This window comes from Triticum urartu, chromosome 3 (assembly GCF_003073215.2).
Source record: "Triticum urartu cultivar G1812 chromosome 3, Tu2.1, whole genome shotgun sequence".
Lineage (NCBI taxonomy): Eukaryota > Viridiplantae > Streptophyta > Magnoliopsida > Poales > Poaceae > Triticum > Triticum urartu.
The window spans coordinates 706,476,384-706,541,921 of NC_053024.1; the positions used below are offsets into that span (position 1 = coordinate 706,476,384).

A 65,538-nucleotide genomic window follows, 5' to 3' on the forward strand; every position below is an offset into this window, starting at 1 on the left:
TCCGCGTCTCCTCATGCATCTGCGCAGATCCATCTTTGTCGGGACCAGAGCTTGTCGGGGAAGCCCCCTGCTTGTCGCTGGATGCGCTTGCCGCGGTTGCTGGCTCATCATCTGCCTCCCTCTCTGCTACCAACGCAGCACTAACCACTTGATTGGTTGCCACTATGTACAGCAGCAACTTCTCTTGTGGCTTAGGCGCGACAAGTACTGGAGGGGAGGACAGGTATCTCTTCAGGTCTTGCAGCGCAGCCTCCGCTTCCAGAGTCCATTTCATTGGACCTGCCTTTTTCAATAATTTGAAAAACGGCAGGGCGCGCTCAGCAGACCGAGAAATAAACCTGCTGAGAGCAGCCACGCAACCGGCAAGTTTCTGTACATCCTTGACGCGCTTTGGTGCTTCAATTTGCTCAATGGCCTTGATCTTGTCGGGGTTGGCTTCAATTCCCCGCTGAGACACGAAGAACCCGAGAAGCTTGCCGGAGGGAACTCCGAACATGCACTTCTCTGGGTTGAGCTTGAGGCTGATCTTGCGCAGATTTGCGAAGGTCTCGTCCAAGTCTTGGATCAGGGTTGCTCTGTCCTTGCTCTTGACCACTATATCATCCATGTAGGCTTCCACATTTCTGTGTATTTGTGGCTCAAGAGCAATATGGACTACTCTTGCAAATGTCGAACCAGCATTCTTTAATCCGAAAGGCATCCGTACGAAACAGTACGTGCCACATGGAGGAATAAATGTGGTCTTCTCTTCATCCTCCTCTGCCATGAAGATCTGATGATACCCGGAGTATGCATTAAGAAATGAAAGCAAATCACATCTAGCTGTGGAGTCAACAATCTGGTCAATGCGCGGCAAAGGAAATGGGTCTTTGGGACAAGCTTTGTTAACATCGGTGAAATCGATGCAAAGCCTCCATTTCCCGTTTGCCTTGCACACGACTACAGGATTGGCCAACCACGTGGGATGGAGCACTCCTCTGACAAGGCCTGCTGCTTCCAGTTTCTTGATTTCCTCCGCAATGAATTCTTGGCGCTCCACCGCCTGCTTCCGGACTTTCTGCTTGACGGGCCGCGCATGAGGACAAACGGCAAGGTGGTGCTCAATCACTTTCCTGGGAACACCGGGGATGTCAGACGGTTGCCATGCAAACACGTCGACATTCGCCCGCAGGAAAGCAACGAGCACGCCTTCCTATTTAGGATCAAGCGCGGCACTGATGGTGAAGGTACCACCAGTGCCATCCTCCTTGGCGGACACCTTCTTCGTCTCTGGCGGAGCTGCCATCGTCTTCTTGTGCTTGCCGGTGGAGCTCGATGGTGCGTCCTCGACGGCAGCGCAGCACTCCGAAGAGGCGCGCTTGCCGGAGTGGGCATCAGAGCTTTTGCCGGACTTGGTCTTCTTGCCGGTGGAGCTCGATGGTGCATCCTCGACGGCAGTGCAGCACTCCGAAGAGGTGCGCTTGCCGGAGTGGGCATCAGAGCTCTTGCCGGACTTGGTCTTCTTGCCCCCGGGAGCTTCAGCGGCAAGTGGATGGCGATCTGCCGTGGCTGCTGCTTCCCGGTAGATCTTGTCGGCACAGATAAGCGCATCCTTCCTGTCGCCAGGGATAGAGATGACGCTTATCGGGCCTGGCATCTTCAGTATGCTGTATGCATAATGAGAGGCCGCCATGAACTTGGCGAGTGCTGGACGGCCAAGTATCCCGTTGTAAGGCAACGGGATATCGGCAACATCGAACGTGACCCTCTCAGTCCTGAAGTTTAACTCGCTGCCGAATGTTACCGGCAGCGTGACCTTCCCTTTCGGCTTGCTCCTTCCCGGACTGATTCCTTGGAATGTGCCGGTCTCTTCGAGCTCGCTGTCAGGGATCTGGAGTTTTCGGAGCACAGCGGAGGAGATCAGGTTTAAGCCGGCCCCGCCGTCAACTAGCATCTTGGTGACCTTGAGGTTGCGGATAGTTGGTGAAACCAACATCGGCAGACACCCGACCGCGGTTGTGCGATCAGGGTGGTCCTCAATGTCAAAGATGATAGGCGTGCTGGACCACTTCAGAAGCTTGCGCGATTCGATGGGTGGTTCCGCTGCATTGACTTCCCGCACCCACTGTTTGAGTTGGCGGTGCGAGGTATGCAGGGAAGCACCCCCGTCAACGCACAAGACCTCTGTGGCTTTCTGAAACTCCTGCTCACTGGTCTCAACGTCATCCATGTCTTCATCCTCACCGTCGTCTTCGTCGTTGTCGCGACCGCGGGGAGGTCTGTCTCCTTGCCGCTGCTTGGCCTTCCCGCGGCGTCCTTCCTGGCCGGTGCGCTTCTGGCCAGGTTTCTCGGCACCTCCTTGGGCTCTCTCCCTGTCGCGCCGCTCGTACTCAGCCCTCTGTTGCTGGACGAGCTGCTCGACCTTCTTGCAGCTCTGGAGGTCATGGCCCTTGGTGCGGTGAATCTTACAGTATTGCTTGCCGGAGCCGTCCCGCTTGTCGGCGACCGCCACAGCCTGACAGTTGGTGCACGCGGCAACTTCCTTGCCGGAGCTACCAACTGTAGCCTTCGTGGCGTCACCTTCATTGCCGGACTGCTCAACGACCAGCACCTCGTTGTTCTGCTTCTTCCTGTTGTTGCGCCGCCGGCTTCTCTTTGCCGGGGCGGCATCCTCACTGTCCGATCCTCCTGCTCCAGTGCTTTCTCCGGGGAATTTCCTCCCCTCCTCAGCGCGTGCACACCTGTCGGCCAGGGCATAAAGCTCGCTGACGTCCCGAATCTTGCACATCGCCAACTCCTCCCGCATCCTGCGGTTACGCACGTTCTGATGGAACGCGCTGATTACCGCGGCAGGGTGGATATTTGGGATGTTGTGGTGTACACGGCTGAACCTCTGGATGTACTGGCGCAGGGGCTCTCCATCCTTTTGGACGAGCAGATGAAGATCGCTCTCTTGGCCATGAGGTTTGTGGCCGCCTGTGAAGGCGCCAACAAACTGATGGCACAGGTCAGCCCAGGAGGATACGGAGTTGTCCGGCAAGTGCATGAGCCAGGACCTGACGTTGGGCTTAAGCACCAGCGGGAAGTAGTTGGCAAGGATCTTGTCGTCCCGTCCCCCAGCAGCCTGCACCGCGATGGTGTAGATGCTGAGGAACTCCGACGGATGCAACTTGCCGTCGTACTTCTCTGGTACGTCGGGCTTGAAGTTCTTCGTACTGGGCCATTGGACTTGCCGCAGCTCACGAGTGAACGCAGGGCAACCTACCGGGTACGGCAAGTCGCCTGGTTCCCCTGGCGCATGCATGTCAACAGAGGGCCCAGCGCGCTGGTCTGACTGACGTCGCGCTTCTCTCCGGCGCTCGATGCGAGTACGAGTGTCTTCCCGCTGCCGTTCTTGAAGAACTTGGTGCTGATCGCGACGAGCTCGAGGATCAGACGACGCGGTGGAGTCGCTGTCGAGGTGGATCTGGCGAGTCGGTGATCTTGGCCTTCGGGGTGGGGAGTGCACAGTAGTTGCACCCCCACCAGTCTTGTCTCCACCGGTTCGCGCCTGGCTGACCCGCTGCGGCTGCAACGTGCTCGGCTGCCGAGGAGTGTCGCCGTTGGCGAAGCCGATGAGACTCTGGATAGTGGCCCTCCAGTCGTCGATCTTGTCCGCCGCTGGAGGGTAGTCTAGGAGCAGCTGAGCTCGCGCCAGAGCTTCTGCTGCGGTGGCGGGCGGCGGTAGCGAACGGTGCGAGGAGCGGGATATGCTCGGACTCCTAACCACGTTAGAAGGAGCAGTATCCCGTCCAGGCGACCGTGTCTCGCTCACGCCAGCAGGTTGACGTGCATGGTGGTCCGGAGCGCTCCGAGATCCACCAGCGCGATCCGGATCCAGCGAGCGCATGGTACCGTGAGTGCCATGACGTTGTCGGTCCCGCGCCTCCTGAGATGGGCGCGGTGCATGCACGGACGCCGAGGTCTTGGAGTGCGCCCGGTCGTTGTGGGAGCCGGCTACGCCGCCGATGGGCAGCGCAGCCTTGCCCTGGGACCTGGCAGCACCGCGAGTTCCCTCGTCGACGCGTGTTCCTCCGCCGGCGCCTGCCCCACCGGCCGTTTGCTCCGGCGGTGGCTGGCTCGGCGCGGACGGAGCAGCTGCCTCCAAAACCTTCTTCTTTGGCGGCATGTTGACGAAGATGATGAAGATCTAGCCCGAGAGGACGCCGGATCTGATGTTGATGAAGATGAAAAAGATCTAGCTCGCAAGAACGCCGGATCTGATTCACACAACTTCGACGCCCCCTACCTAGCGCGCCAGAGATGCCGGGGTTTCTGATCCACGGACACCTATGGGACCGGCGGACCGGGTCCCTTTTGGTTCGGCGGGGGGCGGAGGTTGCGCAAAGAGCAGATCGAGGCGCAGCACGCGGGCAGTTGGTCGTGCGAGGAGTAAATCGAGGCGAAGCACGCGAGCGATTTACCCAGGTTCGGGCCGCACGGATGCGTAAAACCCTACTCCTGCTTTGTGGTTTGGTATTGATTTCTAGCTCGGGAGCGCGGGGTGTACAGTCACACCGGCGACTAGCGAGACCGAGCGTGGGCGTTGGAATGGCCTCCTCCCGAAGGCTCTCAAAATGGCCGACCCCCCTCTACGTTGCACACGGGCCTCCTTTTATACTCAAGGGGTTACCGACATAGAGCAACGGGGGCCAAGGGCAAAAATGGAAAGGGTGCCGTGGATAGGCACAGCTAGGTGCTGTAGTAGGCACAGCTAGCTGCTACAGTGTTATCATACCTAACCCTGACGGCAGGGGACAAGGGCATTAAATGCCCGTCTGTGTCGCCTAGACAGCACCGAGGGACCGCTAGGGACGGCACCATCTTGCCACGATGGTTGTCTTGTCAGCGCCTGCGTGCCACCGCACGCCCCTAGCTGCACAACCTCCTACCACGTGCGCTTGGGAGGGGCCCCAGAGCGACACGTGGGTGGATGTGCTGGAGCGCGGGCGTGGAGTGGGGGCTTGCCGCGGCAAGCGCCTTGCCGCGGCCGTCGACTTGTCGCTTCCGGGAGCTTGTCGCTCACCGGGCCTTGTCGGGGCGCGTAGCGCGCCACGGCAAGTTCCTTGGAATGCCTTGGATGGCCTTCCCGGCGAGCGCCTCTTGCCGAGGCCTTGTGACGCTTCTGATGGCCTTCCCGGCAAGCTCCTCTTGCCGGGGTCTTGCCTTCTTCCCGGCAAGCTCCTCTTGCCGGGGTCTTGTCTTGAGTACTTTGTTCTTGAATGGTCTTCAAAGGGACCACGGAGGATCTTGGCGGTGACCTGGCAGGCCTTGCCGCGGGACGCTGCGACTGCCCGTGCACAAGTTCGGGGTACTAAGGGTACCCCTACTTTAGTACACCGACAAACTCTATTGAAGCGCTGTTGGTTTTGTATATTATTTTGTCGGCGTGTTTATTTGCACTGGTGGAGATCTTTAATGCCCAGTGTATGTAATCTGCTGTCTGCTTGTGCTTTATTATCATAGTGGTGAACTTTGATGCCCAGTGGATGTAATATGTCATAATTTCTTTATTGTATAGTATAGGTTTTTCCTTATTCACGATGCTGCAGTTATTTTACTGTATATATATCCTGTCTTCGCAGTAAACCGGTCAAACCATAAAATTACGGTACATAATCGGACCATCATGCAATCACGATGTAGGTTTGGCCTGAAACGTGCCGATCAGCTCACGGGCCGGCAGCAGCCAGAAATGAACCCCGGCCCATGATTGTGCGAATCAAATCATGGGCTTTTAACAGGCCGAAAAATTGTCTCGGTCCTTGTTTGGCCCAATCAGATATCGGCTGCGAGCAGGCCGGATGCAAACCGGGTCGTAGTTAGGCCCAACTATATGACGGGCTTTTAACAGGCTGAAATTAATATAGGGCCGAAATGTTAAACGGGCCCTTAACAGGCCAAAACTAATATCAGGCTGAATTACTAAGTGGGCCTTTAGCAAGTGGGCCCAAAAGCATAGTGTCCAGTTGACGGGCCGAATCCGATATGGGCCATAATTAGGCCCAAAACCTCTTAAAGGGCCGGACCTGATCTGGGCCGTAATTTGGCCCAGAACGTGGTAGTCTTTTAACAGGCCGGATCTCATATGGGCCACTATTAGGCCCGGAGCGTGGCTGGCCATTAATAGACCGGATCAAATATGGGTCGGCATTTGGCCCAAAACATGGCATCCAGTTAACGAGCCAGCCTACTAGGGTCCTCAAAATCTTGTGGGTCTACAGCTGGGCCGGCCCATTATGATCCACAAGAATTTTGTGGGCCTTTACCTGGGCCGGCCTATTATGGCACACGAAAATCTTGTGGGCCTTTACCTGGGCCGGCCCATTATGGCCCGCGAAATCTTGTGGGCCTTTAGCTGGGCTAGCCCATTATGGTCCGCAAAATCTCGTGGGCCTTTAGCTAGGCCGACCCATTATGGTCCGCAAAATCTCGTGGGCCTTTAGCTGGGCCGGCCCATTTAAACTTGTTGGGATGTGCCACGTGTCGACATATCATAGGCGCATTCTGTCCAGTGAGTCGATGACATCTGTCCCGACGATGAGCCGACACGTGTTTCCTCTAGCAAATGATGATTTTACACGTGGAAAATCCCCATTGGTTGGGGCTGTTAACGGGTTATCGGATCCAAAACCTGACCCAATAGCTTAACGGCGTTCCGTTATGGTGGATGCCACGTGTCGGTCACCCTTGACGAAAGCACTTCTATGACGCGTGATTTATCATCATGGAAGTGGACACTTCCGTGATGATAATTTTGGTAATGTCATGGAACACTTCTCGACAGCACAGGTATGATTATCTTGATTCTATCATAAATTTGTCATGGATGTACATGCATGACAAAAAAGCAGCCTACTGTGACAAACACGTATCATCACGGAAGTGTATTTTTTTGTAGTGATACCCCATTGTCACCACAGGTATCCCACGCAAGACATACATAAAGTGTTCTCAAATCCTTAAAGACTCAATCCGATAAGATAACTTCAAAGAGAAAACTCAATCCATTACAAGAGAGTAGAGGGGGAGAAACATCATAAGATCCAACTATAATAGCAAAGCTCGCGATACATCAAGATCGTACCACCTCAAGAACACGAGAGAGAGAGAGAGAGAGAGAGAGAGAGATCAAAAACATAGCTACTGGTACATACCCTCAGCCCCGAGGGAGAACTACTCCCTCCTCGTCATGGAGAGCACCGAGATGATGAAGATGGCCACCGGAGAGGGATTTCCCCCTCCAGCAGGGTGCCAGAACGGGTCTACATTGGTTTTCGGTGGCTACGGAGGCTTCTGGCAGTGGAACTCCCGATCTATTGTGTTCGCCGAAGTTTTTAGGGTATGTGGGTATATATGGGAGGAAGAAGTACGTCGGTGGACCTCCGGGCTGTCCACGAGGCAGGGGGGCGCGCCCAGGGGGTGGGCGCGCCTCCCACCCTCGTGGGAAGCCCGGGACTCTCCTGGTCCAACTCCGATACTCCGTGGGCTTCTTCTGGTCCAAAAATAAGTTCCGTGAAGTTTCAGGTCAATTGTACTCCGTTTGATTTTCCTTTTCTGCGATACTCTAAAACAAGGAAAAAAACAGAAACTGGCACTGGGCTCTAGGTCAATAGGTTAGTCCCCAAAATAATATAAAAGTGCATAATAAAGCCCATAAACATCCAAAACAGATAATATAATAGCATGGAACAATCAAAAATTATAGATACGTTGGAGACGTATCATTCACCACCTTCGGATTTGTGCCTTCGAAGTTGTTGATGTTTATGGCACCGGAACGATAGACCTCCTCAATAACGTAAGGACCTTCCCATTTAGAGAGAAGTTTTCCTGCAAAAAATCTTAAACGAGAGTTGTATAGCAATACATAATCACCTACATTAAACTCACGCTTTTGTATCCTTTTGTCATGCCATCTTTTAACTTTTTCTTTAAACAGTTTGGCATTCTCATAGGCCTGGGTTCTCCATTCATCCAGTGAGCTAATGTCAAATAACCTCTTCTCACTGGCAAGTTTAAAATCATAATTGAGCTCTTTAATAGCCTAATATGCCCTATGTTCTAGTTCAAGAGGTAAGTGACATGCTTTGCCATAAACCATTTTATACGGAGACATACCCATAGGATTTTTATATGCAGTTCTATAAGCCCATAATGCATCATCAAGTTTCTTGGACCAATTCTTTCTAGATCTATTAACAGTCTTTTGCAAAATTAATTTGAGCTCTCTGTTACTTAATTCTACTTGACCACTAGACTGTGGGTGATAAGGAGATGCAATTCTATGATTAACATCATGCTTAGCAAGCATTTTACGAAAGGCACCATGAATAAAGTGTGAACCACCATCAGTCATTAAATATCTAGGGACTCCAAACTTCGGGAAAATAACTTCTTTAAGCATCTTAATAGAGGTGTTATGATCAGCACTACTAGTTGGAATAGCTTCTACCCACTTAGTAACGTAATCAACGGCAACTAAAATATGTGTATACCCATTAGAGGAAGGAAATGGCCCCATATAATCAAAGCCCCAAACATCAAATGGTTCAATAACAAGTGAATAATTCATAGGCATTTCTTGACGTCTACAAATATTACCAATTCTTTGACACTCATCACAAGACAAGACAAACTTACGGGCATCCTTGAAGAGAGTAGGCCAATAAAAACTGGATTGCAATACCTTGTGTGCAGTTCTATCTCCAGCATGGTGTCCTCCATAGGCTTTGGAGTGACACTTGCGTAGGATCTGTTCCTGTTCATGCTCAGGTATACAAAGTCTAATAACACCATCTACTCCTTCTTTATAAAGGTGTGGGTCATCCCAGAAGTAATGTCTTAAATTGTAGAAAAACTTTTCCTTTTGCTCGTATGTGAAACTAGGTGGTATAAATTTAGCAACAATGTAATTAGCATAATCAGCATACCATGGAGCAGTGCGAGAAGCATTTATGACAGCTAATTGTTCATCAGGAAAGCTATCATCAATAGGTAGTGGGTCATCAAGAACATTTTCTAACCTAGACAAGTTGTCTGCAACGGGGTTCTCAGCTCCCTTTCTATCAATAATATGCAAATCAAATTCTTGTAGCAAGAGAACCCATCTAATAAGTCTAGGTTTAGCATCTTTCTTTTCCATAAGGTATCTAATAGCAACATGATCAGTGTGAATAGTTACTTTAGAATCAACAATATAAGGTCTGAACTTATCACAAGCAAAAACAACTGCTAAAAATTCTTTTTCAGTGGTAGCATAATTTCTCTAGGCATTGTCTAGAGTTTTACTAGCATATTGAATAACATTTAATTTCTTATCAACTCTTTGCCCTAGAACAGCACCTACAACATAATCACTAGCATCACACATAATTTCAAAGGGTAAATTCCAATCAGGTGGCTGAACAATAGGTGCAGAAATCAATGCTTTCTTAAGTATTTCAAATGCTTCTACACAATCACCATCAAAGATAAAAGGAATATCTTTTTGTAATAGATTAGTCAAAGGCCAAGAAATTTTTGAGAAGTCCTTAATGAACCTCCTATAAAAATCGGCGTGACCGAGGAACCTTCTTATACCTTTAATGTCCTTGGGACATGGCATCTTTTCAATAGCATCAACTTTAGCTTTATCAACTTCAATGCCTCTTTCAGAAATTTTATGCCCCAAGACAATACCTTCATTAACCATAAAGTGGCATTTCTCCCAATTCAGAACAAGATTAGTTTCTTTACATCTCTGCAAAACTCGATCAAGGTTGCTCAAGCAATCATCAAAAGAGGATCCATAAACGGAGAAATCGTCCATGAAAACCTCACATATCTTTTCACAAAAGTCAGAAAATATAGCTATCATGCATCTTTGAAAGGTAGCAGGTGCATTACATAAACCAAAAGGCATACGTCTATAAGCAAAAGTACCGAAAGGGCAAGTAAAAGTGGTATTTGCTTGATCATCAGCTGACACGGGTATTTGAGAGAAACCAGAGTAACCATCTAGAAAGCAAAAATGTGTATGTTTGGATAATCTTTCTAGCATTTGATCAATAAAAGGTAAGGGGTAATGATCTTTTTTAGTAGCCTTATTTAATTTACGGAAATCAATTACCATCCTATAACCTGTAATAATTCTTTGCGGAATCAATTGATCTTTATCATTAGGAACAACGGTAATACCTCCCTCCTTAGGGACACAATGGACAGGACTTACCCACTGACTATCAGCAACGTGATAAATTATACCTGCCTCAAGGAGCTTTAATATTTCCTTTCTTACCACTTCTTTCATCTTAGGATTTAGCCGTCGTTGGTGATCAATAACTGGTTTGGCATCTTTCTCCAAATTTATTTTGTGTTGACATAGAGTGGGACTAATGCCTTTAAGATCATCAAGAGTATATCCAATAGCAGCACAGTGCTTCTTCAAAGTTTTCAATAATTTATTTTCTTCATGCTCTGAGAGATTAGCACTAATAATAATAGCATATATCTTCTTTTCATCAAGATAAGCATATTTAAGAGTATCAGGTAACGGTTTAAGCTCAAACACGGGATCACCCTTGGGTGGAGGAGGATCCCCTAGGATTTCAACAGGCAAGTTGTGTTTAAGAATAGGTCCTTGTTTAAAGAATACTTCATCTATTTCCCTTCTTTCATTCATGAACATATCGTTTTCATGGTCGAGCAAATATTGTTCTAAAGGATCATTAGGAGGCACATCAATAGAAGCAAGCCAATAATTTCATCCTTACTAGGTAATTCCTCATCACGGTGTTGTCTACGAAATTTAGAGAAGTTAAACTCATGAGACATATCACCCAAACCAATAGTAACAACATCCTTTTCGCAGTCTATCCTAGCATTAACAGTATTTAAGAAGGGTCTACCAAATATAATGGGACAAAAGCTATATTGTGGGGAACCAAGAACAAGAAAATCAGTAGGATATTTAACCTTCCCACACAAGACTTCAACATCTCTAACAATCCCAATTGGTGAAATAGTATCTCTATTAGCAAGCTTAATGGCAACATCGATATCTTCTATCTCAACTGGTGCAATATCATGCATAATTTATTTGTATAAGGAAATAGGTATTGCACTAGCACTAGCACCCATATCACACAAGCCATGATAACAATGATCTCCTATTTTAACAGAAATAACAGGCATGCCTACCACAGGTCTATGTTTATCTTTAGCACTAGGTTTAGCAATTCTAGCAGTCTCATCACAAAAGTAAATAACATGCCCATCAATATTATCAGCCAAGAGATCTTTAACAATAGCAATGTTAGGTTCAACTTTAACTTGCTCAGGGGGTGCATAAGTTCTAATATTACTTTTACGAACCACAGTTGAAGCTTTAGTATGATCCTTTATTCTAACAGGGAAAGGTGGTTTCTCAACATAAGCAGTAGGAACAATAGGATCATTATAAGTGATAGTCTTTTCTTCAACTTTAATAGGTTCAACTACTTTTACTTCGATGGGAGGATGATATTTAAACCACTTCTCCTTAGGGAGATCAACATGAGTAGCAAAGGATTCACAGAAAGAATCTACTATCTCAGAGTCAAGTCCATATTTAGTGCTAAATTTACAAAAAACATCGGTATCCATGAAATATTTAACACAATCAAACTTAGGTGTTATACCTGACTCCTTACCTTCGGCGAGATCCCAATCTTCAGAGTTGCGTTTAATTCTCTCCAATAAATTCCATTTGAATTCAATAGTCTTCATCATAAAGGAACCAGTACAAGAAGTATCGAGCATGGAGCGATTGTTGTTAGAAAGTCGAGCATAAAAGTTTTGAATAATCATTTCTCTTGAGAGCTCATGATTGGGGCATGAATATAACATTGATTTAAGCCTCCCCCAAGCTTGAGTGATGCTTTCTCCTTCGCGAGGCCAAAAATTATATATATAATTACCATCACGATGAACAAGATGCATAGGATAAAACTTCTGATGGAATTCCAATTTCAACCGTTTGTAGTCCCATGATCCCATATCATCACATAGCCTATACCATGTCAATGCATCTCCCTTCAAAGATGTAGCGACCAGACCTCAAACGGCCCAATCTCTGTGCTCAGGTGTCATCCCTGGATCAGTAATGCTGACACCACACAGTACTTGAAGGATTTATAACAGAGTAGCAATCACACACTTATTACATCGAGAGTCTCAAAAGAGAACTTAATACAATAATAATGGCTTAAGGCCATCTAATAACGATAACAGCGGAAGGCTTGGAAGATAAGTGAGTCCATCAACTCCAACGGCATCACTGAGTATAGAACCACGACCTAAAAGCACCTTAATCGTCGTCTGAAAAGTCTGCAACATGAACGTTGCAGCCCGAAACGGGTCAGCACATGCAATATGCTGGCAATGTAACACATAGAGAGCAATGAAAGAAATAAGGCTATACTACATGCATATTTGGCTGGTGGAAAGCTCTATGGTTACAGTTTTGCGTAAAGCCAATTTTTCCCTACTGCAAAGGAATACATTTTATTTAACTAACATCGTAGTTGTTAAACACTGAGAATGGTTGACAACATTCTCAATCCCAATTAAGGATCATCATTAAATAAAAACACAACAAAATTAATTAGAGTAACATGATGAGATTCACATGATAATCCAGGTACTAGATACTCAAGATGTCCATAACCGGGGACACGGCTAACCATGATTAGTTTATACACTCTGCAGAGGTTTGCGCACTTTTCCCCACAAGACTCGATCTCCTCCGTTGGGATTCTCGCACTACAAGGTGTTTGAGAAACGGATGACGAGACATAGTCTTTCAGAAGCGCTAGCAGCTTACGATCGGGTAGACCATTACACCTACTTTCCCCTACATCTGCTAGTCTACCACTGTAAGAGTTTGCACGACTTAGTCAACTATGCTAGAGCCCATAGTAGCTTGTGGCTGCACATGGAAGTTTCTAGCATGAATAATCTCATGATCCCTTTGAGCCTGGGTGGTGGTCCAAAAGAAAAACAGGCAATCGCTGGAATACCCAGGTGCCTCAATCCACCCAGATGTGTATTTAAGTTGCCACCTTAGATAAACCATTAATTTAACAAACTCACATCTGTCATGGATTTCACTCACCCAATCCACGTCTACTAGCATAGCATGGCTTAATAAGCAAACGTAGAAGTAACTCCCAAAGGTTTGATAATAAACAGGTAATAGGTACTGCCTCAACTACTTCCCAGAACCCACAATTTATTTAGATCCTAATCATGCAAGGTGTGAGGTTTGATCTAATGCAATAAAACTGGGTAGTAGAAGGTATGATCAAAGTGTTACTTGCCTTGCTGATGATCCGCAAAACCTAGCGATTCGAAGTAGCAAGCGGCGCACTCCGGGTACTCTACCGCAAACAAACAAGCATACAGTAAGTAATCAACTAATGCATGGGTAAAACTTGAATAAGAGATCTAACCAGATAGTTCAATTTAAGAACTCCGGCTGGCAAAAGAAAGCAAACCGAACGAAGCAATGAAAGACAAATGACAAAAGAAACAAGCTTCGTTTACTATTCTGGACCTAGGTCAAATTTTACTGAGGCAAAAACTTGTTTGAGTTGGTTAGACGGAAAGAGGGTTTCGAGACGAAACTCCAGGCGCTTGAATCGCCTGATTCCGACAAACGAGCGAAAAGTTAAACTAAAACGAACATCGGATCAGAAATCACGATCAGAAAAATCGCGGATTTAATCCGAGGAAAAGAAAAACGACGAACAGGTTAACGAACGAACGTTCGTTAACAGGAACTAAACGAAGGACGCGTTCGTTAAAACGAACGGACGAGCGAACGCTCGCTAAATAAATAAACCAGAGAAAAAACGATCTATTTAAAAAACGAAGAACTAGGGTTTTTCAAAAAAACGAAACGGCTTTTTCTCAAAACCCGGGGCGGCGGCTACCTCGGCTCAGAGCTCCGGCGAGGCTCCGGCGGGTGGTGCAGGGCGGCGGCAGGCGGCGTGCGGCGGTGGCGCTGGAGGCGTGGGGCGGCGGCGGCGGGTGTGGGCTGTAGGGGGGCGGCGGCGGGGTTATAAAAGGGGGGAGAGGCGACTTGGGGGAGGGGTCGGCCTCAGGAGGTGGGTCCTCCCCGGACTCGGGCAGCGGCGGCGCTGGTCGGGACTCCTGTCCCGACCCGGCGGGAGGCGGCGGCGGCTGGCTGGGCCCTTGGCCCAGTCGGTTGTGGGGTCTCTTTAAAAAAACAATTCCGCTGCGACTAAAAAAATTCTAGAAAAATAAATAAAAATCTAAAAATGCCAAAACAAATTTTCGCCGTCTAAATAAAATAATTAGAACAGGATGAACATTTTCTTGGCCCTAAATGCAATTTTTGAAAACGTGCAATTTTTCCTAAATTCAAATAAAATAGCAAATAAAACCAAAATAAAAACTTATTTGATTTTTTTATTAAATCCTCAATATTTCTTTATTTTGGGAAAGTCATTTTATTCTCTCTCTCATAACTTTTATAGTAGAAATAATTGAAGATAAAATAAATAAAATCAAATGATCCTATTTTCAAAATTTGAGAAAACTCAAATATGAAAATAACGAAATCCCCAACTCTCTCCGAGGGTCCTTGAGTTGCGTAGAATTTCTAGGATCAACCAAAATGCCATAAAATATGATATGCAATGATGATCTAGTGTATAACATTCCAAATTGAAAATTTGGGATGTTACAAACCTACCCCCCTTAAGATGAATCTCGCCCTCAAGATTCGGGTTGGCTAGAAAATAGGTGAGGGTGGTCCTTCAACAGATCTTCCTCTCGTTCCCAGGTGGCTTCATCTTCCGTCTGGTGGCTCCACTGAACTTTGCAAAACTTGATAACTTTGCTGCGGGTGACTCGGCTGGCATACTCAAGAATCTTGACTGGTTTCTCCTCATAGGTCAAATCACTGTCCAACTGAATCGCTTCCAGCGGCAGTGTGTCCCTCAGCGCTATGTCAGCCATCTCTGCGTGGCACTTCTTCAACTGGGAAACGTGGAACACGTCGTGAACTCCTGACAATCCTTCAGGCAATTCCAACTTATAAGCTACTTCTCCCATAAGCTCCAAAACTTTGTATGGTCCTACAAAACGTGGCGCTAACTTACCCTTAACTCCAAAGCGCTTAACTCCTCGAAGTGGAGATACTTGAAGATAAACTCGGTCTCCGACTTCGTAAACTGTCTCCTTGCATTTAGAATCTGCATAGCTCTTCTGCTTGGACTGGGCTAATTTGAGCCTATCGCGAATCAATTTTACTTTCTGTTCAGACTCTTTAATCAGACCCGGTCCAAACAACTGGCGGTCTCCAACTTCATGCCACGACAATGGGGTCCTGCACCTCCTTCCGTACAGAGCTTCGAAAGGGGCCATCTTCAAACTGGATTGATAACTGTTGTTATAAGAGAATTCTGCATATGGAAAATTCTCGTCCCAACTAGATCCGTAATCTAGTGCACAAACTCTCAGCATATCCTCCAAAATCTGATTAACTCTCTCGGTCTGTCCATCTGTCTGTGGATGGAAAGCTGTACTGAACTCTAGCCTGGTACCCAAGGTTTCATGCAACTGATTCCAGAACTTTGAGGTAAACTGGGTTCCTCTATCTGATACAATGCTCCTTGGAACTCCATGCAGACATACGATTCTGGTCATGTATATTTTTGGTAACTTTGCACTGGTATAGGTAGTCTTCACTGGAATGAAATGAGTTGCCTTTGTCAAACGATCGACTACAACCCATATCGAGTCATAGCCTGAACGTGTTCTGGGCAATCCTGTAATAAAATCCATGCCTAACTTATCCCACTTCCATTCGGGTATTGGCAATGGCTGTAGCAATCCTGCTGGCTTCTGATGCTCTGCCTTTACTCTTTGACATACATCACAAACTGCTACATATTCCGCGATATCCTTCTTCATTCCGGTCCACTAGAAAATATCCTTCAAATCCAAATACATCTTGGTATTTCCTGGGTGAATCGAATATGGTGAATCATGGGCCTCTTGCAGAATTAACTTCCTGATCTCCAAATCATTAGGCACATAAACGCGGTCTTCAAACCATAAGGTATCGTTCTCATCCTCACAAAATCCTTTAGCTTTTCCCTTGCTCATTTTCTCCTTAATAGAAGCGATCTCTTTGTCGGTCCTTTGAGCTTCTCTGATCTTGTCCATCAAAGTAGACTGAATCTCCAATGTTGCTACATAGCCTCTCGGGACTATCTCCAAACATAGCTCACGAAGATTCCCGGCTAACTCCCTTGGTAAATCTTTCGTCATTAAGGTGTTGACATGACTTTTACGGCTCAACGTGTCAGCTACTACGTTAGCCTTTCCAGGGTGATAATGCAATCTCATATCATAATCCTTGATGAATTCCAACCATCTCCTTTGTCTGAGGTTCAACTCCTTCTGTGTGAAAATATACTTCAAACTCTTGTGGTCCGTGTACACCTCACAATGGTTTCCAATGAGAAAATGTCTCCAAGTCTTCAATGCATGCACTACGGCTGCTAACTCCAAATCATGCGTAGCGTAATTCAACTCATGAGGCTTGAGCTGTCGTGAGGCATATGAGACAACTCTTCCTTCCTGCATAAGCACTGCTCCAAGTCCTCGACGTGAAGCGTCGCAATACACCTCATAATCCTTGGCCTGATCTGGCAAAATCAACACTGGTGATGTAACCAAACGTTTCTTCAACTCCTGGAAACTAGCCTCACATTCCTCAGTCCATATGAACTTGGTATCCTTCTTCAACAACTCCGTCATAGGTTTCGCAATCTTCGAGAAATTTTCAATGAATCTCCGGTAGTATCCTGCAAGTCCAAGAAAACTCCGGATCTCTCCAACTGTTGTTGGTGCTTCCTAATTTGTCATAGTGTCAACCTTGGTGGGATCTACTGCTATACCCTCTCCAGATATAACGTGTCCGAGGAATCCAACTTCCTTCAACCAAAACTCACATTTGCTAAACTTGGCATATAACTGATGTTCTCTGAGCTTACCAAACACAAGTGCTCCTTATGCTCCTCTTCGTTCTTCGAGTATACCAGGATATCATCGATGAACACTACAACGAACTTATCCAGAAACTCCATAAACACCTTGTTCATCATGTTCATAAAATATGCAGGTGCATTAGTCAGACCAAATGACATAACGGTATACTCGTACAGCCCATACCTGGTGGTAAAAGTCGTCTTAGGTATATCCTGTTCTCGAATCTTCAACTGATGGTATCCTGATCGCAGGTCGATCTTGGAAAATACCTTAGCTCCTTGCAATCGATCAAATAGATCATTGATTGTCGGTAGTGTGGTACTTGTTCTTCATGGTTACTTCATTCAATTCTCGATAATCAACAACCATCCTTAACGATCCATCCTTCTTCTCCACTAGAACTACTGGCGATCCCCAAGGTGAAGAACTTGGGCGAATATAACCTTTATCCAGTAACTCCTTAATCTGCTTCTTAATCTCCACCAAATCCTTTGCGGGCATCCTATATGGTCTCTTAGATATTGGCCCTGTGCCTGGCAAAAGCTCAATCAAAAACTCAATATCTCTATCCGGTGGCATGCCTGGCAACTCTTCTGGAAATACATCAGGGAAATCCTTCACCACTGGTACTTCCTCCTGCACAACTCCTGTTAAACAATTTACTTGAGTCCTCTTCGGCACATGCTGGGATACATACTTGATCCTTCTCCCTTCTGGGGTGGTAAGCAAAATTGACTTACTGGTGCAATTGATGTTTCCTCCATACATCGACAGTCAATCCATATCCAGAATTACATCCAAACCTTGTGATTCCAAAATGATCAAATCTGAGGGAAACACATGCCTACCTATACTCAATGGCACTTGAAAACATCCCTTACTAGCCATATACTCCGCTCCTGGTGAGCTTACTAACATAGGTGTTCTAAGAACTTTGGTGGGCAGGTTATACTTATCCACGAATTCCCTTGATACGTATGAATGTGATGCACCAGTATCAAAAAGAACGAGTGCAGTAAATGACTTAACCAAAAACTTACCGATTACTACATCCGGCTGCTCTTCAACCTCCTCCACGTTAACGTGGTTCACCTGTCCCCTGTTGAAAGGGTTCGGCTTCTTCCCAGAGCTTCCATTGCCATTTCCATTTTGGGCTTCAGGACATTCATTGGCATAATGTCCGGTCTTCTGGCACTTAAAGCAAGTGACTTGGCTCAGGTCTCTCTTGGCTAGGGTTGATGGGTTTGTACGGTTCTGGCCGTTGCTTCCTCCATTCCCATTCCCATTCTTGGTGCCATTATGATTGTGCGAGCTACCTCCTCCATGGGTATGCTGAAAATGTCCTCCCGTACTAGGCGTAAAACGTGGCTTCTGCTGAGCTCCAGAATTGTACTTCCCTTGTCCATACTTCCTCTTGCGGTTCTCAATTTGCTGCTGCTTCCCTTCAATCATGAGAGCACGATCTACCAACTCCTGGTAGTTGTTGAAGGTTGCTACCATCAACTGCATGCTTGACTCATCATTCAGTCCTTCCAGAAACTTCTCCTGCTTAGCTGCATCCGTAGCAACGTCATCTGGGGCATAACATGCTAGCTTACTAAAGTCCTCCACATACTGGCCAACTATCCTTCCTCCTTGGCGCAAGTTGCGAAACTCTCGCTTCTTTAGGGCCATAGCTCCTGCTGAAACATGGGCAGTACGGAAAGCCTGCTGGAACTGGTCCCATGTGACAGTGTCGACGGGGAAAGTGGTTGTGAAATTCTCCCACCATGATGCTGCAGGTCCTTCAAGCCGATGTGCGGAAAACTTCACCTTTTCCGCATATGTGCATCCTGCTGTGGTCAACTCCCTTGCTGTCTTGCAGAGCCAATCATCTGCTACTATCGGCTCGGTGCTACTGGAAAACACCGGCGGATTCAACCTAAGAAAACGGGCTAAGTGATCAACAGGTGGTGGTGGTGGTGGTAGGTTGTTGTTGTTCCCTTGATTCTGATTCTGGACTAGTAACTGCATCAATGCGTTCTGCTGCTGGATCAACTGAGTGAGCTCCGGTGGGAAGGTAAATCCGAGGTCACGTCTCGGAGGCATCTGAGGGTTCAGAAAAGATGAGATTTAAGAATAGAGAGGGGTCTAGAGAGAAAACACTACCCATATGCACATGAGGCAAAAGCAAACAATTCACTTCATTCAATCAAACAAGGGCATACAATCGATCTAACTATCGCAAAAGTGCTCGGACTACTATATTTACATGGTGGACTACTACTACTGATGGGGTGGTCTACTAGAAATATTCTTCGGTTGCAGACTCCATGATATCTGCTCCAGCTTCATCAACATAGTCATCATCACTATCATCTGGATCCGAGTCGGTGTCGTTGATGATGATGTAGTCTTTCGGGCGAATCTCCTTGGTTTCTTCGTCTTCTTCTACTGGTGTAGGGCCTCCCATAAATATTCCGATCTTCATTGTTAGGTCGGCATTCTTATCCACTAGTACTTTAATTTCCTCTTCATAATCTTCACGTGTGGCCTTGAGTTCTTCCTCCAGTTCCTTGATTCTAGTCCTTGCCTTCTTCAGATCTATCATGTCGGCGCACATCTGGTTCTCCTAACATCGAATGTGCTGGTTTAACTCCTGGATAAAAGCTGCAATTGATCTATCCTTCCTAGTGCTGATCATCTCCCAGTGCTCATCTCGGCGCCCACAAATCTGGTAGATAGTATCCTTGAGATCATTGCGGTAAACTTCTCCAATGCGTCCCATGGCGATGTGAGCTTCCATGCTCTTTCCTAGATTCCAAGTTGGCGCATCAAAAGAAAACTCTATGGGCTTAGTGACTGGCATGAACGTCCTTCCTGGTACTTGAACTTGAATCATCTAGCGCTCTTCTTCAGGTAATGTGGAGTTGTAGGTTCCAGTGAAGCTTGGTACTCCTATGTTCAGGTATCTTGTGACTTCCTTCAAGTGACGTCCAAAGGGTGTATCTTCATCCGGTTGTGTGAACTTGTTCCTTGCATCCGCCATCCTAAAAGAGCAGAAAAGATGAGAAGTTAGAATGAGAAGAGTGAGTAGTGATCTAGGGTTTTAGCTTAGTGATCGTGTCCTACAGTCAGCGTGTGCTCTGATACCATCTTGTAGTGACCATACCTCAAACGGCCCAATCTCTGTGCTCAGGTGTCATCCCTGGATCAGTAATGCTGACACCACACAGTACTTGAAGGATTTATAACAGAGTAGCAATCACACACTTATTACATCGAGAGTCTCAAAAGAGAACTTAATACAATAATAATGGCTTAAGGCCATCTAATAACGATAACAGTGGAAGGCTTGGAAGATAAGTGAGTCCATCAACTCCAACGGCATCACTGAGTATAGAACCACGACCTAAAAGCACCTTAATCATCGTCTGAAAAGTTTGCAACATGAACGTTGCAGCCCGAAATGGGTCAGCACATGGAATATGCTGGCAATGTAACACATAGAGAGCAATGAAAGAAATAAGGCTATACTACATGCATATTTGGCTGGTGGAAAGCTCTATGGTTACAGTTTTGCGTAAAGCCAATTTTTCCCTACTGCAAAGGAATAAATTTTATTTAACTATCAAGGTAGTTGTTAAACATTGAGAATGGTTGACATCATTCTCAATCCCAATTAAGCATCATCATTAAATAAAAACCCAACAAAATTAATTAGAGTAACATGATGAGATTCACATGATAATCCAGGTACTAGATACTCAAGATGTCCATAACCGGGGACACGGCTAACCATGATTAGTTTATACACTCTGCAGAGGTTTGCGCACTTTTCCCCACAAGACTCGATCTCCTCCGTTGGGATTCTCGCACTACAAGGTGTTTGAGAAACGGATGACCGAGACATAGTCTTTCAGAAGCGCTAGCACCTTACGATCGGGTAGACCGTTACACCTACTTTCCCCTACATCTTCTAGTCTACCACTACAAGAGTTTGCACGACTTAGTCAACTGTGCTAGAGCCCATAGTAGCTTGTGGCTGCACACGGAAGTTTCTAGCATGAATAATCTCATGATCCCTTTGAGCCTGGGTGGCGGTCCAAAAGAAAAACAGGCAATCGCTGGAATACCCAGGTGCCTCAATCCACCCAGATGTGTGTTTAAGTTGCCACCTTAGATAAACCATTAATTTAACAAACTCACATCTGTCATGGATTTCACTCACCCAATCCATGTCTACTAGCATAGCATGGCATAATAAGCAAACGTAGAAGTAACTCCCAAAGGTTTGATAATAAACATGTAATAGGTACTACCTCAACTACTTCCCAGAACCCACAATTTATTTAGATCCTAATCATGCAAGGTGTGAGGATTGATCTAATGCAATAAAATTGGGTAGTAGGAGCTATGATCAAAGTGTTACTTGCCTTGCTGATGATCCGCAAAACCTAGCGATTTGAAGTAGCAAGCGGCGCACTCCGGGTACTCTACCGCAAACAAACAAGCAATCAGTAAGTACTCAACTAATGCACGGGTAAAACTTGAATAAGAGATCTAACCAGATAGTTCAATTTAAGAACTCCGGTTGGCAAAAGAAAGCAAACCAAACGAAGCAACGAAAGACAAACGGCAAAAGAAACAAGCTTCGTTTACTATTCTGGATCTAGGTCAAATTTTACTAAGGCAAAAACTTGTTTGAGTTGGTTAGACGGAAAGAGGGTTTCGAGACGAAACTCCAGGCGCTTGAATCACCTGATTCCGACAAACGAGCGAAAAGTTAAACTAAATCGAACATCGGATCAGAAATTGCGATCAAAAAAATCACGGATTTAATCCGAGGAAAAGAAAAATGACGAACAGGTTAATGAACGAACGTTCATTAACAGGAACTAAACGAAGGACGCGTTCGTTAAAACAAACAGACGAGCGAACGCTCGCTAAATAAATAAACCGGAGAAAAATCGATCTATTTAAAAAAACAAAGAACTAGGGTTTTTAAAAAAACGAAACGGCTTTTTCTCAAAAACCGGGGCGGCGGCTACCTCGGCTCGGAGCTCCGGCAAGGCTCCGGTGGGTGGTGCGGGGCGGCGGGGCGGCGGCTGCGGCGGCGGCGGTAGGCGGCGCGGGTGGCGTGCGATGGCGTGCGGCGGCGGCGGGTGTGGGCTGTAGGGGGTGGCGGCGGGGTTATAGAAGGGGGGAGAGGCGACTTGGGGGAGGGGTCGGCCTCGGGAGGCGGGTCCTCCCCGGACTCGGGCGGCGGTGGCGCTGGTGGGGACTCTTGTCCCGACCCGGCGGGAGGCAGCGCGGGCTGGCTGGGCCGGCCTGCTCGGCTGGGCCCTTGGCCCAGTCATGCGCGGGGTCTCTTTTTTTTTAAACAATTCCGCTGCGACTAAAAAAATTCTAGAAAAATAAATGAAAATCTAAAAATGCCAAAACAAATTTTCACCGTCTAAATAAAATATTTAGAATAGGATGAACATTTTCTTGGCCCTAAATGAAATTTTTGAAAACATGCAATTTTTCCTAAATTCAAATAAAATAGAAAATAAAACCAAAATAAAAACTTATTTGATCTTTTTATTAAATCCTCAATATTTCTTTATTTTGGGAAAGTCATTTTATTCCCTCTCTCATAACTTTTATAGTAGAAATAATTGAAGATAAAATAAATAAAATCAAATGATCCTATTTTCAAAATTTGAGAAAACTCAAATATGAAAATAACGAAATCCCCAACTCTCTCCGAGGGTCCTTGAGTTGCGTAGAATTTCTAGGATCAACCAAAATGCCATGAAATATGATATGCAATGATGATCTAGTGTATAACATTCCAAATTGAAAATTCAGGATGTTACAAAAGATAAAGGGAAGACCTTTTTCTTGATAACATCATCGGGCATACCTGCAAGCTTAAGTAATCCACAAACTTCATCCACATAGATTAAGTGTAAGTCAGGATGTAATGTTCCATCTCCTGCAAAAGGATTCGCTAGCAGTTTCTCTATCATACCCGAAGGAATTTCAAAGTAAACATTTTCAGTAGGTTCAGTAGGTTGAGGAGCAACTATTTGCTCTACCGGTCGAAGTGAAGATACCCCGAACAAGCCCCTCAAAGGATTACTTTCCAAAGTAACAAGTGACAGTAAATTTCAGCACACTATATAAATTTTTCCTTACCAAATTCCACCTACCAAAGGCGCTTCACTCCCCGGCAATGGCGCCAGAAAAGAGTCTTGATGACCCACAAGTGTAGGGATCTATCGTAGCCTTTTCGATAAGAGTGTCGAACCCAACGAGGAGCAGAAGGAAATGATAAGCGGTTTTCAGCAAGGTATTCTTTGCAAGCACTGAAATTATCGGTAACAGATAGTTTTGTGATAAGGTAATTTGTAACGAGTAGCAAGTAATAAAAGTAAATAAGGTGCAGCAAGATGGCCCGATCCTTTTTGTAGCAAAGGACAAGCCTGGACAAACTCTTATATGAAGGAAATCGCTCCCGAGGACACATGGGAATTATCGTCAAGCTAGTTTTCATCACGTTCATATGATTCGCGTTCGGTACTTTGATATTTTGATATGTGGGTGGACCGGTGCTTGGGTATTATCCTTACTTGGACAAGCATCCCACTTATGATTAACCCCCATTGCAAGCATCCGCAACTACAACAGAAGTATTAAGGTAAACCTAACCATAGCATGAAACATGTGGATCCAAATCAGCCCCTTACGAAGCAACGCATAAACTAGGGTTTAAGCTTCTGTCACTCTAGCAACATATCATCTACTTATTACTTCCCAATGCCTCCCTCTAGGCCCAAACAATGGTGAAGTGTCATGTAGTCGATGTTCACATGACACCACTAGAGGGATAACAACATACATCTCATCAAAATATCGAATGAATACCAAATTCACATGGCTACTAATATCAAGACTTCTCTCATGTCCTCAGGAACAAACGTAACTACTCACAAAGCATATTCATGTTCATAATCAGAGGGGTATTAATATGCATAATGGATCTGAACATATAATCTTCCACCAAGTAAACCAACTAACATCAACTACAAGGAGTAATCAACACTACTAGCAACCCACAGGTACCAATCTGAGGTTTGGATACAAAGATTGGATATAAGAGATGAACTAGGGTTTGAGATGAGATGGTGCTGGTGAAGATGTTGATGGAGATTGACCCCCTCCCGATGAGAGGATCGTTGGTGATGACGATGGTGATGATTTCCCCCTCCCGGAGGGAAGTTTCCCCGGCAGAACAGCTCCGCCGGAGCCCTAGATTGGTTCCGCCAAGGTTCCGCCTCGTGGCGGCGGAGTCTCGTCCCGAAAGCTTGCTTATGATTTTTTCTCGGACGAAAGACCTCATATAGCAGAAGATGGGCATCGGAGGGCCACCAGGGGGCCCACGAGGCAGGGGCGCGCCCCCCACCCTCGTGGCTAGGGTGTGGGCCCCCTCTGGTATTTTCTTCGCTCAGTATTTTTTATTATTTCCAAAAATAACTTCCATGGAGTTTTAGGACTTTTGGAGTTGTGCAGAATAGGTCTCTAATATTTGCCCCTTTTCCAGCCCAGAATTCCAGCAACCGGCATTCTCCCTCTTTATGTAAACCTTGTAAAATAAGAGAGAATAGGCATAAGTATTGTGACATAATGTGTAATAACTACCCATAATGCAATAAATATCGATATAAAAGCATGATACAAAATGGACATATCAGCCCCACACCTTGCTTGCTGCCCTCTTTCTCCACTAGGGCCCAATAAGGCCCATAGACTCCCCGGGGAGTTCTGGTATAACCTCCCGGTACTCTGAAAAATACTCGATACTTCGGAACCCTTCCTGTGTCCGAATATAACCTTCCAATATATCAATCTTTATGTCTCGACCATTTTGAGACCCCTCGTCATGTCCGTGATCACATCCAGGACTCCGAACTACCTTCGGTACATCAAAACACATAAACTCATAATACCGATCGTCACCGAACGTTAAGCGTGCGGACCCTACGGGTTCGAGAACTATGTAGACATGACCGAGACTCACTTCCAGTCAATAACCAATAGGGGAACCTGGATGCTCATAATGGTTCCTACATATTCTACGAAGATCTTTATCGGTCAAACCGCATAACAACATACGTTGTTCCCTTTGTCATTGGTATGTTACTTGCCCGAGATTCGATCGTCGGTATCTCAATACCTAGTTCAATCTCATTACCGGCAAGTCTCTTTACTCGTTATGTAATGCATCATCCCGCAACTAACTCATTAGTCACATTGCTTGCAAGGCTGATAGTGATGTGCATTACCGAGAGGGCCCAGAGATACCTCCCCGACAATCGGAGTGACAAATCCTAATCTTGATCTATGCCAACTCAACAAACACCATCGGAGACACTTGTAGAGCATCTTTATAATCACCCAGTTACGTTGTGACGTTTGATAGCACACTAAGTGTTCCTCCGGTATTCAGGAGTTGCATAATCTTATAGTCATAGGAACATGTATAAGTCATGAAGAAAGTAGTAGCAATAAACTAAATGATCATAGTGCTAAGCTAACGGATGGGTCTTGTCCATCACATCATTCTCTAATGATGTGATCCCATTCATCAAATGACAACACATGTCCATGGCTAGGAAACTTAACCATCTTTGATTAACGAGCTAGTCAAGTAGAGGCATACTAGGGACACTCTGTTTGTCTATGTATTCACACATGTATTATGTTTCCGGTTAATACAATTCTAGCATGAATAATAAACATTTATCATGATATAAGGAAATATAAATAACAACTTTATTATTGCCTCTAGGGCATATTTCCTTCACAATCAACCATAATGTCACCTAGATACTCCAATGTCACCACAAGTATCCGTGGGTCAAAACAACTTCAGATTCATAATATTCAATCCAACATAAAGAAGCTCATAGAGTGCCCCAAGATTCCTACCGAAGAAACAAGGACGAAAACGTGCATCAACCCATATGCATAGATTACCCCAATGTCACCTCGGGAATCCGCGAGTTGAGTGCCAAAACATACATCAAGTGAATCAATAGAACACCCCATTGTCACCACGGGTATCCCACGCAAGACATACATCAAGTGTTCTCAAATCCATGATAGTATTCAATCCGATAATAGTGAAACCTCAAAGGTAAAACTCAATTCATCACAAGAAGGTAGAGGGGGAGAAACACCATGTGATCCAACTATAATAACAAAGCTCGCGGTACATCAAGATCGTGCCAAATTAAGAACACAAGAGAGAGAGAGAGAGAACACATAGTTACTGGTACATAACCTCATCCCCGAGGGTGAACTACTCCCTCCTCGTCATGGAGACCATCGGGATGATGAAGATGGCCTCCAGTGATGGTTTCCCCCTCTGGCAGGGTGCCGGAACGGGCTCCTGATTGGTTTTTCGTGGCTACAGAGGCTTGTAGTGGCGGAACTTCCGACCTAGGTTCCTTTCTGGGGTTTTTGGTATTTATAGAAATTTTTGGCATGGTCTCACGTCAAGGGGGTCCACGAGGCAGCGCCAAGCCAGGAGCACCCTCCCAGGGGGTAGGGCACTCCCCCCTACCTTATCATCGCTTCGGGACTCTTCTGGCCCAACTCTTGTGCTTCGGGGGTCTCTTTTGGTCCATAAAAAATCACCATGCATTTTCAGCCCATTCTGGGAACTTCTATTTCTGCACAAAAATGACACCACGGTAGTTCTCCTGAAAACAGCGCCAGTCCTGGTTAGTTCTAATCAAATCATACCAAAATCTATAAAATTGTTGTAAACATGACATGAATACTTCATAAATTATAGATACGTTGGAGACGTATCACGCGACAAGCTTCTGTTCTTCCGTGATCCCATCTGGAGGCCTTTTTCGGTACTCTGCCAAAGGGGAATCGATCACGGAGGGCTTCTACATCATACTTGTTGCCTTCCGATGATGCGTGAGTAGTTCACCACAGACCTACGGGTCCATAGCTAGTAGCTAGATGACTTCTTCTCTCTCTTTGATCTTCAATCATATGTTCCCGTTGATCTTCTTGGAGTTCTATCCAATGTAATCTTCTTTTGCGGTGTGTTTGTTGGGATTAGATGAATTGTGGGTTTATGATTAGATTATTCATTTAAAGTAATTGAGTATTTTCTGAACTTTATTATGCATGATTATTATAGCTTTATATTTCTCTGTGATCTATCTGTTTGGTTTGGCCAACTAGAATGATTTATCTTTAGTGGGACAGGTGCTTTGTAATGGGTTCAATCTTGTGGTGTCCTCACCCAATGACAGAAGGGGTAGCGAGGCATGTATTGTACTGTTGCTATTAAGGATAAAACGGCGAGGTTTAGTCATATTGCTTGAGTTTACTTTGTCTAAATCATGTCATCCTGCTTAAGACGTTACTCTGTCTGTCATGAACTCAATACCATAGATGCATGTTGGATAGAAGTCGATTGGTGGAGTAATATTAGTAGATGTAGACAGGAGTCAGTCTACTTGTCATGGACGTGATGCCTATATACATGATCATTGCCATGTATACGCCTTCTATCAATTGTCCAACAGTAATTTGTTTACCCACTGTATGATATTGTTTTGAGAGAGAAGCCTCTAGTTAAAACTATGGCCCCCGAGTCTACTTTAATCATATTATAAAAACCAAAAATACCTTGCTGCAATTTATTTATTTTTATTTTGTTTTGCGATTTATCTATCTGCCTATACAAGATTTGATCCTTCCAAGTAACGAATTCAAGGGTATTGACAGTTGGGTGCAAGTATTTGCTTTTGTGTGTGACGTTCTTGTTCACTAGGATTTGGTTGGTACTCCTTCTGATTTGATAAACCTTGGTTCTCAATTGAGGGAAATACTTATCGCTACTATATTGTTTCACCCTTCCTCTTCGGGGAAAATCCCAACGCCGCTCACAAGTAGCAGCAACCGACCATATGTGTGACCTAGGTACCCATGGTGCATATATAAGCCGAGGGGTTTAGTCCTTAGAGACACGATAACCAACCTTAGGGTTTAGAAAACAATCATATGATCTCGAGATAGATCACCTTGTACTATGTACCCCGTCACATCAATACAATCAAAGCAGGACACAGGGTTTTACCTCTCCGAGAGGGCCCAAACCTGGGTAAAACATCGTCTCCCTTTTTACCCTGTTACCATTGTTCCTAGACCTACACCTCGGGACCCCCTACCCGAGATCCGTCGATTTAGGCCAGTAATTGTTGCGGCTGGCACTTTTGTGTCATTGTGTCATGTACCGTCTAGGTTGTTTTGTCGTGGTTCATGGCTTGCTGTCATTTGTGAGGATGTAACGCCACCTTCTCGGGCAAGGCCAGTAATTGTTGCAGCTGGAACTTATGTGTCGTTGTGTCATGTGATGTCTAGGTTGCTTTGTCATGGTTCATGGCTTGCTAGCATTGGTGAGGATGTAACTCCACCTTCTCGGGCAAGGCCAATAATTATTGCAGTTGGCACTTTTGTGTCATTGTGTCATGTGCCGTCCAGGTTACTTTGTCGTGGTTCATGGCTTGCTGGCATTGCTGAGTATGTAACACCACCTTTTCGGGCAAGGCCAGTAATTTTTGCAGCCGACATTTGTGTTGTTGTGTAATGTGCCGTCCAGGTTGTTTTATCATGCTTCATGGCTTGCTAGCATTGGTGAGGCTGTAACTTCACCTTCTCGGGCAAGGCCAATAATTGTTGCAGCTGGCACTTTTGTGTCCTTGTGTCATGTGCCGTCCAAGTTTCTTTGTCGTGCTTCATGGTTTGCTGGCATTGTTGGGATGTAACGCAACCTTCTCAGGCAAGGTCAGTATTGTTGCAGCTGGCATTGTTGTGTCGTTGTGTCATGTGCCGTCCAGGTTGCTTTGTCATGGTTCATGGCTTGCTGGCACTACTGAGGATGTAATGCCACCTTCTCGGGTAAGGCCAGTAATTTTTACAGTTGGCACTTTTTGTGTCATTGTGTCATGTGCCGTCCACGTAGCCTTGTCATGGTTCACATCTTGCTGGCATTGGTGAGGATGTAATGCCACCTTCTCGGGCAAGGCCAGCAATTGTTGCAGCTGGCACTTATGTGTCATTGTGTCATGTGTCGTCCAGGTTGGTTTGTCATGGTTCACGGCTTGCTGGCATTGGCGAGGATGTAACGCCACCATCTCGGGCAAGGCCAGTAATTGTTGCAGCTGGCACTTTTGTGTCGTTGTGTCATGTACCGTCTAGGTTGCTTTGTCGTGGTTCATGGCTTGCTGGCATTGGTGAGGATGTAACGCCACCTTCTCGGGCAACGCAAGTAATTGTTGCAGCTGGCACTTATGTGTCGTTGTGTCATGTGCCGTCCAGGTTGGTTTGTCGTGGTTCATGGCTTGCTGGCATTGGTGAGGATGTAACACCACCATCTCGGGCAAGGCCAGTAATTGTTGTAGCTGGCACTTTTGTGTCGTTGTGTCATGTACCGTCCAGGTTGCTTTGTCGTAGTTCATGGCTTCCTGGCATTGTTGAGGATGTAACACCACCTTCTCGGGCAAGGCCAGTAATTGTTGTAGCTGGCACTTATGTGTCATTGTGTCATGTGCCGTCCAGGTTGGTTTGTTGTGGTTCACGGCTTGTTGGCATTGGTGAGGATGTAACGCCACCATCTCAGGCAAGGCCAGTAATTGTTGCAGCTGGCACTTTTGTGTCGTTGTGTCATGTACCGTCCAGGTTACTTTGTCGTGGTTCATGGCTTGCTGGCATTGTCGAGGATGTCATGCCACCTTTTCGGGCAAGGCCAGTAATTATTGCAGCTGGCACTTTTGTGTCGTTGTGTCATATGCCGTCCAGGTTGCCTTGTTGTGGTTCATGGCTTGCTGGCATTGTTAAGGATGCAACGTCATCGCCAAATGAGCGGTGTTGCTTTGTTGCCTTTTTAAGATTGATTTTCTTTTGGGTTGGCAGTAGCTGGCGTGCGCTATTAAGTTTAATTTTGTTTTGTTTACAAAAATCAATGTTTTGCGTAAGGTTTTTGTTTAGGATTTTCTCATCAATAATGCCATTGTATTATTTTATAAAATGCAAAACACCCTGACCTTTTGTACAAATATAGAAGAAACACTATATATTTTTATCATATTTGACATGCCAATGATTTATTAGAACCGATGTCTTTGTAGATAACCTAGTACAACACGTGTAGGCCCAAATATAGGAGAAATACTCATCGTTAAATAAAAGAATATTAAAACTTGGCTCCTTGGTTGGCATCTCCAAATGCCTACACCATTTTGTTTAGGCACACAATGTTTCAGCAAGATTGAAATTCGTTAGCTTTTGGCAACTATTCATGATTATCTCAAAGATTCGTAAGCCAAGCCAATTTAGTGATTATTTTTATATTTGTGCCCAAACACTTTGCCTACCAAAATTACAAAGCCACTTAACACCACACATCGCTATAGATGAGAACGGTATGTTTTAATTTGTCGCCAGATAACCTCAAAAAAAATTAGTCGCCAGATTGAAATGTACAATTGCACGGCTGTAAATAAGGTAGGGAAAGGGCCGTTTTGTTGCTGGATTGTGCTCTCATTCATTTTCCCAGGGAACATACAGAGATGAAAAATTTATTCTTTTCATGGGCAAATGCCTCCCCTTTTTTGCCGGGATAACACAATGTAACATCGATATCAATCATCAACAAAACCAACAAACGCTACAAGTTACAACAAGTTCTTTCTTCCGGAGCAATGTTCTCAAGTGGAGAAACTCTCCTCGGTGATTGACTTTAAAGAAAAGGATTTAAGCTTTTGGGTTCCCACATGTCTACATCCATTCTCTAGAGCTGATGAGGTGCACCATGCTATTTCGAGCACGCATGTTAATTGAGACAAAGATTTGAGAGTGATGTGCTCAAGCCATTGCATTTCCAAAGATAGGAAAAAGAAAAAAAAGCCATAGTCACAAATGTGCAACCCATGGGATGAGATGGGGTAATAAAAAAGCCATCCGGCCGGGCCGCAAATCCGCGGCTTTATCTTAATACTCAAATGCGTACAGGAAATAATATAAATCTACCTAAACAATAAAGAATATGGGATGTGATGCGATTCACGATCAAACGCGTACGGAAAACAATCTAAACTTACCAAAAAACAATAAAGAATGTAGGATGCCATGCATGGTATGTAAATCATGGAATTGATACGTAACATAAGTAAACCACATGATATATGGAAGTGATGCAAAAGGCAAGTTAATTAACGTAAGTGAATCACATGATACATGGAAATGAAATATATATATAGAAAGAAAAACCATGGTCACACAATTTCGCCACCCATGCATGCCATGAGATGGGGCTAAAAAATAAAGCCATCCGGGCTGCAAATCCGCAGCTTTATTTTAAACCCAAGCCCGACGGGCCGGGGATGGGAGGGAGCGAGGCGGCAGGTCAAACCGCCGAAGAAGGGGAGGCAGCAGAAAGAAGATTTCGAAAAATTGAAACCGAAGCGCACATGGACCGAGGGTCGGTTGGCAATATGGGGGAAGGCCGAGGGCGGGATAGGAAGATCGCCCCCAGCATAAATAAAAGCGGACGCAGGCCGCAGCCACGCTCTCGGCTTTCCTTTCTCCCCTGATTTTCTATTTTCTTCTCTCGCCTCCCGTCTCCTTTCCCCTTCGCTGCCCCACCCCACTACGGACCGGACCCGACCGGACCGGACTACTCCCCACCCCGCCGCCCGCCCGCTCTGTTCCATCCTCCCCACTCGCCATTCCCTCCGGCGTGGCCGGTGGCCGGGCGGGAGCAGCAGCTGGTAGGGGAGGGAGGCGGGGAGAGGGGTTTGGATGGCGGCGTGATCGGCGGAGGGGGCGGCGGCGGCGGCGGGCGATGGGGAAGGCGGGGTTCGGGGTGGCGGCGGGTTGCGCGGCGGTGACGTGCGCGATCGCCGCGGTGATGGTGGCGCAGCGGGTGGCGGCCAGGGCGCGCTGGCGGCGGGCGGTGGCGCTGCTGCGGGAGTTCGAGGAGGGCTGCGCCACGCCGCCGGCGCGCCTGCGCCAGGTGGTGGACGCCATGGTCGTCGAGATGCACGCGGGGCTCGCCTCCGACGGCGGCAGCAAGCTCAAGATGCTCCTCACCTTCGTCGACGCGCTCCCCAACGGGTACGGCCCCCAAGGACCCTCCTTCCCCTCCCTTGCTGCTGCTCCGGCCGCCGGGCCTCGCGCCGCCGCCGCCTTTTCTTTGCCTGCTTCCTTCCTCGCGATTCCCTGGCGATTCCTCGCGCTGCTTTTCTCGGGTTTCTTGGTCCCTGCTTTTATTTTGGTTTTAAAATAACTCGGTGTGATTCTTCGGCGGAGCGGAAAAAGGAAACATGTAAAGCCTTTGGTTTGGTTCCTGCCATCTTTATCTGTTTGAACGAACGCTTTCTTTCTTTCTTTCTTTCTCCCTCCCTCCGGTGGTTGGATCATGCCCTCCAATCTCGCCTCGCCAATCCGCTTTTCCGCATGCGAATGTGGCCACCCCCCTTCGCCGTGGTTCACGCTTTTCTTTCCCGGGAGACGAGGTGCTGCCGCCGCGAGGTCGCACACACCACTTCAGAGATTTCTCCGTCGAGTTCTGACTGAGCGATATGCATTGGTTGGGTCTTCCACTGCCAGCTAAGTTGGATGGCCGTCGGTCTGAACGCTGCACACACCACTTCAGAGGTTCCTGCTCGGCGGCCATGTCTGGCCCTGTTGTGGAATGCCGAACGTATCCGGGTCGCAACCCCGTCCGCCTTTCCGACGCGCTCATTCACCCCCAACAGTAAACGCACCTGGGACGTTACTTTTTCCCCGATGTTTATTGTGTTCGTAAAGAAAAGAAATGCCCGCTCTTTATTCGATTCCGCATAATGCCGCGCGCATCCGCCCACCCGCCTTCTGAATTCCACGCCACTGCGCCGTCAGTCCACAATGCTGCCACTTCAACTTCTTGGAGCGGCATCCATCTGTTGCTTTGTCTCTGCGTTGGATTGCAAGCTCTGTTTCCAATCGCCATCCTTCCAAGGATCTGTATAGTTTTGATGCCTGCCTGCTGTGCTTGTGCCGTGGCGTTGATGCTGCTCTGGGGCGAAAATAGTTAATATGCCAGATGCCAAGAATTTGACATGTGGGCGCTTGTGCTGCTGCCTGGGGCATGCACTGCCCCCTGTTGCTTTGAGCTTGCATTCATGGCGGGCGGGGTTGTTGCCCGGACCACCATAAAGGGGCATCTTTAGTACATGAATCTACCAACACTTGAGAGTGGCCGGCGGGCCGGCATTGGGTTCACAGGCCAGGTTGTATTCCACAATCGCAATGTGGCCGGTGACGCTCTCTGTCAGATGAGAATCATTGCTTGGGAGGCGGCCGCACATCTTAGTTGGGAGAATATCTCCTGTCGATTGTGTGTCGAATCACAGCCTTTTTGTTATATTTCCCCCCCCCCCCCCCCCCCCCTTCCTCTGTGTTCTACTGTAGACGACACAATGGAGTTGAAAGGTCCAACTCTGTGCTGTTCTGCTGGGGTTCATCTGATTTGAAGCCAAGCATTGTGGTGCGGCGAAGGCCGAAGCAGAAACCAAGCTCCGTCGTTCATTAAGTTGTTCACCAAACTTGTTCTTGTCTTGGCGTAATTGCGATCGGTGGCTTATTGGATTGTTGCACTTGCAACAGCTTGGCCTGCTGGTAGAACCTATAACTGCACAACAGACAGATCCACATTGGTTTTGGTTGGCCTTTTGTACTTTTGTTTCTGTCGTACATTTGGATTTTAGTTCTTTGATGTTTCTTGATCATTGCCAGTGTGGCTTTTTGGTAGGTATTTCTTCGCTCGATGTAGTGTCTTATCAAATGGGAAGCAATATAGTATGAAGTAATATTTGACCAAAGTCATATTTGAAAATGAAAAAAAATATATAAAACTCTTTCACAGGGAAACTTCTTGGTAGGTATTTCTTTGTTAGATGTAGAGTGCTATGAAATCTGAAGCGATGTAGTATTAATTAATGTTTGACCAAAATCATATACTTGAGAATATATAAAACCCCTTGACAGGGAAAACCTTTTAGTAGGTATTTCTTTGGTAGATGTGTGTCCTATGAAATGTGAAGCAATATAGTATTGACTAATGTTTGACCAAAATCATATTTGAAAACAGTTTGTCTAATTCACATCTAGATGTTTTCTAAGGATGTCACATCTAACCTTCCCCAAATAAGGCAGCAACAAAGAACAAAAAAAAACATTTGAAAATATATAAAACTTCTTCATAGGGAAGCAATCTAAAACATCAATGTGGGACATCTATATTTTTTTTCTTTCTTTGACTATTCTTTAGTGACCATGTATCAGTGTGTTGACCTGTTTAAGCATGTTCATGTTTTATGTATAATTGCACATTGGACCACACAGCAACTGTACACCTGGAAAACCTCTTCTATTTTGTTAGTTCAGGCCTTAATCACTGTAGTGTGCATTAACCCCCTCTCATCTCCTCTCTGGAAACAGAGTAACTAATTAACTATGGTACAATATTGGTTTGCAAATCTGGCATGTAAATATTTAAAGACGTTGTATGACAGTGATAAGCCAACTGTAGCATCTTGCCTAATAGTCTACTGTTACCGTGGTAGTGTACACACATTAGTCTGGGATAACAACAGTCGACAGAGAGGGTGAGCAGTAAGCAGGTGTGCTGGCAGCTAACACATGATGCACATATGCCATGAAGGTTGTTTCATCTGTTATGAAGGTGCTCTGCGTGCTTAGATGTTGGGATAATAGTTCATTCGTATTGGTTCATTCAGTTAACAGAATGACTGAGCCATGGCGGCCCTCCAGGCTGTTTTCTCTGCCATGGCAGCATACACGCTAGGTTGTTTCAGTTAGCGTTTTTTCTGTTTTCTGATGCATGACAACACAATTTTGTTGTGTGTTTCGTTTTCGTGCGTTTAGCTAGCACTCGACGTGGCCCAGCTGCACGACCTAGTCCATGGGATGGCACGGCATGATCGGTTTGTTGCGTAAAGCACATCACGTTCAATTTCCCTTTAATGAATATAAAAGGAGAAGAACAGAAAAGCAGCAGAACATGCGCCGCACAAACACCTCTCTCTCAATAAGTCACAATTGGGCACACCAGTGGCTACAGCTCCAGTCTGCGCATTCTGCATGCATTGGTAGCTACTGCACTGATGCATGACTTGAAACTATTTGAGCCATCATATCTATTTAAGATTAGCCTTGTAGAAAATCTGTTGTTATGGATGGTTGATTGCAACTTATAGGACCAAATATGCAAGTCACCCAAGTCTAAAAATTTATTTAAAACACAAGTTCATTTTCTCATTGATTTTTATTTTGTGGTGACTCACTGGAGTTAAGGTGCATACTAGTTCTGTTTACCCAACGCATCTGTGATCCTTCATATACCAAAGACAGCTACAAACTATGCTTAAATTATTATTTTTCTGAATGGTTCAGCAATTGGATTATTTCCCGTCAAATAGAACTTCTCTTTGCAGCCACTCTGTTTGAAGTTGCCATGCCATGGTTCATTTATTAAAATATGCTATGACCAATGGAGAGATATTATTCATAATGCCAATAGCTTTTCTGCCCCCTTCTCATATGCATTTTGCATACGCAACAGTCATATTGAATTGTCTTTGGTAATGCACTTTGACAGGGATGAAGAAGGTGTATATTATGCCATTGATCTTGGAGGAACAGACTTTAGAGTCTTGAGGGTTGAAATTGATGCTGGATCTACAACCGTTATTAATCAGAGGGTTGAAACTCATGCCATCTCTGAGGAGTTGATGGGCACAAGTCAGGTACTTGTCTTGCTGTATTATATCTATGTTTGTAAGATGTGTATTTGGTACATTTCTCTGAGGATTAATTCAACTGCAGGATTTATTCAACTTTGTTGCCTTGACACTCAAAAATTTTGTTGAAAGAGAAGATGGAAAAGATGCCCAAAAGCCACTTGGGTTTACATTTTCTTTCCCTGTTAGACAGAATTCAGTTTCTTCAGGGTCATTAATTAGGTGGACTAAGGGGTTTTCAGTTGGAGACACAGTAAGTTTTTTTCCCGCACAGAATAATACCTTCCTGTATGTTGTTTTCCATGTTATCCATCCAGTCCTACATCATTTAAGTTGTAATATTGGTAAATGTCTCTAGTGATTATAATAGGATGATAAAGTTGTTAAAATGGTCTTGATGAGATTGAGTAGTTTATGAAATTATTCTGGTTAATATCTGTATGTTCTGTATGGAAAATGGGGGTTTACTTACACATGTAAATTTCCAATGCCAATGGTTGTTGGTATCAACACCTATGATTAGCCCTTTATTTCTCATCCTTCCGGAATCACACGTTGTTTTCTTTTGGTGTATATTTACTTGTCTACTTCTTGAAATGTTCATTTCCAACTCATGTGAACCATGGATCCTCAGGTTGGGAAAGATGTCTCTCAGTGCTTAGATGAGGCGCTTGCTAGGTGTGGATCAAATATGCGAGTTACTGCACTGGTAGGTCTTACCAACTTTTGTTGGCTTAATACTTAGTTACTTTTGTGCTTTCATTCAGCTGAGAACCACAGATAACTGACTTGCTGTATTTACGTTTATTGTGTGCCACTACCCGTGCTATTACATCTAATTTTTGTGTAGACACACTTTCAAATGCAAATGAAGCATTTTAAAATCCAAAAATCTCTTTTCCCGATGCCATGCCTTCCTTTAACAGTTCTATATTTTAGCATGGCAAAATATTAATTGGATTAAAGTAATTATGCAAAAAAATTGGTGCCATATATTTTCATTCTCAAAGCTACATGTATTAGCACGGGCTCCGTTATGCTTCTTGTATTTCTGAAAATATCTGTACATTGTCACACATTTAAATGATTAATCTTTTATGTTAATTTTGTACTTAGGTCAATGATACTGTGGGGACATTAGCTCTAGGGCATTATTATTACAAGGATACAGTGGCTGCTGTGATCATTGGGGCCGGCACCAACGCTTGCTATATCGAACGCACTGATGCAATTATCAAGTGTCAGGGTCTTCTTACAAACTCTGGAGGAATGGTATGTTATTTTTCTGCTTTATCTGTAATTGGCTTATAGTTTATTGTATAAACTGAAACACAAGTCTCTTACAACAAAGTATTCTATGCACCAGGTAGTTAACATGGAATGGGGAAATTTCTGGTCATCACATTTGCCAAGAACTGCTTATGACATCTCTTTGGATGACGAGACACAAAATCGCAATGATCAGGTAAGTAGGCTATGCAAATTTCAATCTTATTGCATCTTTGTAGTGTTGTTAATACGATGTAACTTGCTTGTCTGTGATACAGGGCTTTGAGAAAATGATCTCAGGTATTTACCTTGGGGAAATTGCAAGACTGGTACTCCAAAGAATGGCCCAAGAATCAGACATTTTTGGTGATGGTGCCGAAAGTCTGTCAACCCCTTTTATTTTGAGGTAGTATTTCCACACATGAAATCCTTGTCCTGCTTCAGACGCTTAAGCGGTAAGGCGCCGTGGCAGCGCCTTAGAAATATGCCCGCTTTAGTCTCTTATAGGCGTCGCTTAAGCGTCAGAGCGGGTGGTGCTCGCTTTAGGTTGCTTTACTGCCTTATAAACCATGCATCAAATGTTTGCTTAGTTCAATATTTCTCCGTATCAATGTTATAGGATTACCTGGTTTTGTAGCTTGTCAGCACTTGCCATTACCAATTTCGACCCAATAGTCTGTCGTACAATTAGCTGAATATTTCATGGAATATTTCTCCTGTGTTACATTGTTGCTTATCCGCTTAACCGAGACTCTGGATATTAAGCTGCATTTTTAATTCAGTATTTTAATTTCGAATAGTAGCATTTATCTCATCTTCCTCTGTGTTCCAGCACACCATATCTGGCAGCAATTTGCGAGGACGATTCACAAGATCTGAGTGAAGTCAGAAGGATACTGCAAGAACACCTGAAGGTAAGCTTTTCCCGGCTGCACCTTGTGTATAAATCCCATGCAGCTGCTCTAACAGCAATCCTCTATTTTTCCAAGGCATGCGACTCTCTCCTCATCTTTTGATTGTTCCCATTCCAGATCCCCAATGCCCCTCTGAAGACTCGGAGGTTGGTGGTCAAAATCTGCGACATCGTGACCCACAGAGCTGCCCGTCTCGCCGCTGCTGGCATCGTGGGCATACTGAAAAAGCTGGGCCGAGACGGGAGCGCCAGCGCGGCCTCCTCGAGCGGAAGAATGAGAGAGCAACCAAAGAAGACGGTGGTGGCAATCGAGGGCAGCCTGTACCAGGAGTACCCGGTGTTCAAGGAGTACCTGGATGAAGCCCTGGTGGAGATCCTGGGCGAGGAGGTGGCGCAGACGGTGACGCTGCGCGTGATGGTGGATGGGCCGGGTACCGGGGCCGCGCTTCTGGCCGCGGTACATTCGTCGAATAGACAGCAACAACAAGGAGGAAGGGGAGGAGGTTCCATATAGGGAAGTGGTGGATCAGAGAGACATGGTGATACAGCTTGGCCCTCTGTGCAAATGTAAAAAGGGACATTGTTTGATATCTATAATTCATATAATATATATATGAAATCGGGTCATGTGCAGAGATGTCTCCCCGTTCTGGCTCAATAATAATAATATCTTCTCCTATGTCTTGTTTGGCAATTGGTTTGCTGCTGTGTTTCTTGTTTGGCAATTGTTTTGACCGTTGCATTTCTTGTTTTCTGTATTTATTGTTTGGCAATTGGTTTGCTGCTGCATTTTTTTTCTCTTCACTTTGGAACAAAGGAAAATGGTTGGAATTTTGAGGTACTGATTTTTTAATACGAAGATGTCTGCCTTTGGTGCTGTTTGGAACAATAACCAAGATTTCTATGAGGTGAGAACACAAGCATGATCTTACCTCATGTTTCCTTGTGTCTAGAATTTCTATGTTGCGACGACAGCAATAGACCTCGACTCCGGCGGCAGCAGCGACCGTCTTCGGAGTGGGGCAACAAGCAGAGGCAACGGGGTGGCCGCGGAGGTGTTCGGTTGTCGCCGGAGTAAAAACAATTCCTCATCTAATAGTGACAGAGGTTTGGATAGGTGCCGTTAGAAGAGGAAACCCCAATTTATCCTCCTCTAACGCCTTTTAGGAGATCGGTTAGAGACATGCTCTTAGCGTGCACCAACTTGCGTCAAGTAGCTGAATAGACCAAAACATAACTTAGATGATTTTGTTCTTTGTGGTGGAATCAACGCACCTAGATTTAAGTTCTAAACTTAGAACAGGTGCTCACGTATTTCCTATATTTATTATAAATATTTTGGCGCTGTTCTTCCTGAGATATAACGCTGTGCCCATTGCATATGATGACAGACTATGAAAATATGTTGCCTCAGTCTCTCAGGAGTGCTCATATGGATTAGTTGTGTGTTGTAAACGTCCACGTCTGTACTATGTCTCTTGAAACATTACCAACCCTCAAATGTTTCTGAATTTAAAATAATGCCAAGCATTTAAAAAAATCATTAAAAAATTGTTGGGAATTACAAATATCATCCCCCAATTTCCAAAGAATGTTCTTCATTTCACAAAAAATGCAAATTTGTAAAAAAAAGGACCGTGAATTCAGAAAATGTTCGCAAATTTGTAAAAAAAAAATTCATGAATTTGATTTGTTTTCCAAATTACAAAACATGTTCAGAAGTTGAAAAATATTGTTGATCTCCAAATATGTTCACAAATTGGAAAGATGTTCGTGAACAAGAAAAGGAAAAAAAGATTAAACAGAAGAGAATAGAAAATGAAAAAAAGAAAAAGAAAAAGAAACATCGAATAAAAAATGAAGAAGTAAAAGGAAAGAAAAATCTGGAAGAAGAAACAAAGGCCAAACATAAAACTGGAACAAAAAAAATGAAAAACTCGAAGGGACTGGAAGAAATCTGAAATGGGACGGCCCAAAAGAGGATCAGATGCTGGAGGGGGTACGCGGGAGCAACTAGTTAACAAGCGCTCCTTCGCGAGCCTCCCAACGATCAGCGCCACTTGACGCGCTCTCAGCCATTCGCCACGTGTCGCGCTCTGGACACTCCCTTCGGATTTTTTTTATTTTTCCGCATGTGTTTTCGGCTTTTTAAACAGTTTTTTTCGACGTTTTGGTTTTCCCCCGGTCTTTTTTAGCTTTTCGATCAAAAAAATTTCGAGATTTTTTTTGCGCGAAAAAACGCGTTTTCTTTCGCGAAAGTCACGTTTTTTTTTCCGCGAGAGGCACGGTTGTGCTTTAGCGAGAGTCACGGCCGTGCCTTCCAGAAACGAAAAAAACGCGCTTTTTGTTTTTTTTCTTTCGCGAGAGTCACGGTTTTGCTTCCGCGAGAGGCACGGTTGTGCTTTCGCGAGAGTCACGGCCGTGCCTCTCGGAAAAGGAAAAACAAAACGCGTTTTCTTTTTTTTTTCTTTCATGAGAGTCACGGTTTTGCTTCCGCGAGAGGCATGGTTGTGCTTACGCGAAAGTCACGGCCGTGCCTCTCGGAAAGGGAAAAAAATACGCGTTTTCTGTTTTTTTTTTATTTCGCGGGAGTCAAGGTTTTGCTTTCGCGAGAGGCACGGTTGTGCTTTCGCGAGAACCACGGCCGTGCCTCTTGGAAATAGAAAAAAACGTGTTTTCTATTTTTTTTTCTTCCACGAAAGTCATGGTTTTATTTCCACGAGAGGTACGGTTGTGATTTCGCAAGAGGCACGGGCGTGCCTCTTTCGGAAAGGGAAAAAAACCGTGCTCCCGGTTCAGTTTTTTCGCCCGGTTTTTTTCGTCCGTTTTTTCGTGGAAAAAAGTTCGTCAAAACTTATCAACATGGAATCTAGTTTTGAAGATCTCGACGCGAGGAATCCAATGGTGAAAACGGTTCGAAATTTGGACGCACGGTTTAAGAGATAAAATGTTTTGAATAAACGGATCTACAAAAAAAGGGAAAACTCCCAGATTGCGACAAGTGACGCACTGCATGTGCGCCACTTGTCGTGACCAGAGAAAGTGGAGTGTTCTTTGCAACAAGTACTCTTTAATTAGTGATTTCGGGGTACGCGCTAGGTAGCTAACTAACGTGCGACCTACGTGCAAAATAGGAGACACCCAGTTAAGTGATAGCTCGTTGCGAGCCAGCAACCAAAAAAAATAGAAGAAGAGAAACCGGTCGGCCCAGTTAGTAACCGAGAGAGTTGTTCCTTTAGCTGAGAGCAACTCCCCATCTCGCGCCAAGTGAGATATAGCTCTCGTGCATAATGAGACGGTCACTGCTAGACCACTCGCTCTTTTTTTTGTCGCATCGCTCGGTTCCTATATCATTTGTCCGCTCACTTTCTGAGGTTTTTCCAATGTTGTTTTAGCGGTGCTTTCCTTTAGCATAATAAATTTTGAAAAGAGTTCACAATTGCTTTTAAAAATTCCATGAATTCAAAAATGTTCGCATATTAAAAAATATTTGCGGATTCAAAAAATGTCTATGCATCCTTTTATTTGGATTTTAAAACATTTCATGGAATTAAAACTGTATAAATGTTTATTCACAACTATGAAAAAAATTCATGAATTTCGAAAAATATTCATAGTTTCAAAAAATATTCATGAACTTGAAACATATTAACTAAATTCAAACAAACCATGAATTCAAAAAAAAATCACGAATTTAAACCAATTCAAGAAATTAAAAAATATTCAGGACTTCAAATAATGTGCGAGAAATTCAAAAAAAGTTCACGATTCAAATAATGTTCACAACTATTAGAAAATTCATAAAATTTGAAATGTGTTCGAAATTTTGAATTTTATGTGTGAATTTGAGTGGAAAAAAAAGAAGACCGGTGGAAAATAAAAAAAGAAAAAGTTGAAAAGAAATCCAAAAAACGTAGTGAAAAAAAGATACGGAATGTTATGAAAACAAGCCTCAGCCTAGACCTTCTCGAAACCATTCCTCGATGCGCTAGAAGACGCGGCCCATCTTGGAATCTTTGGCTTATAATGGGCCGGACCTGCTCATGCGTGGTTTAGCGAGTGCTATGCTGCGTGTAATTTGTGAGAACAACTAATTGGGGGTTACCGATCCTCAAAAAAAAAACTAATTGGAGGTTACCACTACGGGGGTCGGGGGGACCTCCAAAGGTCATTTTTGGTGGTTTAAGAGTACACCTACGGGTATGTCCAGTTGCCGCCATTTGTTTGGGCACTCCCTCTAAATTTCTTTTTGTAAACTTTCTGGGGTTCTAGATCGTTTTTTAGGGGTTTTTTTTGCGGGGTTAAAAGGGATTTCATTACTCAACGCATGATGAGTTCGTTCCTACAAAGCAGAGGAACATCTGCAGGCCTAGAGCGCAACCATACTGCAGTCCGGCCCTTCGAGCGTCCGAAGCCAGCAAGGGTATGACTGACAACGTTTTGGTTCCTACTTACATGAGCAATAGAGTTATCCCTTTCACCAAAGAGCCTTTTAATTTTCTGAACTAACATCATATGAGGTGATCTGTCAAGAGTGGGCGACTTGATCAACCTGACTGCATCCATGCAATCCATCTCGATGTCCACTGGGAGAGTAGACCACTGAAGAGCAAGGTTTAAACCCTCATGGCATGCCAAAAGCTCAACTTGAAGAGGTTCGGAGCAGTGTCGTATGGAGCGGCAAGCAGAGAAGACGATGTTGCCGTCGCTGTCGCGAAGGATCATGCCGGCTCCCGTCAAGCCACCATCAGTCTCGATGACCGATCCGTCCACGTTCAGCTTGACACGTCTGGCCGACGGAGGAGACCACTGGATAATGGTGGTATGCTGCACTGGCGGGTGTATGCTTGAAGAACTGTAGCCAACAGGCGGAAGCACCATTTTACCTTTGATTAAATCGGTTGTAGGGAATTGTTGGATGCAACGAAGGGAATCCACATAACTGAGAAGGAAGTGGCGTGATGCTTCAATTGGCATGTTTTTCCAACATTTTGGAGAAAACATGTGTGAATATTCTTTTGTAATTAAAATTGTGCTTTCATGAGAAGCACATATTTGTCTCACATGGAAGCATAGTTTTGCTTCCACGAGAACCACAACTCCGCTTCTCTGGAAAAAAAATAGCCTGTGTTCCAAAAAAAAGTGAAAAACCGTGGCCGTGCTTCCGGGATCCGTTTTTTCAAGTGTTTGCGTGAACCATTTTTTTCTTTCCCTTTTTCTGTATCCATTTTAGTTTTATTTATCCAGTTTTTCATAGAAACAATTCATCAAAACCTCTTAACATGCGATATAGGTTCAAAGTGTTTGATGCAAGAAATCTAACGGTGAAGATGGTTCAGGATTTGAATGCACGGTTTAGAATGAAAACCGTTTTGAATAAACGAATATATGAAAAAAAAAGGAAAACAACCAGATTGCGATAAGTGATGCACATGATGTGTGCCATTTATCAGCGTCTAAGAAGATAAGATGACCATCGCAAGGGGTAACCCTTAGCTAGTGATTTCGACGACTTGTTCGTGAAGGCGAGCGATTTAAAAAAATATTAGGGCAAGAGCGATTTTTAATGAACGAACAACAGCCGAAGCCTGCTAAAAACTCCAAGAGCTAGAAGAAGCGGCCCACCCTACTACCAGCAGCACCCTACGTGCGCGCGGGTGGACCACACGCCGCGAAAGCCGCGAGGCCCATCCACACAGCCCCGGGCGTGCGTCCGCCATTGCCGCCTCTCTCTCTCTCTCGCTCGCCTTCGCCTCCACCTCCCCGCGCAACGCGGCCCGCCCGCCTCGCCCTCCCTCCCTCCTCGGCGCCGGCGCCGGCGCCCCGTCGATCGATCGCACCGTGAACTCTCCCTCCCCGCCCTCCCCGATTCAGGCTCCCCTTAATTACCGCTCCGATCCGTGGCGCGTGCGCCGCGGCCGCAGGCCTAGGGATTGATTCCGGCCGGGCCAGCACCCGTCCCTGCTTCCGTCGCGCGGAATTCGTTTCTGGCACGGGCAATGATCCGGCGGGTTTTGCTTATGGGACGACGGTCGGGCTGTGCGGTCGCGGCGGCGAATTCTGTTTCTGTCCAGCTTTGATCCTCCCTGTTGCTGTCAGCTACTCTGCAATTTTTACCTGACGATTGCATGGCTGCGCATACCAGCACTGGTGGATTTTGGAGCGATTGTATCGCTGATTCGGCTGTCGTGTGGTTCGCCGCCATTGCTGTCAGTTTCTGTTGATCCTTGAACTCTGAATGAATGATTGATCTTACAGGGGGACAGGCTTTGATTAGAGACTGTCTAGCGGTGGAAGTGAGGTCAATCGCCGGCACTTTCAGGCCACTTAGACCCGTCATCCGCATCCTCTCCTAGTGTTCAATCAGCCTGTCCCTGGACATGAATGACATTTCACCAACTGTTGTTTCAACTCGTACATTGCACTTGCAAGTGTTTGTTTCGCAGTCCGTCACCAGTCATCGATTGATAAGCTGGAATTGAATGATTGTATATTGTCAGATCAAATGACTAGTTTCAGTCTGTTATAGTACTTCAGAACTCATGTATAATTTAGTTTCCGTATGTTATGTTGCTCGGAACTCATGTAGAATTGTTTGGGTTCAGTTAACTGGTACTACATATATTGCATGTGTTTATTTGTTCGCAGTCCGTAACCGGTGATCGATGGATAGGCTGGAATTGAATGCTTGTGTGTTGTCAGATCAAATGAGAAGTTTGTATCTGTTATACTCAGAACTCATGTAGGAGAATTAGTGTCAATCTGTTATACTCGGAACTCATGTACAATTGTTTGTGTTCAGTTAACTGGTACTACATACATCGCATGTGTTTGTTTCTTTGCAGTCCGTAACCAGTGATCGTTGGATAAGCTGGAATTGAATGCTTGTGTATTGTCAGATCAAAGGACTAGTTTCAGTCTGTAATACTTTGAGCCTATGCTTCTAATATGGTCCGGAGTGATGTCCGTTAGACGAGCATAGCAGTGATGTTCATGTTGCTGAAATCCACATGTGGTGTATGATAGTCGTTGATAGGTGACGCTTCTGGTGGCAGCTAACAGAGTGTACCATTATTTCCTCACAGCTTTGTGCTGGTTCAGTCCAAAATGGTACAGGTAGATTTAGACAGGTTTTTGTGTAACATAACATCTGGACATCAATCATGCCCGTTTCTTTGTCTGCATTGTGGACTAGATCAGCACGAGTTTTTTCATTGCCCTCCGACGTTATCCAGTTCTTGTCAGGCTGACTGAAACCCATCACAAATGTTTAGCTGAGATGTGTTACACATCGCCGGCATGATTTCACTTTCAATAGCTGCCCTGCCGGACCATGTTCTCTGAAGCTTCGTAGGATTTTTCATTTTCCCAGTCTGATGTGCTATATCACAGCTATTATTTCCACTTATTTAGATGATATTGCTCGCCAACTGACACCGCAGCTTTTAATACGCAGCAACTTAGTTGCCAGTACCAAGACTTTATCAGAAAAAAGGTGTGGAGAAGACTGCAAGTAGCCATCAATATGTAGAGTAAGTTTTTTTGTTTCTTCATAAATAGGAACTTTTGTCTTGGGCTGTTTCTCCTTTGTTACCTATGAAGATAATTAGGGACAACAGTAGATCACAATTCATTGGTATAAAATGCAGGAGTGTATTGCATCCGTTGCTGTGTGCTCAGCTTTTGGGGCATTTCTTTCTCTGTTCCCTCCTCACCAAAACTTTACACTTTTGTTCCTGCCCATTCCTTTGGTACCAATTATTCGTATACCCTGCAGAAGTTGAACCACTATTTTACCCTACGGACTATCAACTGTTAGTGTTGGATGCACATATCAAGAGAATTTCCTTCCAAAAGCTTCACTATTTGTAACAAGCGTGGTTGATTAAATGACAAGAAACTTTACTATTGCATGCATAGTTCAGAGCATATCATTTTGATTCCTAAAGACTAACAGAGCCTGCTTAACAAAACTTGTGCAGGTAGTTCTGAGATGAGACAAGTGTTTTAAGAGACAATGAGACAATATCATTTGATACTGAAGGTTCTACCCTGAAGTTACTCTCTGCCATTATTGACTGAATGAACACAAACAATTCTACATGAGTTCCACTGGTTAGCTAGCTATTACACAACTCTGCTCTACGCTGTAACAACAGCTGGTGGGCTTGTGTCGTTACTCGAACCAGTATAATCCTGGAACGCATGATTGCCTCCAGAGTTAAAGGTCAGGCTGCTCTACTCTGAAGTGTTGGTTGAGGTACCTCCCACCACTACTAGTTGCTATGCTGCGTGTTCTTCAGGCCGCCTTTTTCGGCAGATCTTCTCTTTACAAGGGATATTTTTTGGGTCACCTACATTTATGTACACCATATGCTTTACAAAGTCCTTTACATGGCGGATGCTGTTTGTCAAGAGGACATGGGCAGTGATGCCTTTGGAAATATTCTCTGTCCTGGGGCTAGGATTGCTAGGGGATCATACATGTGTTTCCTCCGCTCAAATGTCTCCCACCTCGCCCCGAAGTGGGCTTTCCACTGCTGCTGGGTGGTGTAGGGCGCTAGGTACTGCTTCATCCCGACGCCCGCCTTGTCGCAGAAGTCTACGATCTTGTCGTTGAGGCTCACCGCATGCTCGACGCTGCCGTGGCCTGAGGCGGACGGTGCCGACGACAGGAACCCCACCAGGTAGAAGGTTTCTTCCTCCGGTATCACCACTGACGTCCTGTTGTCCCACCTGCGCCCCACAATGTGTCAATTTAACCACTTGATCCGTTACCACCAAACCTACGTACAACCAGAGGGTAAAAATTTTAGGTTTCTGATGGAACTGCTTTGCTTACTTTGATCTGTTTACTGGGTAGAGGAGTATGGGGCCATTGTTGCTGTCTTTCAGGATCTTGCCGAAGACCTCCCGCGCGAACCGGTGGATGGTGCTTCTCGGGATGAGGAGGTTGAGCCATGGGTGTGGAACCTCCCAGAGGCCCTGGGCCCTGAGCTTGAGCTCGGAGGAGTGCACCCTGTCCAGGAACTCGAGGTACGTGACATCGGTGTGGAAGAGGGTTGACTGTATGTATCTCAGCCGAGACAGCAGCACACCAACCTCCTGCAAAGACAAAGACAAAGATTAGATTAATTGAAAACCACACACAACCTGGGCGGGCCAAAGGCGTCAACATCTGCATTTGTATGTACATGGGGCGAGAAAATGATTAATCAACTCACCTGTTCCATGATGTCAGCCTCATCAGGGTCGAAGTTCTTGGTCATCTCAAGGCAGTAGAGCACCTTCCCGTCCGACTGGAAGTGGCTCGCCTGCACCGGGTCCTGCGGCTTGAACGACGTCCTCCAGTTGTTGAGGATGCCCGTCCGGTTGATGATCACGAACCCTTCGATGTAGTCGAAGGTCTCCTCCGCCGAGATGAGCGCCTCCTGGTCCTCGGTGAAGCTCGCGAAGTCCGAGTAGAGGACCCGGATCCACCTCACCTGCAATCGTATCCAAGAGATCAGTCCAACTGAATGAAATGTGACAAATGATTGATTTGCTCGTGTGATCATGTATTCACGTACCATCTTTGGTGCAGGTTCGAGGGCGATCCTGGCTCTGGTGATGATCCCGAACTGGCCCAGGCCGCCGAGAGCGCCGTAGAAGAGGTCGGAGTTCTCCTCGGGCGAGCAGGTGACGACATCTCCTCTCCCTGCATTTGGTGTTCATGGGACGATGGATCAGGTACAGATGTAGTTACTGATTAATTTGTTGCTGACTACTCCTAGTTAATGATGATGCCTGGTGCTTAATTAATTTGTGTGGCTGGGTTTGTATGAGACCTGTCACAATCTCCAGCTGGTTGACATTGCTGACCTGCGGTCCTTGCCGGAACGCCTGGCCGCTGACCCCGGCATTCGACAAGGTGCCGCCGACAGTCAAATGGAGGTAGTCGGTCCACGACTTGGGCGCCAGCCCGTGCTTGAGCGTCTCATGCAGCACGTTGATCCAGAGCGCGCCTCCGGGGGCGTCGACATAGGCAGGCACCCCGGCGCCTCCGCTCTGCACCACCCGCATCATGGCGCTGCCCCCGAGTGACTCCATCCGGACGACGATCCCGCCGGCGGCCTGGGACTGGCCCAGCAGCGAGTGCCCGTGTCCGCGCGCAGCGACGGTGAGCGGCGAGCGCTCGCCCAGCTGGAACACGCGGCGCACGGCGGCGGCGACGTCGGCCACGGAGCCCGGGTGCAGCACGGCGGCCGGCAGCAGGCTGCAGCGGTTGCCGAAGTCCCGGGCCGCGGTGGCCAGGTCGTGGAAGCTGAGGTGGCCGTCGAGCCGCAGCGGGCCCAGCGGCGCGAGCACGCCCTCGTCCGGCACGTGCATGGTCACCCCGCCCAGGGCGAGCAGCAGCAGCAGCTTGAGGCAGCACACCACCGACACCCTCACCATGGCTGCCTCCCCGGACTAACTTTATATATACCTCAGGAAAGCTGCGCGGCCAACCCCGATTAGCTAGCCCTCCCCAAGTGTCCACGCAGTTCGGCAGGTTGGTGGACGGCAAGCCGGCGCCGGCGGAGGAAACTTGCAAGGGAGAACAACCAACCTGCCTATAATTACCGGCGCGCGAGTGAGTTCTTGGCTTGCTGGAGGGTGCAACAGGAGCGGCGGAGAGAGACAAGGGGGAGAGTGAAGGGCGTCGTGGGGATGGATGGAGGGAGGAGTGGGAGGGAGGGGCAGATTTAAAGGGCGCGCGCGGGCGGGCCGGCTGGGTGGCGACGCCGACGCAGCCGCAGCAGCAGCAGCAGCAGGGGGGGACGTGAGTGGCGCGGTCAACCAATCGCGGCCACTGCTGGGTCGTAGAAGTAGAACCCGTAGGAAGACCGACTGCTTGGTTTCCCTGTTGCTTTTGCTTGCACATTCTGGACGGAGACATGCCGTAGTGGCGCAAATGTTTCTTTTTACAGCCCGGTCTCCGCCGTCTCGTCCATCTGAAGCATGTATGCATGGGCGGGGTGCCATGTGTCTGCCTCTGCCGGCCGTTAAACGTACCCCAGTGGAAGAGACACGACTCCAATATCTGACTGTCAGTCGATCGAGCATCGGATCGATTCCGCATGGAGCGCCAGCCGCGGCAAAGATCATATATTCTCCATGGATCATGCAGGTGTGTTCCTCCCAGTGGCACCAGGCTCCGGCAGAGCGAAGCGCTGTCGTGCCCTGCCGGCCGGATTTGTAAATTCCCGTGGCGACGCGACACCGGCGGGTCGACGGACGGATCTTCTCCGAACCTCGTTGCGCTCGCAGTCGCAGGGTCACATGGCGCGCATGAGGTTGTCCGCGCCCAGCCCGCAGCGACGCCTGCATGCTTTGTGCCATGTTCACATGCTGTTCACCATCGCCAGACAGTCAGGATACGCTCTCGTCAATATATTTTTTTACCTTAAAAACGTATGGGCTTGGATCATCACACCTGGTAAATAACGACTAGTTGTTTCTCTTCTCTTCCGGAGACTGACTGACCGACCAGAGCAGCTGCTGTCAAATGATATGCAGTTATAATTATTGGAGGATGAATGGCTTGACCACTTGGCTGGCGTGCATTCTCACCCACCCTTGTTTTTCCCTCCCCGGTTAACCGCGTCCGCGTACGTAGCAATCATGCACGCAGGCGCAGGTGGGAGAGGAGAGGTCGGAGGAGGCGTGGGGGCCGTGACCAGTTAGTTTCTCGTATCCAACAGCATCCCCCTGACGGCGACGTGTACAGGTACGTACACCATACAGGCAACCACCCTTTGTGGTACGACTTGGACCGTCGCGTGCCCTCTCACGTGCGTACGTGGGCGCACGTACACATGCGCTGCGTGGAAGGATCGGAAATTTGGAGTCCGGGGTAACAAAATAGGAGTAGAAAAAGAAAGAGGCTGCGATCGATGTGAAACCGACCGACACCGACACGACGCGATGGACGGGCACTGGCCGACGGGGTGCGTGCGGACAAGTGGTTCGGTCGAACTCGACCCAGAGGGAGGCCAAAAGAAAGCAAAGCAGGGGGCGCGGGTCCTGGTCAGGGCGGAGACCGCTTTGACCGTTGTGTCGAGTCCATCGCCCCGGGCGGCTGCGTATGTGGCTGGCTGGTTGGCAGGCTCCACAAAGGGAGATTCCTTCCACCCTTCGCGCACGTCTCTCACATGCCGCAAATGCTGCCGTTTAATTCGTTAACTATTCTGCTTCCGGGAGGCAACTTCTACTGCTCCTGTCGTACCCTGTTGCGCAGGGCGTATGGTGAGACATTTTCCTTCGTGCGTCCATCGTTTGTGCATTTTTGAAACAATTTAGGGCATTTCCAACGACGACGCCTGAACCATCTGCATCAATTTCGACGGTCCGGATGCAATTTATCATCCAACACGATATCCTGTCGGTCCGCATAACAGTCTCGCTAACCGGACACAAACTAAGGACGGCTTTACAGGACGCAAACTAAGGACACCCTGCCCATCTTGTACTACGGCGCAGTCAACCTAGGATATGTCTCTAGCCAAGTATCCCCCCCGCGGCCGACGCCTTCCATGGCAGACACCACTCTCAACAGTTATTCGATCAAATGCATGATCTTTTTTTGCTGAACTTCTTGTTATTTTCTAGAGCAAGCACGATAGCGGAGAACTTGATGATAGGGAGTGAGTTGATGTGCTATGTGTGGAAGGCCGTATCTGCCAACTTTGTAGGCATGAGGCAAGGGGGCTCGTTGTTTGGGCAGAATGTGTGTGTTTCGTTTCTTGAACAAAAGCACTTTGCGCCCTGCAACGCGCATCTGGTCCATAGTTGCAATGTGAAGTCACTGGCCCAGCGGTGGTACACCATCTTCAACGTCGTCATGAAGTTTTGTAGTGCGATTGCACGAGTGGAAACAATGTGGCCATCGGCCTTGTCAACCTGGAGATCGTTGTTGCTCTACATGTTGGTCAATTCGTCGATCCACTCAATGTTTGAAATTGATAATTATCACGTTGGATAGCCTGAACGTGCTTTTGTGATTTACTACAAGAGTGAGGGTAGACCGTTTGCATTCATACATTGCCGAATGAAGCTCAATGGGACTCGAGTATCGTTGAGTTTGGAATCGATGAATTTGAAAAGCTTGTTGAACATCCAATTATCTCAGATATAATATTTACATTTGAACTATTTTTTAGGGAATTTTTTTGATATATTCATCTTTAATCATGGCAGTACAATGAACACCAGAAATGATAAAAATTACATCTAGATCCGTAGGCCACCTAGAGACAATTATGAGCACTGAAGTGAACCGAAGGCGTGGCCACCGTCATCGTCCCTCCCTTGCTGGAGCCAGACAAAACTTGTTGTAGTAGACAGTCGAAAAGCCATCGTGCTAGGGCCCCATAGGACCAGTGCACCAAAATAGCAACCATCGCCGATGAAGTGTATCGTAGATCGGAAGGATCCAACCTGAAAACACACGAACATAGTCGAACTACGAGCAAATCCACCAAAGACAGATCCGCCGAAGACATACATCCACACGCCCATCGATGATGCCAGACCCATCACCATGATGAGGTCTAGGCAGGGAGAAACATATTCCATCTTCAGGGGGTCGCCGTCGCCTCGTCTTTCTAAGTAAGATATAAACCCTAACAAAACTCGAGGAAACTTCTAAAATCGAAGCCTTCTCACCGGCAAGGCCCGGGATCCACCGCGCCCTATGGCCTTAAGGTCACTGAAGACGAGGCGGACCAGCGGCGCCGCGGGTTGGAGGAAGAGGAACCCCAGGCTCTCTGGTTTTTTTTTGGAGAAGAGACGGCTGATCTATTGTTGTACAGGAATATTTGCAAGCTATTTATGAATGAATGGTGATATTTTCTATTATTATTTTGAGTGCTACGGATAAAGAAAACAGGCGTTTAGAAGATAGTGTGCGATGACCAGCTCGTGGACTAGTCCACACACAAATACCTTGTTCCTTTTAGCCTCAGCTTTTTTTTAAGGATGGTCATATACATGTTGCATAACTTTACTAGTTTAGTATATGCCATGGCCTTCTCGCGAAAAACAAGGTCAAGATTTTTCATATCAGAGTAAAAGTTGTCACGATGCTACCGTTAGGAGGTAAAATGTGGAATGTACTCTTAAACAAGTTCTTTTCAAGCATATTCTGCTACGTATTCTGGAGAGAACGGCAATCACTTGGTGGAATGGATATATTCACGGCCGGGGTTGCTTCCAGAACACCGCCTCAAGTTGGGCCAGGCCAACCACTACACCAAGAAGCGCATGGCAACCCGTGCGCCATCGATGGTGCTGGCGACGACCACTTTTGGCACTTGACCTGTTGACTGCTTCCATCTGTGTCAATGCCGTCCACACAACCCGTCATCGCCAGACACGTGAACGCACACACTTTTTTGCGAGCACTTTCATTTCGCACATCCTTCCATTTTTGCATTTCCTTTTTATTTTACCGTCAGACGTCAAAGCAGTACTTCTTTTGGACGGGAAAGTCAAACTCGTACTTGCAACCAGGGCGGTAAGTACCACCTCAGGCCGTGGCAGTACAAAGATGCTGACTGTATCATTACACAGACAGGGAGAACATCATCTAGTACATCTTTTCGAGAAAACAACCTCATGTCCTGACGTGTAAAAATCCCCTGTGTACGACCAATTATATGGGCACTTGGCACAGGTGTTCCCCCTTTGTTTCCGTCTACTCCATGTGTCTGTGTGCGCGCACTGGCTGGCTCGTCAGCTGATGTGTGACCAGCAGCACCGTACTGTCACGCTCACAGAGAGAGAGAGAGAGAGGGGATGATATTTGTGCATGCATGCGCCGGACTTGGCGGCGAGGGCGGCCGGAGAGCGATCGCCGGTGCGGCCCGGCCTCGGGATGTCGGGGAAGTGGAGCGGTGGACTCGCCGGGGCCCCGCGCCCCACGTGTCCCGCCTGGCGTTTCTCCTGTCGCGCGGGCTTTCGGCTCGCGGGCCCTGCCGTCCCGTGCCGACGTGCCGGCTCCCGGGGAGGGGCACGGATCCGACTGGGGGGCCGTGGCCCGCCATGCGTGCTCCAGGGATCCGATCATGTCTGCTTTTGGAACAGGAGCATGGCACATTAGTTCACTACATGATATCATGCTCATCTAGTGCTATAGTAGTTCTATCAGAGGTACATTGACTGCCGTTTAGAATTTTCTGGCTCACGGACTCACAGTTCTTTCCCGACGGCATGTTTTTTCCCCTCGCAAAAGCGTTTCTAAAAATACATGTTGTATAGGGCATCTCCAACGCTGATTCTTAAACCGTCCGCATCGGACCGTGTGGTCCGAACGTGTTTTGACATCCAACGCGGCCCCGTGTCGGTCCGCCAACCTGTCCGGACGTTATCTTTTTCGCAAATTGGAAACAAAAACTAGGGAGCAAGGGTTTTGCGGGCGCCCAGACCACTACCACGCCTATTTTTTGACTGTCCTGACCCACCCAAAAAACTTACTGGTCTCTCCCGCGCTTTCAATCTAACGTCCGCGCCACTTGGCGCTGGCCGGTATGTATGCAGACACCACGTCTCGAGAAACCAACTCTGACCGCTGCGCTGCATTTAAGTGGGCTCACCTGCACTTCGCATGGCCGGGCCGCGGCCATTTAGGCGTGCACCGGGATGCACACATCCACATGCATCGTCTCCGAGCCCCTCCTCACTTTGAGCCCTTTCTCCTCCTCGGGCATCTTCAACTCCTACGATGCCAAAGTCCTGGTTCTTCATGTCGGTAGGGGAAAACGACATAAATTTGTCGTGGCGGATCATGCATGGTGCCACTGCCCTCCCTTGCCAGGCCCCTTCGCATCCACGGCGGCCGGCTACTTTAGAAAAGGAGGAGACCGTCATCTCCTCCGATGGCGAGGAGGACTAGAAGCCGTCGCAGGAGCATCGACCACAGCAGCAGCCACGCCTCCTCGCGGAGGGGCTCTGATGGACAAGGAATTTGTCTGTCAGATGGAGCTCACGACAAAGCGATCACTCCATCAGATTGGGTCGCTCCATCAGATTGGCCTGGCGCCACAGTTGCCGCCATCCCCGCCGCGCTACCGTGTGAAGTGGGAGCCGGCGTCCCCTCTTCGGCAGGTGAAGGAGGAGCCCACATCACCCCCTCTTCGGCATCAAGGAGGAGCCACCGTCCCCGCCATGCAACCGCGGCGTTCAGATCGGCTGCCGCGTGAAGTAGGAGCCGGCCTCGCCGCCAGCACACAACCACTACAACCGTGACGTCTAGATCGGACATCGCGTCAAAGATGAGCTGCCGCCGACAATCACCAAGGCGCGAGGCCGCATACTCCAGTACCTCAGATGCGGTGGTGGCATCGGTCCCTCCGGCTCAAGGCTCATCATGTTTGAGGAGCATCGGGCGGCGAGGCAATAGGAGCGCTGCGGGCTGCTCAACGCTGCTCGCCACTCTGTGTTCGACAAGTCAGATGTAGCGTCAGAATGGGTCCACAACGACACAGACCTTGCCACCGCCTGGGCCCTCGAATGCCCCGTCACCATCGTGGAAACAACCGTCAGGTGCCGCTGCCTCCTTGACGGCGAATCCACCAATATCGCGGGGAGTGGTCACTTAGCGACTGGGGCAAGGCCGCCGCCAGGATTCTGCGTGCGCTGTTGGAATTGGTCGCGATAGCCCTCTACAACACATGAGGAAGCGGAGCGGCTCTTTCCCGAGCGCCAACGGCCGGACAAGGCTATCGCATCCCACTAGCGCCCTACCTCCGCTGGAGGGACGACGACGACAAGGACGGTGACGGTGGTGCGGCCGGGCAGGGTGACCATGCGTATGAGGTGGTCATCCGATACAAGTTATAGTTTTTTGTTTTCAGTTAAACGGCTGAAATATCGTTCGTATATGTAAATTATCGAACTTGAATGAAATCCGATGTGTTTGCTTAAAATTTTCTAGTTATTTCAAATCTTATTTGAAATGTACCCGACTAGATTTGGATGGCCGCGTCCCGCATCCATGTCCGCGGACTGACCCTCCCCGGTCCACGGACGGATGCTTCGTCCGATTTGCGGGTCAATGTGGGAGATGCGCATCTTCGGTGTCGGGAAACGTTGCATGGAAAACAAAAAAAATTCTACGCACACGCAATGATCTATCCATGGAGATGCATAACAACGAGGGGGAGAGTGTGTCTACGTACCCTCGTAGACCGTAAGAGGAACTGTTTCTCAAGGCAGTTGATGTATTTGAACTTCTTCGCGCTTCAACCGATCAAGTACGGAATGCATGGCACCTCCGCGTTCTGCACACGTTCAGCTCGTTGACGTCCCTTGCCTTCTTGATCCAGCAAGACATCAAGGTAGTAGATGAGTTCTGTCAGCACGACGACATGGTGACGATGATGGTGAAGTGATCCTCACAGGGCTTCGCCTAAGCACTACGAAGATATGACCATGGGAGTAAACGGTGGAGGAGGACGCCTGTAACGCCTCGGACACACCCGCCGGTGGTCGTTACTCCTGGCGGGATCTAGACTGGCCCCACAGATCAATACTAGTCTTTTCTGCGCACTTTGTCCTCACTCATGCGCACCCGGGAGCAACTTCCCGGTCGGTCACCCATCCTGACACTACTCCAAGCTGAGCATGCTTAACTTTGGAGTTCTGTCCGAATGGGCTCCCGGAAAAGAAGGAATTCCGTATTGATATGAGTAGTCTATCATCCCTAATAAGTCAGGCTATCACATACACCCCCACTCAGAGGAACCGACGTCCTCGTCGGGCCACAGGAACGTTCCCTCTTGGCACATACGTCTGTGCTTCCAGTCCAGTACATGTGCCATGTCGTGTGCCACGACGGGTCACAAACGTCATGAACAACATGACCACGCACCTGTCCGCAACCATCCATGTAACCGCGAGGGTCGGCTCTGATACCAACTTGTAACGCCCCGGACACACCCGTCGGTGGCCGTTACTCCTAGCGGGATCTAGACTGGCCCCACAGATCAATACTAGTCTTTTCTGCGCACTTTGTCCTCACTCATGCGCACCTGGGAGCAACTTCCCGGTCGGTCACCCATCCTGACACTACTCCAAGCTGAGCATGCTTAACTTTGGAGTTCTGTCCGAATGGGCTCCCGGAAAAGAAGGAATTCCGTATTGATATGAGTAGTCTATCATCCCTAATAAGTCAGGCTATCACATACACCCCCACTCAGAGGAACCGACGTCCTCGTCGGGCCACAGGAACGTTCCCTCTTGGCACATACGTCTGTGCTTCCAGTCCAGTACATGTGCCATGTCGTGTGCCACGACGGGTCACAAACGTCATGAACAACATGACCACGCACCTGTCCGCAACCATCCATGTAACCGCGAGGGTCGGCTCTGATACCAACTTGTAACGCCCCGGACACACCCGTCGGTGGCCGTTACTCCTAGCGGGATCTAGACTGGCCCCACAGATCAATACTAGTCTTTTCTGCGCACTTTGTCCTCACTCATGCGCACCTGGGAGCAACTTCCCGGTCGGTCACCCATCCTGACACTACTCCAAGCTGAGCACACTTAACTTTGAAGTTCTATCCGAATGGGCTCCCGGAAAAGAAGGAATTCCTTATTGATATGAGTAGTCTATCATCCACAATAAGCCAGGCTATCACAACGCCGCACATGGCTAACAATTGTCTGGGGTGTGCTAGGGGCGCCCCCACATATATATAGGTGGGAGGGGGAGGGGAGAGGCCAGGAGGTGCCCCAAGTAGGACCGAATCCTACTTGGGTTCCTCCTGGCCCTTCCTTATTTATCGGAGGGGGAAGGAAAGAGGAGGGCGGAGAAAGGGGGAGGCCAAATTCCCCTTTCCTTTCTCTTCCCCTCTTTCCTTCTCCCTTTGGTTCGGCCCATATGGGGGGCGCACCAGCCCCTGGTGGCTGGTGCGTTTTCCCTCTTGGCGCATAGGGCCCATATCTTTTGCCGGGGCTGCCCGGAACCCCTTCCGGTGACCCGATATGTACCCGGTACCCTCCGGAATACTTCCGGTGTCCGAATACCATCGTCCTATATATCAATATTTACTTATCGACCATTTCAAGACTCATAGTCATGTCTGTGATCTCATCCGAGACTTCAAACAACATTCGGCCACCAAATCACATAACTCATATAATACAATATCGTCATCAAACATTAAGCGTGCGGACCCTACGGGTTCAAGAACTATGTAGACATGACCGCAAGACACCTCTCCGGTCAATAATCAATAGCATAACCTGGATGCTCATATTGGCTCCTACATATTCTACGAAGATCTTTATCGGTCGAACCATTATGACAACATACGTTATTCCCTTTGTTTATCGGTACGTTACTTGCCCAAGATTCGATCGTCGGTATCTTCATACCTAGTTCAATCTCGTTACCGACAAGTCTCTTTACTCGTTCTGTAATACATCACCTCGTGACTAACTCCTTAGTCGTTTGCTTGCAAGCTTATGATGTGTATTATCGAGAGCGCCCAGAGATACCTCTCCGATACTCGGAGTGACAAATCCTAATCTCGATCTATGCCAACTCAACAAACACCTTCGGAGATACCTGTAGAGCATCTTTATAATCATCCAGTTCTGTTGTGATGTTTGATAGCACACAAGGCATTCCTCTGGTATCCGGGAGTTACATAATCTCATAGTCGAAGAAATATGTATTTGACATGAAGAAAGAAATAGTAATAAAACTGAACGATCATTATGCTAAGATAACGGATGGGTCTTGTCCATCACATCATTCTCTTAATGATGTGATCCCATTATCAAATGACAACTCATGTCCATGGTTAGGAAACCTTAACCATCTTTGATCAACGAGCTAGTCAAGTAGAGGCTCACTAGGGACACGGTATTTGTTTATATATTCACACATGTATTTAGGTTTCCGATCAATACAATTCTAGCATGAATAAGGAAATATAAAATAACAAATTTATTATTGTCTGTAGGGCATATTTCCTTCATCCGGACCTTTGAATCGTCCACAACCGTTCGGACCAAGCGATCCGGACACAGTTTGTCATCCAACGCGATGCCCATCGCTCCATGGATTGGTCTCGACGTCCATTTTCTCGTAAACCCGATGCAATCAAGCGGGACTTTGCGGGCGCCCGGACCGCTGCCACGGACGCGTCCGCCATCTTGGTCCCACCCAAAATACTATTCTGTACCCGCACCCTTTCTCGCGCGAAGTGGTTACCGCGCATTTATGCCGACTAGGGCCTCATTCATGCTGGCTTAGAGAAGATGCCACCTCTCATTGGAGCCGGCATTGAAGGGGTGCGCTGGCCGGTCTCTGCGCTTATTCCAATGTCAAAGATGCGTGAATGGGCATGACCGGACGACTCTGTATCGCATTCAAACCGGCTCCCGTCCATCCACCTGCTAGCATTAAACACGCACAACAACTGAGAAACCCACTTCAGTCGCATTGACATAACTTGCCGCTTGGCCTGACTGACACCTACTATTTAAATGTTGCCTCCTCACCCGACACGAATATCACCGCACCATGCCCGCCATGACCTCCAGCTCTAGAGCAATTTGGGTGAGCCTCTGGACGGAGCAGAAGCAGGAGCTGGCCGATATTGCGGCCGACTGGCAGGCACATTGTGCGAGACAAACTAAGGCTAGCTTGCCGGCCGCCACTGGAGGTCAGCGACGAGGACCGGATGATGAAATAGGTGTCGGGCGATGAGCCGGTGCTCTCGCCCGCGCATGCGCACTTCAACCCCGCCATGTTGGAAGAGCAATTGGCGCTGCCTGTGTTGGCGTTTCGGCAGCCGCAGGAGGACAAAAGCTAGAACACTTGTCTCCTCGATGAACACCGGCTCGTGGAGGTGCAAATCTTTGGCGAGCAGGCGAACGATGACGCCATCGTAGCCATGCTCATGGAGGATCCAGGATTCCCAGATGTACTAGTCCATGTACAGTGCCCGCGATAACTACCATGATTGATGGTGGTTGTGTTTCCTGCGGACAGAGAGAGATGCCATGTTCTCGGAGGTCGACGCAGAGGACAAAGAGGCACATGAGACCACAGACGGTGCTCGCTCTACGTCGGCCGCGTCGCCACCACAGTTCACGCCTCAGTGCTATGACCACGATATCGACACATCCATGCTCAGCGCCATTGACATGGCAGACTCTAGTGAGGAAGGGATGCCGCTATGGCTTGGGTCCCAGGAGGGCCATGCCCCTGTCTTATTCCTCCCCTCACATCTCGGAGCTCACAATCGATGAGCTTGCTAGATATGTGAAAGACAGGATGTGGGACACAGACTCCGCCACGGCTGGCGATAATTTAGACTAGGTTAGAAAAGTCTCGTTCACTTTTGTTTATTTGAAATATGTTGAAAATGTAATGAATTTGGTTCGGTTTAAATAAAATTATCCGGTAAGGGTCGTTAGATTTTTTCAAATTTGCTTTGAAATGTATGCAGACACAGTTGGATGGCCGGCTCCCATATTACTGCCCGCAGACGGATAGTGTGTCCGTTTTAGGGGTCAGCGTTGGAGATGCCCCAACCCTCAAAACGGATACACTATTTATCCGAACATGCGCGCAGACTTGTCCGGACCGGTTCACATACACGGATACGAGAGCTGGCTATCGAACCATGTCTGCTAAAACCCCGCCCCTATTTTTCTATTAAGTGTGCAACACTCAAAATAATTATAGAAAATAACACAATTCATCCATATATAACTTGAAAATATCCCTAGTACAATAATAGTCCAAATGTAAATGTAAATATTACATCCGAGATAACCTGGATGTTCAACAAGTTTTTCGAATTCATCGATTCCAATTTCAACAATGCTCGAGTCAGAATACGCCCCTCGAGTTTCATCCAATAATGTATAAATATAAATGGCTTGCCCTCTATCCTATGGTATAGTACAACATCATGTCCAGCCTATACAACATGATGATTATCAAGTTGCAACATTGTGTGAATCAATGAATTGAACAACACGTGGGGCAACAAGCAAAACTTCCGATCTTCATGGTTGACGAGCCCAATAGCCACATTTCCCCTACTCGTGCAACCGCATCGCTAAACTTCATGACGAAGTTGGAGATGGTGAACCACGTTGGGTTAGCGACTTCACATTGTAATCATGGATCATGTGCAAGCCATTGGGTGTGAAGTGCTTTTGCAAATGAACCGAAGCATGCACGGTTTGCCAAAATGTTGAGCACCTTGCCTCATGCCTACAAAGTCCGCATGTATGACCTTTTACACATCACACATCAACTCATCCTCCATCACTGAGCATCCCGCCATCGTGCTTACTATAGAAAACAACAAGAAGTTCAACAAAAAAGCTCTATGACATTTGGCCGAATACCTGTTAGGCGTGGTGTCCACCTTGGACGGCGTCAGCAGGGGGGTTACGTGGCTCCAGACAGATTCTGGATGAACAACGGGGTAGTCTAAGGCAGGAAGGTGCACGAGTGGGGGTTAACTAGCTTTTCGGGTTAACCTTGTAAAATGAAACATATTTACCGTGACACTACAGTGGTTGTCATCCCTCGAAAGAAGCGCCTATCGGTGAAACGATTGAGAAGAGGACGAGAGGGAGGATGATTAAGTTAGGGGAGAGAGGAAAGGCAAAGTGTACTTTGGTATTGTCATAGTCTTGTTCCCACTTCCCACAAAAAGTACGTTTACAATCTATAAGGGCATCCTATGGTTTCTAAGGTGTCGACACACAATCTTGATAATGATATCAAGAGTGTGTGAAAATTTAAATGAGATGTCCATTTTCACTTGATACTTTCTCTAGACTAGTTCCCCTTCAGTTCTAGCTAATAGTAAAAGGGACATCCCATCCTACTACCTCGAGAGTCGAAACAAATTAAAGGAAGAAGCGGATTCGTTCACCTATTTTCCAAATTGTATGCACTACTGGTAAACTACACGTGCCTTGGACGTGAGAGTTTAGATAATCAAAGTACCACCAAGTATTCATATCAGATTTGCATTAAGTATAACATGTACGTTTGATTCATGTAATTCATCTCATTGAAAATTCAATTATAGCTATGGAATATTCTATGACTATGATACATACTGCACAAAACTCAAATTAAATGTATAAGGATAGCAAAGTACTCTATCTGGAAAGATAAATGGATTGTACGAAGATGTTGCCTTGGCCTTTGTAACACCCCGGATGTAATTTACCTTATTTATATTCTAACTCTTGCCTTTTCCGGCACTAAGTTATTCTATTTTATCATTGTCGGGTTTTTGTCTTTGTGTTGTTTTGTCTTTGTCATGCATCTCATATCATGTCATCATGTACATTGCATTTGCATACGTGTTCGTCTCATGCATCCGAGCATTTTCCCCGTTGTCCGTTTTGCATTCCGGCGCTCCTATGTCCTCCGGTGTCCCTTTCTACTCTTTTCGTGTGCGGGTGTTAAACGTTTTCGGATTGGACCGAGACTTGTCATGCGGCCTTGGTTTACTACCGGTAGACCGCCTGTCAAGTTTCGTGCCATTTGGACTTCGTTTGATACTCCAACGGTTAACCGAGGGACCGAAAAGGCCTCGTGTGTGTTGCAGCCCAACACCCCTCCAAAGTGGCCCAAAACCCACCTAAACCTTCTCCATCACCTAGGCCGTTCGATCACGATCGCGTGACCACAAACCGCACCTCATTTGGACTCTCCTAGCTCCCCCTACCTATAAATATAGCCCTCCCCCGAAATTTTTGGGTCATTTCTACCCTAGACCTAGCTCCTCCTCCTTCCGCCGCGCCGGACGTGTCCGTTCCGGGAGGACAGAGCCGCCGCCGCCACTCCCGTCGCGCCACGTGGCAGGCTCCCCACATCGCCGCCGCCGGCCCCGGCGGCCCAGTTCGCCCCCCCAAGCCCATCTCCTCGCGCCGCCTGGGAGCGCCTGACGCCGCCTGCTGCCTTGGTCGCTGCCCGCGCTTCTCTGCCGCGCCGCCGCACGCATCACCGGCCGCCTCCTCCGCCGGAGCACCGCCGCCGCACGCATCACCGGCCGCCTCATTTCATCTCATTGCATCATTTTCATTTGAGCTCATCTTGATGTCCGAAATGCTGTTGGAAGAGGGCTATGTGATGATAGTTTTAGATCTGTTACAACAAATGCACTTCTGTCATTTTTGCCATGATTAATGTGTGCATGCTATGATCCTGAGCTCTACATGTGTTTTGAAGTATGCCATGCCATATTTACAGGGGTGTATGCCATGCACTTTTGTGATCTTCGTGATGACTAGCACAAGCATGCGAAGTAGCTTACTCAATGATGCTGATTTCAGGGACTTAGAATTTCACTAAGTCCTTGCCCTGTCATTATTTTTATGCCATATGTTCTTGTTGTTTCCTAGTGATCCGTGCCTCTTTCGAGCATGGTCAGTAAGGATGTTTTGTAGATAATGTTGTGCTCTATCCATCCATGTCTTTGTTTGCAATTATGGAGCACCCTAGCTTGAGTCAACGAGCTCTACTTTTGCTATAAAATGTTCCTGGCAGATTGTTAACATGTTTAGCGGTTTTGCCGAGCTTGTTGTTGTTGATCCATGCATGCTATGTTGTTGTTCTTGCCATGTCTAGCTTCTATGCCATGTCTATTTGCTGGGTGTATGCTTAGTTTGTCATGCAATGCCTCGTAGTGAGTGCATCGAGCTCGTAAACATGCCTACTCGTTATCGGTTTTGCATGCTCCAGTTTTTCACTAAGTCTGAATCTGTTTATGTTTTTGCTATGTTCACATGCTTGCAATTGTATTTTCTGATCCCTTTTGGCTCATGGTCACTAAGGGACTTTTGTTATATGCTTTGAGTAGCTTCATGCCATGCCTTTCTTTGCCATGATATGTTCCTGTAGCATGAGTGGATCCCTACCATGTATTTTGGTTGCCATGTTTGAGTGCAGTAGCTTATTTATCTTGATGCATTTAGATGGTCTCGTGCTGATTTTCGCAGGCCGGTGCCATATTTGTTTTGCTTGCCATTTCCAAATCATGCATCCGATTCTGCTGATCTTTATATCGATTACGACCAAAATCACCTCACCTTTCCAGTGGCACTCTTGGATTTCCAAGTTGAGGCCAGGTTCAATCATTCCTTTCCAAATCATGCATATGCATCACATATCACATCCCGTATATCATACCATGTTTGCATCATGTTGCTTGAGCATTGCACGTGGTTGATTGTGTTCCTTTTTGCTTATTGTTCTTGCTTGGGTAGAGCCGGGAGACGAGTACGTGAACGAGGAGCCCGTTGAGTACGCTTACGAGGATCAAGGCAACTCTGAGAACTTTGCAGGCAAGATGACCATACCCTCGAAATCACTTCTATCTTTGCTTGCTAGATGCTCGCTCTTTTGCTATGCCTATGCTACGATACCTACCACTTGCTTATTATGCCTCCCATATTGCCATGTCAAACCCCTAACCCACCTTGTCCTAGCAAACCGTTGTTTGGCTATGTTACCGCTTTGCTCAGCCCCTCTTATAGCGTTGCTAGTTGCAGGTGAAGATTGGAGATCGTTCCTTGTTGGAACATGTTTATTGTTGGGATATCATAATATTATCTTGTTTATCTTAATGCACCTATATACTTGGTAAAGGGTGGAAGGCTCGGCCTTATGCCTGGTGTTTTGTTTCACTCTTGCCGCCCTAGTTTCCGTCATATCGGTGTTATGTTCCCGGATTTTGCGTTCCTTACACGGTTGGGTTATAATGGGAACCCCTTGACAGATCGCCTTGAATAAAACTCCTCCAGCAATGCCCAACCTAGGTTTTATCATTTGCCACCTAGCCTCTTTTTCCCTTGGGTTTCCGGAGCCCGAGGGTCATCTTTATTAAATCCCCTGGGCCAGTGCTCCTCTGAGTGTTGGTCCAAACTAGAGCCCTTTGCAGCGCCCCCTCGGGGAAACTCGAGGTTTGGTTTTAGTTGTACGGAGCGCTCATCTGAGTGTGCCCTGAGAACGAGATATGTGCAGCTCCTATCGGGATTTGTCAGCACATTCGGGCGGTGTTGCTGGACTTGTTTTACCATTGTCGAGGATGTCTTGTAACCAGGATGCCGAGTCTGATCGGATTGTCTTGGGAGAAGGAATATCCTTCGTTGACCGTGAGAGCTTGTGATGGGCTAAGTTGGGACTCCCCTGCAGGGATTTGAGCTTTCGAAAGCCGTGCCCGCGGTTATGGGCAGATGGGAATTTGTTAATGTTCGGTTGTAGATAACTTGAAACTTAACTTGATTAAAATGCACCAACCGCGTGTGTAACCGTGATGGTCTCTTCTCGGCGGAGTCCGGGGAGTGAACACGGTGTTGGAGTAATGCTTGACGTAGGTTGTTCTAGGATCACTTCTTGATCATAGTTGTTCGACCGTGCTTTTGCCTTCTCTTCTCGCTCTCATTTGCGTTTGTTTAGCCACCATATATGCTAGTCACTTGCTGCAGCTCCACATCATACCTTTACCCTTTCTATAAGCTTAAATAGTCTTGATCGCGAGGGTGTAAGATTGTCGAGTCCCCGTGACTCACAGATTCCTTCCAAAACCAGATGCAGGGACCGATGATACTGCTCCAGATGCTATGACCGAGCTCAAATGGGAGTTCGATGAAGACTCTCGTCGTTACTACGCGTCTTTCCCAAATGATCAGTAGTGGTGCCCAGTTGGGGCGATCGGGGACTATGTTGCATTTGGGGTTTATCTTCATTTTGGTTCCGTAGTCGGACCTTTGAGTGTATTGGATGAATGTAATGACTTATTTATGTATTTGTGTGACGTGGCGAGTGTAAGCCAACTATGTATCCTTTTCCCTTATTGTATTACATGGATCGTTGTGAAGATTACCTCTCTTGCGACATTGCTTTCAATGCGGTTATGCCTCTAAGTCGTGCTTCGACACGTGGGAGATATAGCCGCATCGAGGGCGTTTCAAGTTGGTAATTAAGAGCCTTCCCCGACCTTAGGAGCCCCCTGCTTGATCGAATCATTGGCGTTGTTGAGTCTAGAAAAATGTTTTGAGTCATTTAGGAATTATATATATCGGAGAGTAGGAATTCTTTTTACTCCTCAGTCCCTTCATCGCTCTGGCGAGGCATCCTGACGTAGAGTTTTGACTCTTCTCTTCTCAAATTTCACTAAAAAAACTTTTAGGATCACGCGGGTATCTTGGAATCGTTCTGATGGTTTTGTGACAAGAACATTGTTCTTGGTGCCTCCTGACATTTAGGGGTTGTGGCAGTGTCCCGGGGAGTTGAGCTCTGAGGTGTTGTCGTACAATTTTATCGTTGAGATTCTGGAATACCTGAGTTTCGCCGACATCGAAAATCTCTTTTATGCAGTTGTTGGTGAGATAACCTCGACGCCACCCAGT

At 46.8% G+C, this 65,538-nt stretch overlaps 2 protein-coding genes and 1 pseudogene across 2 annotated transcripts; 2 read left to right on the forward strand and 1 right to left on the reverse strand.

The window, feature by feature from the left end:
• Window positions 1-31,689: 31,689 nt before the first annotated feature.
• On the forward strand, window positions 31,690-38,742 carry LOC125546071 (hexokinase-3-like). The gene is made up of 9 exons (XM_048710202.1): window positions 31,690-32,238; window positions 35,786-35,933; window positions 36,013-36,180; window positions 36,562-36,636; window positions 37,044-37,199; window positions 37,294-37,392; window positions 37,475-37,602; window positions 38,029-38,110; window positions 38,228-38,742. Exons 1-9 carry the CDS (start codon window positions 31,967-31,969, stop codon window positions 38,621-38,623), a joined length of 1,524 nt encoding a protein of 507 aa, XP_048566159.1. The 5' UTR covers window positions 31,690-31,966; the 3' UTR covers window positions 38,624-38,742.
• A 7,415-nt stretch (window positions 38,743-46,157) lies between these two features.
• LOC125546072 (cytokinin dehydrogenase 4) lies at window positions 46,158-48,817 on the reverse strand. The gene is made up of 5 exons (XM_048710203.1): window positions 47,937-48,817; window positions 47,679-47,806; window positions 47,334-47,594; window positions 46,952-47,214; window positions 46,158-46,845 (listed from the first exon to the last, which is right to left on the reverse strand). The coding sequence occupies exons 1-5, from the start codon at window positions 48,541-48,543 to the stop codon at window positions 46,521-46,523; spliced, it is 1,584 nt and encodes a 527-aa protein (XP_048566160.1). The 5' UTR covers window positions 48,544-48,817; the 3' UTR covers window positions 46,158-46,520.
• On the forward strand, window positions 48,792-49,575 carry LOC125547249 (annotated as a pseudogene).
• The last annotated feature ends 15,963 nt before the right edge of the window (window positions 49,576-65,538 follow it).

What these genes read in the sequence shown, in the direction of transcription:
- LOC125546071 (XM_048710202.1), top strand. Translation starts at nt 31,967, where the DNA reads ATGGGGAAGGCGGGGTTCGGGGTGGCGGCGGGTTGCGCGGCGGTGACG. An exon ending in ATATGCGAGTTACTGCACTG is followed by an intron (nt 36,637 to 37,043) that starts GTAGGTCTTACC and finishes TTTTGTACTTAG; the next exon opens with GTCAATGATACTGTGGGGAC. An exon ending in CACAAAATCGCAATGATCAG is followed by an intron (nt 37,393 to 37,474) that starts GTAAGTAGGCTA and finishes TCTGTGATACAG; the next exon opens with GGCTTTGAGAAAATGATCTC.
- LOC125546072 (XM_048710203.1), bottom strand. Translation starts at nt 48,543, where the DNA reads ATGGTGAGGGTGTCGGTGGTGTGCTGCCTCAAGCTGCTGCTGCTGCTC. An exon ending in TCGAACCTGCACCAAAGATG is followed by an intron (nt 47,595 to 47,678) that starts GTACGTGAATAC and finishes ATACGATTGCAG; the next exon opens with GTGAGGTGGATCCGGGTCCT. An exon ending in AGGCTGACATCATGGAACAG is followed by an intron (nt 47,215 to 47,333) that starts GTGAGTTGATTA and finishes TTGTCTTTGCAG; the next exon opens with GAGGTTGGTGTGCTGCTGTC.